Source organism: Psammomys obesus, unplaced genomic scaffold, assembly GCF_907164565.1.
Source record: "Psammomys obesus unplaced genomic scaffold, mPsaObe1.curated_primary_1811, whole genome shotgun sequence".
Classification (NCBI taxonomy): Eukaryota; Metazoa; Chordata; class Mammalia; order Rodentia; family Muridae; genus Psammomys; species Psammomys obesus.
Genome location: NW_026596051.1, coordinates 18,865,413 through 18,936,234, shown reverse-complemented (window position 1 = coordinate 18,936,234; position 70,822 = coordinate 18,865,413). Strand labels below are relative to the sequence as shown.

At 52.1% G+C, this 70,822-nt stretch overlaps 1 protein-coding gene across 2 annotated transcripts; it reads left to right on the top strand.

The window, feature by feature from the left end:
- The first annotated feature begins 15,858 nt into the window (after window positions 1–15,858).
- Htra3 (HtrA serine peptidase 3) lies at window positions 15,859–40,879 on the top strand. 2 transcript variants are annotated; one of them, XM_055624260.1, is made up of 9 exons: window positions 15,859–16,384; window positions 24,228–24,327; window positions 27,517–27,739; window positions 28,718–28,912; window positions 29,494–29,526; window positions 30,712–30,826; window positions 37,498–37,546; window positions 38,856–38,951; window positions 39,828–40,879. In XM_055624260.1, exons 1-9 carry the CDS (start codon window positions 15,982–15,984, stop codon window positions 39,991–39,993), a joined length of 1,380 nt encoding a protein of 459 aa, XP_055480235.1. In that variant the 5' UTR covers window positions 15,859–15,981; the 3' UTR covers window positions 39,994–40,879. The 2 variants fall into 2 exon arrangements, with proteins under 2 accessions (XP_055480235.1, XP_055480234.1); XM_055624259.1 differs by having other exon boundaries at window positions 30,712–30,850.
- The last annotated feature ends 29,943 nt before the right edge of the window (window positions 40,880–70,822 follow it).

The window sequence follows — 70,822 nt, the reverse complement described above, 5'->3', positions numbered from 1 at the left end:
ACTCCATGTCAGCAGCTGCTTCACAAGCTTGTTTAGTCCCTTCCTGAACACCCTATGAGCAGCAATCACAGGAGGTTGTCCGCACCCCACTCTCCTGGATCTTTGACTCTGAGGCCTTGGGTGGGTCCCATGATGGCCAGTGCAGAGGAGCTCAGTCTTGGCAGAGGCGGTTTGTGAGGGGGTCAGGAGGTTGAGTTGAAAGTTCCCACCTTGTGGAGACCAGGCAGGAAATGATTCTGAGCCTCTGGGGAGGCTCTTCGGAGGAGCCTGTCCTCTTCCCAGGAGTCCCAGAGGCTGCTTTCCGGGGCCATGTGTCTAGTGTACATTAATACGATCTATATTTCCCGAGAAGCTCCTAAGCCACCTTCATTGGATTTCTGCCAGAGCAGAACTCACAGGCTGCTTGGATCAACTATGATTGACAATTGACCATCTTCAAATTCCTGCCCCAAACTTCTGAGGTTGGCAGCTAGAGGTGTTGCACTGTGGGATTGAGGGGTGTCCCAGAGATGGTGGGAAACAGACCCTGGGAGCTGAGGCTAGGAGAGAGGTGGCTGGAAAGGGCGGAGCATCCTCCAGCACCTGTGCCGTGGCCATGGCAACCCTGGGTGCTGAGGCCGCAGGGCTGCACGGTATACACTAGCTCTGGGCATGATCAGTCTGTGAGGGTGGGGGCTGTCTCCCTGCTCCTCACTCCAATCAGGACACAGGAAGGCAGCCAAGGCCACTTGGATAATCCAGGCCGCCACCCACCTAGGAGTCTGCCTTTCTCCAAAAAGACAGATTTGGTGAGGATGGCATTTGCAGGGTAGTAGTTGGTAACTTGGCATCTCCAGGGCACTCTGGCTCTCTTGCTGGGGATTCCAAGGAAAGAGGTAGAAGGAGGTTGTTAAATCAGGAACCGGGAAGTGGGGCAGGGTAGAGACAGAGGAGCTGGGGTGGAAGCTTATCTACAAGTTGAGGGGTGCCTCTCATGATAGAAGATGTGAAGGGGTGGGCTCCGTGTCACAGTGGGGCATGGGGCATGGCTCGGAGGGGTTGCTCCCCTTGCAGAGCTCACAGGTCCTGTAAGTCCCAGGCACAAGCAATGTCTGGAAACAGATTTCTCCTTGACAGATGCTCTAAGGCATTCTCCTCTCTTCACCCCTGCACCTTGAGCTGCTGTGTGCCCACAATCCCACATGACCATGATCTATCGAGTCACGGGGTGACACTGTCCCCTGTGTAACCCCAGGGTCTTGTTTGACATTTCTGTGGAGGGGCTCCTCTGGCCCTGTGTACTGTTGCAGACTCTTGTGAGCGACTGCATGGGACTGCATGCCTCAGCTTCCTTCACTGTGACCTCAGAAAGACCTGGGAACCACACTTCAGCGGGTGGTTTTGAGGACCTGTCCAAGCAAGGTCTCTTGCAACCAGCATATCCCAGCTCACACACTAAGATGCCAGCTCCCTGCCAAATGGAATAAGGCCAATTCGGATGAGGGCATGGTCAGGGTACACACTGAGACCCAAATTGATCAGACAAGAGAACCCAAAGGTTTTCTTCCAGGTCCCTTCCCTGTGTGCCACAGGCTCAGATGATGGGTCCAGAGGGGAGGGAGGGAGTAAATTCTGTCAGAGAAGTTGTGGAGCAAACTCCTATGCCTCCTCCCAGAGCTCTAATGTCCCACCTTCTACAAAACCTCCTCTGCCTCGCACACACCAAGAACTCCCCACTTCTCAGACAGTGCAAACACATAGCTTTTTAGCTGTGCAGTCAGCCTCATCAGCCTCTTCTACAGAGGACACTGGGGCTGTGCAAGGGCGAGGAATCCCTGCAGTCACACAGCTGTGGCTCCCCAGCCTCTGACTATAAAGTCCCCACACCAGAGAGGACCAGCCCACCTTTCTTCACCAGCGGCAAGTCATGGCGGAGCCCTGGGGAGTTACCAGCTGCTCCTCACAGACCCCCTAAGCCTGATTCCCAGGCTTCATGCACCCTTCCCTGCCCATGAATGTCTTCTTACTCACTGGCTCACCCCAATGGTCGACCTGAGCTGCTCAGGTTGCTGTGTATGTAAGGTTGCTGCTGGGAACAGGGTATGTGGTGGGGTGGGGCAGTTCTCTTTCTCTCTGGTCCTTCCTTCAATTGCCAGGCCTTCTGCTGACCCTATCCACCTAGGCTGCCTTCTTTTCTCTGTTTAAATACTCAGAATAGCCTACTATGTGAGAAATCCAGCTTGCCGGTTGTGGCTGCTATGACCTTGTTCTGTGGCCTGCACGGTCGTCAGACAACAGGCTCTCACTTCTGTCTGTCTGTAGGGCCAGGGCAAGGTTCATTGGGCAAGGTTTTTTTCACCTATCACCTGCTAGACCTGCTCCAGCCCCAAATACCCCTCCTGGTTGGTACCTTTGCTTTAAGGGCTCAGGATTTCAACAATGATTTGGAGCTCTGCCCCTTCAGCCCCATACTCAGGGTCCTCCCTATTGAATCATGATGCCTGGATCAATTCGTTCTAAACAGTCATGGCATCCACCTAAACACCTTCCATTCTCTCTCCCTGACACAGGCAGGAGGAGATCCCCAGCCTCCCTAAGGCTTCCCATACAGTCACAAGCCCTTCAGGCCAGCGGGCCAGCACACCCTTGGCTAGCTCTAGAGTGAACAGACACAGCAGGTCTCCTTCCTCTCTGACCCTTTGGTTACTGTCCGTGAAAACACAGAAGCATGTTCCAAAAGGATGCGACGCCCTCCGGGGGCTCCAGACAGGCCAGACCTAAGGTCATCGTGTGTCACTCTGCAGCAGTTCAGGGAACAGTTCCCACCCTGATCACACAACCCGGTTTTCAGGCCTGAGTGTCTGGTCTAGGGTCACGCAGAGCAACTGAAGTGCTGGTGTGGAAGATATAACGCCTCCCACAAAAACAGACAATAGGGCACGGGGCGCAGAGAGCACAGTGGAACACAGGGATCCTACCTGGATCCTGATCCATGGAAGCTAAAGCTGCACTAGACTTTTAGATGTTTCCTACCTCCCTGGTCACCCTAGCTCCTTGGTCCTGTTCACATACCCTCAGGACTCAAGATGTGATTGAGGGAGCAGGGGTGAAGGGATCGAGGAAGAAGCAGGCACGGGATTCCAGACAGAAACAGTACCTCCTGACTGACCATGAGCCTCAGGGCGTGCCTGCAGAGTGGGTTGCAAAGCAGGATTGATAGAGCCGGCTGCCAGATGGGAGGTTTGGAGTATGAGCAGACTCAGGCCAGGAGTCACCGAGGGAGAATAAAAGTCACGCTGATGGAGTGGCAGGAGTTCCTTTGGCTTTCTGTAGTCTACCCCTGCTTATGGCCTGAGTGTGTGTTTATCCAGCACCATAAACAGGAGTAGAGGGATGAAATGACAAATGTCCTTTCAAGAAAGCAGTCAACATGGCCATGATGCATCAAGAATAGACTGTGAGAAAAGAGGGACATAAAGACTTTAAGTTTATGGACTGGTGACACCCCTCCCCATTTGCTCTATTCAGGGAGATTCCTCCCTGCTGGGCTCTTATTGAGCTCAGCCTGGGAGAGCCCTGGGCCAGGCAGGACAAACACCAGGCAAGCTTTCCTTCCCTCAGGGTTCTAGCTCTGGCCGTGGACCTCTTCCTCAAGCTCCTCTGCCCTGAGCCCTTTAGTCCAGGGGCACACAGAATCCTGCTCAGGTGTCCTTCTATCCCCCAGATGGCAGCCACCCAGACTTCATTGCCTGTCTTCCCTGCCTGGGGTGGCTTCCATCTTCAAATCAGCACCCACTACTTTGACTTTTTAATCTTGAAATAATTATAGATTTGCAAAATTATGACAGCAGGGTGCTGGCCTTGTCCTAGTGTCTGTGACTCCATCTCATCCCATTTCAGTAGATTCCTGTGGCAGCCACAGCAGCGAGGCATGCCTGGCTGCCACGGGCCTTCAGCCATCCATCCCCGGCAGCCTTAGGACTGTTGCCACCAATTCCAGCAGTGGAAGAGGATGACATGCATGCTTCCCTCACCGAATCCTTGCATCCATCCCAGGTTTGTGGGGGCCAGCGCCACTCCTCTTCCTGTTGACGACAGCCACTGTCTGTGGCTTGCTGGGGACAGACCATGGCTGCTTCAGCATTACTTTGGTACAGCTGGTGAGTCTTCAGTGGTTACACATGAATGTGCTGCGGGCCCTCCTGTCCCAGAGGTCGTGTGGGCAAGTCTCTGGAGTGAAAGGCTGGGATTCAGCAAGTAGGTCACAAGGTGAAAGCTAGCTTTTAAGAAGCCCGTGAACCATTCCCTACTATGGTTGCACCATTGCTCTGAAAGGATTTTGGTTTGAGATTGTGTTGTGCATGCATGTTTGCATGTGTGTAGGAGTGTGTGTGTGTGTGTGTGTGTGTGTGTGTGTGTGTGTGTGTAGGTCAGAGGCTGTCAGTGTCTTCTTTTGTTACTCACTTTACTTACTCAGTCAGAGCCCCTTACTTGGAGCTGGAGCTGGTCTCTGCAGCCAGCTTGCTCCAGGCACCCCGTTGCCACATCAGGAGCATGGGGATTGCAGGTAGCCAGCATGCCTCCCTGACTGTTTTATGTGGGTGCTGGGGACCCACACTCTGGTCCCCGCACTTGCATGGCAAGCATGTAACCCATGGATCCAGCTCCCAGACGCTCCCGTGAGGATTTTGGCAAGAGCCAAAATGAGAAGAAAGACAGAGCTGGTCCTTGCTCTTAAATGTATTTTGTTATTGTTCCTCATGTCTCTAGCTCTGAATCTTATAATATCTATGAAATAAATATACATTTTGCACTACATATTTTGCAATGAGAAAGAAGCAATTCTCTAAAAAATATTCGATAAGATGAGAGCATTCTTAGGGAATCAAGCTAAAGACATTGTAGTCTGTCAATCCACGCACCCTCACACACACCATCCTGCAGGACCCCAACCCCTGATGCTCTGCAGGACACCTCCCTTGACCTCTTGGGATAAACTGTCCCATTCCCTATTCCCATGCTGGGTGCAGAACCTCATTCCCTCTTTTTTTTTTTTTTTAAACTTTTATTAGTTACACTTTATTCACTTTGTATCCCCCCATAAACCCCTCTCTCCTCCCCTCCTAATCCCATCTTCCCTCCCCATTCTTCACGCATGCCCTTCCCCAAGTCCATTGATAGGGGAGGTCCCCCTCTCCTTCCTTCTGATCTTAGTCTATCAGACAATGCAGGAGTGGCTGCATTGTCATCTTCTGTGGCCTTGTAAGGCTGCTCCTCACTCAGGGGGAGGTGATCAAAGAGCAGACCAATCAGTTTATGTCAGAGGCAATCCCTCTTCCCATTACTATGGAACCCAGTTGGACACTGAACTGCGATGGGCTACTTTTGCAAGGAGCTGACACTGGCCAAGAGAGTAGCTCTGTCTCGAGGTAGGATGACATCATCACAAAGGTATTTCCTGAACAGCTAAGGAGCCAGTGTCCCTGAGATGAAAGGGACAGAGTTGGGAAGCCCTAGCTTGGCCTCAACTTGTGGGAGGCTGGCCTCATGTCCCACCGCATAGCTGAGGTGAAAGCAGCTTGAATGGTGGCATTATTTTTTGATGCTCACAGTTAAGGGCGGGGGGGTGACATGGCTGTGACTTGAACGGGGTGTGTGAGCTGAGGGGCAGAACACTTTACATAGTTGACAGCTCTGAATGCAGAACAGAAAACATGTCCCTATCTGTGGTGGTCTGAATAGGAATCCCAATAGACTCATGTATTTGAATGCTTGGCTCACACACTGTTAGGAGGTGTGGCCTTGCTGGAGTAGGTGTAGCCTTGTTGGAGGAAATGTGTCACCATGGAGGTGGGCTTTGAGGTCTCATATATGCTCAGGCTAGACCCAGTGTGACAATCTCCTTTTGTTGCCTATGGATCAAGATGTAGAACTCTCAGCTCCTCTTCCAGCACCATGTCTGCCTGCATGCTGCCATGTTTCCCCGCTGTGACAATAATGGATTCATCCTCTGAGACTGCAATCCAACCCCAATTAAATGTTTTTCTTTGTAAGAGTTGCTGTGGTCATGATGTTTCTTCATAGCAGTAAAACCCTAACTAGGACACTATCTATCCTGGGTGTATACAGTGGTGCTCAATAAATGTTTCCCCAGGGAGCTCGTGCCATTTGACTCTGTGTTACCAGGATCCTACCCCAAGACAGGGAGATGATTCTGGGGATCATGGCAGAAGGGGCCAGAGCCAGGTGGGTGACATCTCTGAAGCCAGAGTGGACAGTAATGGAACCAGTGCTCAGATCCCTGAGGCCCTGACCTCAGAGTTGCTCCATGCCCCTGTGATTTGGTTCAGGTCAGGTCAGATCATCTCAGCATCTTGGTTTCCCAGTCTGCACAGCGGTGGGGTTGGTTTCTAGGCAGTACACAAGCTGCTCAGAGTTGTGTGATCAACAAGAAAACAGGTTTCCTCCCACGCTCTTAATGGCGTGAGGTCCTCCCTCCCCTATCTCTCTGAACAGGTGTGTGTGGTGTGGGGGAGTTTGCCTTCTGGACCGCTCAGGTATCTCTGTAACCTCTCCCACCGTACCCACAGCTGACTATTCTGTACCTTCATGGACACAGCCAGTGTGTGTGGTGATCTGCCCCCTGACTGCTAGGAAAAGGGACTACAGTAGAGAGAGCCCAAGAGCCACAGTGGAGCTGCTGGCCAAGCTGTCCCTCCTATGGTTCTGTGAGGTGATCACCAGTGGGTTGCTGAAGGTCTGACCTGGATCGCAGTCCAGGGATCTGCCCACCACAGTCAATTCAGTTCAGCTATTGTGCAAGCAAGTCCACTGATGGTTGAGGTCCCTGCTGCCCTTCCCTCCCACCATGTCCCAGCCAGAGGAGCCCCTGCTGGCCCAATGTCCAGAAGGCCAAGAGTCCTGATAGCCACTGTTGGGTTCCTCCCAATTCGATGGGGTCACATTTGTGCCACACAAGAAGCCCTCTTCCTTAGCCCTCTGTCCTCAACCTTACTAAACACCCCCCCCCCAGCAATCAGAGAATCCCGGAAGAAGGTCAATATTCACCACAGTTCCCAGATGCCACAGTGAGGGGAGCTGGCACATTCTGTGCTCACACTCTGGATGCCCTGCCTTCACCCCTCTCAGGAACAGCCACCCTACCTGCCACACAAGGGGCTCAGCCTTCACCGTTCTGTGTGGCTCAGCCTTCACCATTCTGTGTGGCCCAGCCAAGCCACAGGACAGCATGTCCTGAGTTCTGAGAATCACCGGGGGTGAGGACATGCCACTGGGTTGCAAATATAGGTGGCAAATATAGGCAAGTAGAGACAAAGGTTCTTTGACAGTGGGACTCTATTGGCTACACCTGTACAGGTCACACATGACAGGTCAGGGAAGCCCAGGGCCATGTGGGTCCAGAGGCAATGCCTGTCCCAGCTTAGGGAGCCACTGCAAATACCAAATCATGAAGGTAGAAAAGGGTCCCAACTAAAGACAGTGAAGAGGGTATCATGCAAGAGCAAAGGACAACAGAGATCCTTGGAGGACCCTCACGGAGCCAAGAAGTAGAGCTAGGCACTGGGGAGCCATAGCAGACTCAGGGGGAGTCTGAAGCTCCCTCCTAGCTCAGAAGGACCTGAGCTAAGATTCCCAGAAGGCTTCAGAGCCTGTCCACAGCATGAGCCAGTCAGTGGGGACCTCAGTGGGGCTTGTGGGAAGGAGCTGCCTCTGAAGTGAAGTCACAAACTGCCTGTGCTGTGTCTGCACATACCCGTGGGGGCCTGCGGTGACCCCAGCCAGAGCCCTGCAGGCAAGGGGCCCTCTCTGACAGGGCAGCCACAGCAGCTGTGTGGCTGGAGCTTCCTGCCCACTGAACAGGAAAATTACAGGCCGAGGCTGACAGGGGCCTCACACTCCTGCCGTTGCCAGGGCAGTCCGCTGGCGGGAGCAGTTGCCCCTCCGTGGAACAGCCTGTGGGGTTTGTCATTGACCACATCATTCTGGGACACATGAGGTCAATGGGGCAGTGGGTCTGAAACTCCAAGTGCCACCAAGGTGTCCCTGGGGATGCCTGTGGGAGAGGCACTGCTATGACTACTCTGTGTTCCTATCCTTGCTCTCCCACAGAGCAAGGTGGACTTGGTCCTCTGAGCACACATCAGCTCACTCTCCAGCCCCAGCCGCCACACAAGTTGAACATCAAGCTGGAACCCCTTGCCAGCACTGCCTCTCCTCACCTGTCCTAACTTCCCATTCACCTCACCTCAACCTCCCATTCACCCTCTGCCAGACGGTATGCCCCTGTCACCCCTTTCCAGGAGTAGACACTCAGCCCTGCTACATGCTGGGTGTAGGACTGTCTACCTTACCCCCACAAATCTTTGGCTGGTCCTGGGAAGAGAATCCTGCAGCCATTTGGAACAGCCCAGCCCAGTCCTTGGCTCTTGGTCAGGAGTTGGAGTCCTCGGAGCCTGCTTGGCCCTCCACTGACCTCAGTGGGGGCAGGAGGCTCCACTTCTTTGATCCTCAGTTCTCTTTGTTCAGGCTCTATGTGTCTGGCCTACAGGATGAAGCATACAGGGCAGGGGAGAGGGTGGTCCAAGCCTGTTCTGCCTCCACCAGAGAGGAGTTCCTGCTGACACACGCAGTGCACAGTGCTGTGGGTAGAAGCCTCAGTTTCAAGCTGAGCCCAGTAGGGACCGGGTTCCAGACTGAGCCTGTCTGACCTTTCACATCAGCTCCGGGCTCCACAGAACCACGCCTGGGTTAGATTTTTTGACCACTGTCACTGAGAATGTGAGAGGCCATGCTGCTCTTGGCTTGCATGCTGGAAGGCAACAGGGCAGAGGAAGAGTCTGCTGCTCTCTGGAGACAAGCTGAAAATAGCACGTGTAAGGGAGGGAAGAGGGGAAGGAGGGGAGGAGGGAGATGACTTAACCCACGTTCTGACACAATAACCAAACATCTGATAATAACTCAGGTTTAAAGAAGAGAGGCTTGCTTGGGTCACAGTTCTGGAGGCTGGAACCTCAACACTGGCAATGGCGTTTGCTGGTGTCTGCCAGAGCCTTGTGCTATGCTATGTTGTGACGTGGCACTGAGCATGACAAAGCATGAGACAAAGCATCTGCTGGCTCAGGACTCTCCTCCTCCACTCGGAAGGCCGCTAATGCTGTCCAAGGGCCCCACCCTCACGAGGGCATCTATTCCCAATGTCCTTTCAAAGGCCCAGCCTCCTCATCCCACCAATCTGACTTAAGGGATGACATTTCTAACATGTGAGGTTTAGACGGGCAATATGGGGCACTGCAAAAAGAGCAAGCAAAAGTAGCAATGTGCTGACCATGGACGCTCAGCACAGGGGCATCTTTCTTTGGGGACTTGGTTCATCTTTTGTCAAACTCTATAATTATCCCAGAATGAAAATCCTGGACCACAACGGCATCACTGGGAAAGAAGGTACAATGGGGGTGGGGTGGGGGTGTTTGCAAGCAGCCTTTGGATGTGGCAGAGAAGGTAAGATGGGCTGTGGAGAGAAAAGCCACATAGCATGGCCAGCACCAGCTCTCCCTTCCCAGAAGAGGCAGTGGGGTGAAGGCTGGAGCTTCTGCAGCTGCATAGAGCAGGTGAGGTGTGGGAGGGGTCAGGGCTGAAGTACACCAAGGAATCAGAGGACAGAGGTGTGTGTGTGTGTGTGTGTGTATGTGTGTGTGTGTGTGTGTGTGTGTGTGTGTGTGTGTGTTCAGAGTGGAGGGAGAGGGAGATCCGTGGGGATGGCCAAGCAGCTCTTTTGGCTTCTCTTTCCTCCCTGAGGGTATCTGTAGACAGGTGAAGCACTGTCCACCACTGGCAGGTATGAGAGCAACTGCAGTGTCCATCAACAGGCAGGTAAAGCAAATGTGTTGTGTGCGCACAATGGAATACTATTCCACCTCAAAGAAGGAAATCCCATTGTAGGTTACAACACAGAGGAACCTAGATAACTGAGCACTAGAGTGCAAACTGGGCACAGGAGGGCAAGGATGGTGTGATGTCACTCATAGAGGATCTAAGCAAGCTTATGTCACCGCAACAAAGAACAGAGGTGGTGGCAGGGCTCAGGGATGGGGAGGCATGGAACAGAGCACTGCTGGGTTAAGGACCCATAGACAGGCAGAGGTATGGAGTCCTGAGACCTTCCACCGGCAGGGAATTGTAGTCAACAGCAATGTAGGTTTCAAATGAACAACCGTGGTTTCAAACATCTTGTCAGGGCACAACAGGGAGTGAGACAATGATGATGTTAACACACTGTTCACACAGAGGGAAGCATCGCCTGCATGCTACAGGGAAGAGTGGTGATTTGTTGTTCAAAGATAGCAGAAAGCCAGAAACGATAGCTCACACCAATAACCTCAACACTGGAGAGGCTAATAACACAAGGACTGCCAAATTTGAGGCCAGCCTGGGACTCAAAAAAGAAATGTTTTGAAACAAATATCTTCCCTGCACAGTTGTTGGCTGCTGGTAGATCTGGGAATGAGGAGTTGTGTTCAGTTGTGTACCCTGTGGTAAGTGCACCAACAGACAGCTCTTCATGGTCACACAGATGACCCTTGTTAAACTCAGTGGGTCACAAAACACAAAGACATGAATGTGGAAGAGGGACCTGTAGGAGGAGAGAAGTTGACAGCAGTGGGAGAAGGAGAAGATGGGCTGAAAGTAACCCGAACGCATCCCGTAAAAGTGGGAAATTGCCACAGAGCAAGTTTAGCTCGTGGGAAATTAACAAGACCAACACTGGAAATAATGTTTTTAAACTAAAGGGCACTTAGACCAGGAAGAAAGTAATGCGGCCAGGCCCCAGCCGAGCAGTGTCAGAGAGTGGAGGTTTAGAGGGCTAGAGAAGCAAAGACGTTGCTACAGAGTCACTGAAGAAAGGGAGGTCAGTCTGTTGGGCTGGTGGTCATTGGCAGTTGGCAGTTCCTCCTTGACTTCACATGGCCGTGATTTGGGACAGCAGGGAGAGAGCAGCTGCTCAGAGTTCTCCAGAGAGAAAGAGAGAGGAGGATGAAGGAAGAGGACTTGCAAGAACTTGCTGGCAGCCTACACACCAAGTCTGCACCATCCAAGGAAGGATGAGCACAGGTTCTTTGGGAACCCAAAGCTGAATGGTGAAGGGCCAGGCCTGGGGCATCTCAGAAGTGAACCTATCATAACTTCTGTAGAGGGTCAGGGAGAAGGTTCCAAGACCACCCAGTGGGCAAGAATAGTGTTGACCCAAAGGTGCTGGGAAAACTGGACATCTGCATACAATCAGATGAAGACCCTTTATCTCACACCACATACCCTTGCTTAAAACCATGGTGAACCCAAAAGAAAGTGATAAAGCCAAACAGTTCCTAAAAAATATCAAAGGAACATATTGTGATCATGGTAGATAGAATGACATGGTTCAGCCCCCAAGAATCAACAGATAGATAAAAGCCCTCCCAAGTTCTAGAATTAAACATCTGTGTCACCACACTCACCAACGAATCTGAAGAGACATCTCTCCCAGACAGAAACACAAGTGGCCAAAGGCATAGAAGACATGTGGTGTTGTCTGCTCCATGGAACACATGAATCAAAACCGCAAGGAGACCCCACGTCCTAGCTACTAGAATGGTAACAAAAGTGTTTTGTTGTCTTTTTAAGTGGAAAATACCAAGAGTGGCTGAGTGTTTGGGGTACATGGAGTCTCATGGTTTTGGGTGGAAAGTAGTGCAGATGTGGAAAAGCCTGGTGGTTCCTTAAATGGCCAAGTATGACATTGCTACATGGCTTAGTCATCCTACCCCGATGTACACTCTCAAGAGAACTGAGAACGTAAGACTTCCTACAGGAATGTTCATGGCAGCATCTTTTTTTTTCATGGTGAGTGAAAAGCGAGGGAAAATGTCATCAGTTGGTGGAAGAATGTACAAACATATGTGGCCTAGCCACGCTGTGGAATATTACTCAGCCACACAAAGGAACGGAGAAGTGCTGACCCATGCTGCAGTGCTGATGAAACTAGAGCCATTATGCTCACGGAGAGGAGGCAGACAGAAGTCCACAGGTCATACCATCCTATTCATGGGGGAAAGTCAGAGCAGCTAATTCACAGAGATAAGACCAGGGACTGGGAAGGGGAGGTGGCCTGTGGCAGATTGCGGATCTAGGTCCTGTCATAATGAAAATATTCTAAAATTAATTGTAATGGTAGTCGTTTATTTCCATGAAGATGCCCAAAATGTCCAGCCACACACTTTAAGAAGGGAGTTGTATATGCAAGTAGGTAGATGTGTACTAAGGGTTAAATGCTTAGCCAGGGATGGGATGAGAGAAATGAAGGAAAGGATGGGTGGGGAGGGATGGTGAGAAGAGTGAGGAAGAGGGGATGATGGGGAAGGTTAACCAAAACTAAGAAAATATGAGAAACCCTTTGAAAACCTTTAGAAGCACATTAAAAAATATTTTTAAAGAAATCTGAACAGCGGTACCTTGCATAGGTGGTCAATGGTGCTCCTAAGAAGACACGGATTATTCGATAAAAATCTCAGTGAGTGATGTAGAAATACCTCCCTATGTTACTCATTGAGGCCCCAGGGGCTCCCAAAACAGCACAGGCTACTGCCCTTGCTCTTGGCTTCCCACCATAACTGAACGGTAAGAACTTTTGCTGGAGACACCATACACTTTCAGTGATGCTACACTAATAAAGAAATCAATGTGGAACTGACTAGAAAGCTTCCTTTCTGCTGGTTAACTTTCAGAATGCTACAAGGTACTGTGCAGGTTTCTGGGGGAGAAGAGACATTGATGGTCTTACCCTGAAACCAACTCTGCATGCTGTAATGCCAACCTGCCAGATAAGATGTGTTCATAGGTGCAGTAGTGGTATGACTGTTATGGGAGTTACCAGCCTGTTCCACAAGAGGGAAATCATTGTTAATACTGTAAGCTTGGTCAAAAGTCCATGGCTAAGGCATTCATAGACCCCACATTGTTTTGTTTTTAACATTGTAAAACTGCCTTCTAAAGATTTGTATGTATAGGTTAGCATGGCTCTCAACCTAATCACAGAAGTTTGTTTTTGCAGTGGGCAGCAGCTCATATAGAGACTCATAATGACAAACCAGCCTGACTCCATCTTAGGCTTGAAAGCCATCTTACAGTAAAGACAAACTCTGCCCATTCCTGTTTATGATTAAACAGGTGGGCTATACCCCACCTGTAACCTTAACTACAAACAGTTCTCAATCATCTCTTTGCTTCAAAAAGTTGTAATGACCACTTGCAGCCCTACCTTTGTTTCAAAAGGTTGTTATGACTACTTTGTTATGATTGCCTTGCTGTGCTCTGCTTCAGTAAGCCAGACTGTTCTGCCTGGCAAATTCTCAATTTGGAAACCCCTACCTACCGTTGAGCTATAAAAACCTTTATCTTCCTCATGTCCAATGCTCTCGAACTCCACCTTTAGGGGGAGGCAGCCCATGCACATGAGCAAAGAAGCTTTCTTTAACTGTTTGCTTTAATTAATTTGGCCATGGTTGTTTGGGTGGTCTTTCTCTGCTCATCTTTTGGATTAACAAGAATTGGTCAAAGATTATCACATCCATCCTTCACAGAGCTCCCAGGAACTGCTAGCTGCTGCTCCTGCTCTTCTTAGCAACTCCTGTGAGGGAGTTCCCAAAGGAGGGGCTGTAGACGAAGTCTTATATCATCACCCAGGCAGGGTCCACCCTGTGAGTCACCCACTAACATGAGCCTTATCACATGCCAGGTGTGGCCAGGGATGATCTTTGAGGTCCCCAAAGCCATGTTAGCTGTGACCTCATCTGACAGGACGTCTGGACTGCAGCAAGGGTCAGGCATAAGGGTCTGGAGCCCCAGTCTGGCTCTGTTTTTCTGCTATGGCCAAGTAGGAGGGAAAGTCTGGGGTGCCCAGGCGGGAGGAAGACCCTGACTCAGCCTGGCTGCAACTAGATTCTTCCATGGTGAAGAAAGACAGCGTATGGGGGAAGGAAAAACAAAAGCTGACTGGGCTGAATGGATCAAGCCAGCCAATCACCACAGCTGGAGAGAGAGGGTCTCAGGAAGAGCCAGTCCAGAACCCACTCACACTGGTGGATGGCAAAGGCTGTCAAGTGCCTTGTGCCTCCCTCTGTTCTGAGAGTAGGTAGGGCTATTCCTTCCCTGGTGGATCATGCAGGAGATGGCAGGCCCTAGGAAATCAGAGGCCTGGGGTCACTCATGCTCCAGAGAAAGATCCAAGGTGTCCCTGTGGCTGAGTAAGAAGCTGTAAAGGGCTAAGGCAGCAGGGGGAGCCACTGTCCTGCCTTTGCAGAAGATTCCCTGGAAGCTTCCGGAACAAAGACAGGGCATGGAACTGCCTCCCTCCTAGAAGAGAAGCTACAGCTGTGTTATCCTTTAACTCCAAGCCTGTTTCCTTTCTGTACAAGTGACTGAAAGCACTGCAAAAGTCAGGTCAGGTGCCCCTTGGAGATAATGTGTTCTAGAAGAAAAAGTTGGGCTTGAGACCTCAGAAAAAAATGGATGTGAGTGCAGCCTGTAACCTGCCGTCTTTTCTCAGTCTCACTTTGAGGGCCCCATACCCCACCTCTTGGGCAGGAGGACACAGGAACCAAATAACACATGTGGGACAGTCTGCCATGACCGTCTATACATGCAGAATGTCATGCAAACCCGTGTTTCCATTTCCCCACCTGTATAAGAAAAGTTTGGAGTGAGGCCTGGCCTACCCCTTTGTGAAGACAGCAACACCCCTGCCCCCCCCCCACACACACACACCACACACACACACACACCACACACACCACTACCACCATCACCACCACCACCGGGGGAGTGCTCACACCTGGACCCCCACTTCCTCTCTCCCCAAACAGTTCTGTATGATGAGGCCATTCTGCTGCCTGGCCACTGGGCATTGCACAGGCCTGAGAACACAAGAGTTCCCAGGAACCGGACTGCCCCTCAGCGTTGTTGCCTCTCTCGCCCTCCATCAACAGCCATCCATTGGACCTGTGGCGTCATCACCTACGGAAGAAGAGCGTCACCAGACCACAGCATACCCTCCAGTGTTTACGTGTTCCTGGTGCTGCTGGGAAACTCCAGCACGTGACAGGTTCCTGCCAGGACTCTCAGCTTTGCTTTCTGTCCCTCCTGTGTTACAGACCAGCTTCTCCAGCCCCCGGAGCTGTGTGTGCAATCTGGGATCACCTCCTGGGGAGCCTCTGTTGGGTCCTCTGACTCCTGAAGCTTCAGCTGCCAGCAACTTGGACCCCCTGTCTGTCACCAGTGCACCCTGCTGCCTGGTCTAGGCCTGATGTAGCATGAGGAGGCACCGTGAGGTATGGGGGAAAGCTGAGGCAGGTGCTTCCTGCTCCTGCTCTGCCTGATATCCTGGCACTTCCAACAACCCTGAGGTAGGAGGTGAACCCAGACTAGACCCCTGATCGAAGGCAGATGTCCCCAGGGAGAGTGATTTGGAGCAGAAAGGGTCTAGGCTTGGAGCCTTGCCGAGGCCCCTGCTCAGTAGGGTAGAGGAGGAATAGATACCTCTATGGAGGAGAGCTGAGGACAGAATTTGGACTTGTTCGTGTCTCTGGTGTTGTGGTCCCCAGCTAGGACTGGGATATTCCGAGGAAGCTCCCCTTCCCTAGGCCTTCACCAGGAGCCTGTAGACCTGTCACCCAGAGTGCACCCCCACCAGGCAGGCGGGGAGCAGGAGGCGACGGGTGGGTCCCCACCAGCGGGGGCGGGGTCCCGTGGGGCCGGGGCGGGGCAGGCGGCGGACAGGGCCGCCCCTTTCAGCGAGGGCGGGCAGCCTTGGCCTTTAAACGCCAGCGGACCGGAGGCAAAGGGGAGGCCCGGGTCACTCCCTATACCATGCCCTTGCTCTCCGGGCCAGAGTGCGCCTGAGCCGCCCGGGCCTCGGTGTCCCCACGGATCTCGCGCCGCCGTCTCACCGCGATGCAGGCGCACGCGCTGTTCCCCGCCACGCTGAGCGCGCTGGCCACGCTGGCTGTGTTGGCGCTGGCCCGGGAGTCCCCGGCGGCGCCGTGCCCTGCGCGCTGCGACGTGTCCCGTTGTCCGAGCCCGCGCTGCCCCGGAGGCTATGTGCCTGACCTTTGCAACTGTTGCCTGGTGTGCGCTGCCAGCGAGGGCGAGCCCTGCGGCCGCCCCCTGGATTCGCCGTGCGGGGACAGCCTGGAGTGCGTGCGCGGCGTGTGCCGCTGCCGTTGGACCCACGCCGTGTGTGGCACGGACGGGCACACCTATGCCGACGTGTGCGCGCTGCAGGCCGCCAGCCGCCGTGCGCTGCAGATCTCCGGGACGCCGGTGCGCCAGCTGCAGAAGGGCGCCTGCCCCTCGGGTAAGCTCCCCCGGTCATCCAAAGCCTTGCTCCGGGGAAACTGAGGCCCAAAGGGAATCTTCCCGCTGGGCAGCCTTTTAGGAACAGTTCAGGCTACCCTCTGGCCTCCTAGGTGGAGATTTGAGACCCTCCCCCCCCCTCCCACGAGGTAAATGCTGTCCCCAAAGCCACAGAACAAGTTAGAATTGAAACCTAGTGTAGCAACCTGGTAGTGTCAGGTGGACTGTGGGGCTCCGACCCAGCCACACTCCTGTAGAGTCCTCCGGTAGTTTAGAAGGGAACGAGTGGCGAGCAGTCCTGTTTGGCCTCTGTCTTCAGTTTCAGCTCTTGGGGTTTTCTTCTGTCAGGGTGTGCTGGGTGCCGATTCTGTGTACCCGTTTTGGGCCCTGCTGTCTGCGATTGCGGGGGTTCAGAGTGGCCAGGCACCTGGGCTGCTCTGCTGCTATCTTGATTGTATTTGATACACCCTTCCCTCCTCTCCCATGTGACAGATACTATTAGCATCAGGCTCGGGGGCAGGGATGGGCAGGGATGGCGGTGGGTTTTGTTCTTCCCAATTGAGCCATTTATGTGTGAGCAATTTCTGTGCCTGCCTGTCTCTTAACTCGTAGCATTGCATCGGCAGGAAGCAGACCACGTTAGTACTCTTGAGACTTCTAGACCCTAGAGGGAACAGAGTCGGGGGAGAGAGAAGGAAGTCAGCCTGAGGATCACGCAGGTATCCACCGTCAAGGATCCGGAGAAGTGGCTGAGAGTGTTGGCAAGACCTCGGGCTTTATAGACCTGCTGTCCTTAGTTGAGTTGCTTTATTGGATTCTGGGTGTCCAGAACATCCATGAATGTTCTGATGACAGGCCTGCGAGAGACGCTTGCAAGGAATACTTAGTCCCATCACAATGCATGCTGGGTTCCAGTCTTACTTCCTGTCCTGAGTGTATCATTGCTGCTGTGGGGTGAGGCCCCCAAGAGAGATGTTGAATTTGAGACAGTAAATAGAGCTCCCTGGCAAAGATGGGGAAGGGTAGAGAGGCCTGGGCAGAGCAGAGACCGAGATCTAGGCTAGAGCACTTGGCCACTACAAAAGCTCAAGGTGCCAAGGTGGTTGGCGGGCACAGAATACAGAGAGGAAGGACGCATTACCAGAGATGTTAACAAGCCAGGCTCTGCCACCCTTCCTCATAGGGCCAATTAAAGTAATGTGGCCACACTGGGAAAAGGAGCAAAGAAATCCAGTGACAGCTTCCCACGTCCATCTAAGGGTACCAACATGACGCTTAGGTTTAAATAGAGGGACAGAAGTATGTATGACCAAGGAGCTCTTGCCCATCCTTGATCCCTCGCTGTCTCAGCTCCAGCCTCTCCTGCGAGCTGGCCTGATGCATCCTTCTCACTAGCTACAGCTTTTCTTCTCCTTCTCCCAGCATGAGATTCCTGAGGAAATTCCAGTGTCTCGGGGTCCATTGTCTCAGTAGTCTGATAGCCAGATGGAGGGGCACAAGCGGTCTTCTTAAGTCTCCATTCCTGTCAGATGGTTACAGCTAGCCAGGGCCAGTGACCTTGAAGCTGACACCTCTCCATTGCCCACTTTGACCTGGATGGTCCAGGGACATCATTCACATAGGCTGCTATCTCCCGACGCACAGAGGCTTCACACACTAGTGTGAGTGCCACATATGGATAGAGACTGGTCCAGTTCCCTGTTGCTAAGTACTTCGAAGAGATAGTAGCAGCCCAGCTGTCTCTGCTCCTGCCAGCTCAGCTGACAACACTGCCCCAGGACACTGAGGTCTCGGCCTCCATCACCACGTACCTGTCGTCACCTCCTGTCCACTGTGAGTGTGGTCACTAATAAGCCTGACCGCAAACCACAAGGCCCAGATGCTCTGAACTCATGTATGTGCTGGCGCCAGGGAGAGCTGATGAGCCCCGCTTGTGGGTGATGTCTGAGAAGGAGGCTTCTGTGGTAGTGGGGGCTTAGGACAGATTGGGTAGCAGAGGGAGACCAAGCCAGCACTGGTTTTTGCTGTCTTCCACCTCCCTTATCCTCCTGCCTCACTTTCCCTAGCAGCCAGGTGACCTTGCTCAGTCTGTCCTGCATGTTACCAACAACACCCTCTCCAAGATTGCCCCCCTATACCCCCTATACTTAGCTGGACTTTCAGGCCCCGTTTCTGCTACCTGACACACACACACACACACACACACACACACACACACACACGCCTGTCCTCCCAGCTTCTTGCTCACTTTGGACCTCATGGTGTGTAGGGGGGTGAAAGGGGGATGCAGCACCTGCTTGCACACAGTAGGTGATGTTAAATAAATGTCTGGGCCCATGGGTCCCTGGAGCTCTCATGGTTCCTGTTAGCTGGCTCCATCAGGAGTGATGGAAGCTATCAAATCCCACCTGCATGGTAGAAAAGCCTTCTCAGGAGAAGGGTCCCTTTGTCAGGATGACCTGTGCTTGTCGTCAAGGGGTCTGCTTGTAGGTGGCTGCCTGCTGGCTCCCTGGAGTCCACGTACCACAGCCCCTCTGTGGCAGTAGACACACACCTGTTACTAGAGCTCAGAACTGGGAGCCCTGGGGCAGTTTCCACATGGATTTAATAGGCAGCTTTTAGTGTGCAAGGCCCAGCCAGCCTCTCCCAGTTTGTTTATTTAAGAGCTTTGGTTGGCTTTTGTGTTCACTCCTCTTAGCAGCTTCTAGTGGGTTGGAATTCAGCATTTGAGACTAACCAGGCAAGAAGATATGGCCTCTGTCTGCCCCTCTGCCTGCTGGGACAGCAGAACTGGACAGCAGCATGACTGTGGGTAAGGACTGGCAGGGTTCCAGCGGCTTTACGTATTTGTTTGATAGTGGGTAGGATCGTGTGTCATGGCCTGGTACAAGGAGGAGCTTCATGACGTGTGAGTTCAGAAGCTCTGTCTCAGTCAGGTCCCTTTCTTCATCCACCTCCAGGGCATGCAGAGGTGGCCATGGTGCTGTGTGAGGCTAACGCTCCCTAGACAGAATGGCACTCATCACGGTGGTTGACCTGCTGACCCTGTGCCTTACACCATCAAGTCTGTGTGTGCCCCCTAGCCTGTGGGAGCTCTGGAGGCAGTGAGGCAGGCAGCCTTCCTGGCCTTCACTGTCAGCTCCAGGACTATGCAGCTATCACAGCAGGCTGGGCTGGACAGTCTGGGCTTTGAGGGAGGAGGCCGTCAGAGCTCCTAGGGTCAGGTGTCTCAGACTCTTCCCACCATGTCTGAAGCCTTGAGTTCATCACAGGGAATAATGTTGAGGTGCCTTATAAAGATGCTGAAGTGTGCCTCCCTAGCGCTCTCAAAGTAAAGGGGAGCTTGCCCTTGGTCCCCCCGACTCCCTATTGCTGGTCTGATATGCCATGGTCCTTGAGCCCCATGAGGAGCTTGCCCACCCTAGAAGACACTGGTGAGGAGGTGAATAAGTTATGAGAAACACAACGTGGTCACAAGCCCCTGCTCTCGGGGCTGCAGAAGCATCATATGCCCCAACTACATGCATGACAGACACCTGTCATTGCCTGGACACCGCAAGCTCTGCCTGTATATCCATGGCACCAGCATGGCCTGCAGGCCGTGGACACGTCCAGCTGAAGCTCCAGAATATCCAGACCCTGTACTCAGAGGCCTCACCTCCTCTGTCCCAGCTCTAGAGCTAGACTCTTGTACCGAGGGTCACTTGCCTTTGTACATACAGCCCCTTTGCCATATGCGCCAATCCTCCATTCCTCAAGACCAAGGCACCAACCCTAAGGTCACACTTGTCCCCTCACAGGGAGCCTCTCTAGGACAGTGGTTCTCAATATTCCTAATGCTGCGACCCTTAATACAGTTCTTCAAGTTGTGGTGACCCCAACTATAAAATCATTTTCATTGCTGCTTCATAACTGCATGATATGCAGGATATCTGATATGCGACCCCAATGGGGTCACCACCCACATGCTGAGAATCACTGCCTTAGAGTATTTCGGTGCTTGGGTACCCAAGCTGCGCTGGCCCTGGAAGTGAACAGAGAGCAGAGCACACGGCTCCTACAGCTTCAGCCATGCCTCAGCTTTCCTGGGCCTGGGTGGCTGATCAGTTCAGTTTTTCCTTCTTCTAAAAGCTTGCCTGTCCCTAAGTGACCCACAACCCCCTGGTCACAAACATCAGCTGAAGATCCGTCTGTGGTTCCCGGGGGGGGGGGGGGCCTCGCTGCCGTCTGTGGCCCTCAGACACAGGTCCTGCCCAGGGAATGGAAGACAGGGGAGGGCAGCTGCCAAACCTGGAGCACAGATGCCACACACCACCTCTCCTTCACAGCCACAGCCCTGGGCACCAGCCCAGGTGCAGGGCACACAGCACACCAGGCAGAGGGCACTGTTTTATAGGTGGCTGTTTTATAGGTTGGGAAACAAGGCTTAGAAAGCTCAGGTGGCCTGCCCAAGACACGCAGCCAGACCCCTAAACCTAGGCACATTCCCCCCAGCTCTGTGCTGCTCCTCGGGAGGGTATAACAGCTGGTTAGCTTCCAGGAGAGCCCAGCCCTGACCTGCCTTTGGCGTAGGGCCAGCCTGGCGCCTCCGGCTGTGAAATTCCAGGCTCTGCTGGCTGAGCCAAGTCCTGGAGGAGGTGCTGCCCGCTCGCTACCGTACTGCGAGGCCATTCTTACCACTTCACAGAGATTCCCAGCTCTGCTTATGGAATGCCCTTCCACCTGTGACTGAGTGGAAAGGGGCAGTAAAAACGGGCACTTGTGGGGCGCTCAATGCCGCCTTCGGTCTCCCGGCCTCATCTGAGCAGGAAACATATGCCATGTCGAGATTTATTTGCTGAACCCCATTAGGCCTCACCCCACACCAACCTGGCACAAACCTGGCTGGCGGCCCAGGGAGAGATGCCACCGCTGTCCTCCATAAGAAAATGGAGGCATAGTGGATTCAGGAGATTTGGGGGGTCTTTCTATGAAGTGGCAGAGCTGGGGGCACCACTGAAGAGCCAGACATGGGGATCAGAACCAGGTTCCTTTTTATGTTAAGTGCGCTGGCTGGGCTAATGCACATGCTTGTACATGCTGTGTATTGTACACCTCTGTCGGGTATGGGTATGGCTCCCTGTTTGGCTGGATGTGCAATACACAGCCTCTGTAACGGTTTTAGGGCTCCCCTGTGGTGTGCCATTCCCTTTCCCATCCTGTGCCTTTGTGTCCCCATCTCTTCCGTGGCAGCTGTGGCTGTCTGGAGCTAGCTTGAGGATCACCGACTCTCACTTAGGCAGGACTGCTGGTGGTGGAGCCCGGAGGCCAGCTCCCCCCTCCATCCCCAGGGTTACTTCTTACAACCCGCCTTTCTTCTTGAGGCCCCAGACACCTGGCCCTGATGGCGGTGCTCTGTGTCAGGCTGCCGGACAGAACTTCCGGGCCTTCAGATTCGGTTTATTTTTTGAAAAACAGCAAAAACAAAACAAAAAGTAGCGCCAACAGCTGAGTGTGCTGAGACTACGGCCTTCAAAACTTGGCCCGGCCTGGCATGGGGGTGGGGCTGTTAAGAAACCCCAAATAAACAGAGCTGTTTCCTGGCCCAGCCAGGCCAGTTTATGTGGGAAGCCTGTGGTGGGGGCTTGGGGCCCTTTATGTGACTCATGGTGACTCATCTGAGAGTAGGGGCTGGATTAAAGAGCCATGTCTGGCAGACTGCAGGGTTCCCTGACCTGGGGTAGGGCTAGGCCTGCCATGCCAGGAGAGCATTCATACTCAACCTCAGTTTTCTGGGCTGTAAAATGGGCCATGGCTGCTGCTCTGGGGCCTGGGTTCCAAGCTGGTGGCTGGGCTGAGGAAGTTCTAGCTGGTGGCTGCATCCTCCTCTTTTCTCTTGTCAGGAAGCTCATGGGGCTGCTTGTGCTAGTCGCCGCTGGGCTGTGGGGTAAGCCAAACATGTCTCCTGTGTGGGGTGCGAGTGCTGGGGAATGGGCCCATGTATAGTACCTTACTGTTTGTTCTGTGGTCCTGAGCATGGACAGCCAGCTGGAAGCAGGGCGTGTTATCCCGGGCTCTTGTTCCAGGCCTTGGCATCTCCCCAGTTACCCACCATGCATAGTTCTAACTGACAAGGCCCTGAAGATCAGTTCCTCACTCTGGAATGACAAATGGCCTGAGATGGGAGGAGCATCATGGTGGGATTACCGACTGGCTTAAGGCCGAAGGTCAGAGCCCAAGCAGCCTGGGGGCACAGGGACTTATCTATCATGCCTTGGCTCCTGCCTCAGTTCTACCACTACCCATTGTGAGCCTGGCAGAACAGGGCAGAACCTGGGGAGGGTCCTGTGGGTCCTGGAAGTGCCAAGCCCCGGGATAGACTCCTCAGTAGAGAAGACAAGGTTCTTCATGTTCTCCATGCTGTCTGTGAGGAGGACAGTGTTCCCTCGTCCTTGGTCACAGACACGCTGGGCCCAGTGCTCAATCCACATAGACAACCTCTCTGATCACTTCTGGCCAGTCAGGGGCAGCAGATGGCTTTGGCTGTACCGGAGCCCTCTGCACACCCTATCTCACCCTGGGTTCCATCTGTCCCCGCCTTGTTCACACTTTTTCATCCCTGGCTGATCACTTGCTGTCCCTCACTCACTGTTCGTTGACACCAGGCCTGGGTTCACAAAGGCTGTGGGCAGGTGTGACTGGGTAAACTGCACCAGAGACCGGGCTAGGAATTGTTTCATAAGCCTCAGTTTCCCCACCTTTACTATTGAGGATCCATTCCCCTTAGCCTGCCACCCTGGGAGTCAGAGACATTGTCAGGCTGTGTGTGGGGACAGCAATACCCCACAATCGTTTCAGAGCCTACGTCGTGGTCCACACCCCTCTTATGACTGCTTCGATGGGCATGTTTTCCTGGGACATGTCTCAGAAAGTGGTGGCTTCCTGGGACAGGGAATGTCACTGTTTATATTCATATAAGTTCACCCAGGCCCCAGGAGGGGTCATCTTCAGTCCCACTTGTCAGATGGAGAAGTCAAGGCCCAGAGAGGGTAAATGACTTGTTACAGGCCACACAGCTAGAAGACAGCAGGTCCAGCTGAGCCCAGTTGTATGCAGCTCTCAGCCCTGTGCTTATTTAGAGCCCAGGAAGCTCCCATAAGCACCGCCAAGCAGCCTGGTGTCAGAGACAGGACCTGGAGGTCTCAGCATAGGCTCCTGTCACCCACATGCCTCTGGCCTGTGGTCCTGGCAAGCCACAGCCCTGTTGCTGATGGCGGCTGAAATCAGAGCCAGTGATGAAGGTTCTGGGGACTGACTGCCTGGGATATGGCCAAGTCAGACAAAGGCGGGGTGTTCTCAGGAATCTATAGCCCGCCCAATGAGGAAAGGCTTCACAGAGGCCAGATAGGGGTGGCTCAGGAGAGGAGGCCTCAGGGGCTTTCACTGTGTCCTTATCTATCAGTACCCTGGCCCTCAGGCAGAGAGAGGCAGAGGGTCCCCTCTTCAACACACTGCTGTTACATGGAAGCAGGTGAGGGTCCAGGGGCGCTGGTCCCCAGCATTAGTACTGTGCTTCTGGGAGCAAAGATCCAAACCTCTCTAAGACTCCTGCCAAACACTAAAGAGTCCAGTGAGAAAACGCAGAGGCTCAATCCCAGAAGCCCCAGCTAATTCTGCAGGGTAGGGGCCACCACCCCCAATGTCTGGGTACCCTTGCATTTCTGAGGAATGGGGTACAGAGCATGCTGACATCGGCTCTCAGTCCAGGCAGGGGTCTTCAGCTGGGCCTCTTCCACGTTGGGCTTAGGGGCTTGCTGGAAGCCAGCAGATCTCACTGACACCCTTGGTCCTTGCTGCCAGCGCAGGTCTCCACCAGCTGACCAGCCCTCGGTACAAGTTCAACTTCATCGCCGACGTGGTGGAGAAGATCGCACCAGCCGTGGTCCATATAGAGCTGTTCTTGAGGTGTGTGCCCCACCCCGCCCCACCCCAAGTTGCTCGGCAGCTTCCTAGTCATGCCTAGTCGCCTTGTTGCCTGCTGCCACTCAAAGGAGACCTCATTCCAGCAGCCAGGGACATAGCAACAGGTGGGGTGGGATAAGTAGCGTCTGTTGGAATTTGGGGTATCCGGGGGCTGAAGGTTAGCCTAAAGTGTGCACCTAGGAGTCTAGGAGTTAGAGAGAAGCGGGGGACAGTCCCACTGAGGTGACAGCTCTAAACATGGCAAGTGTGTCTGGGTCAGGCATGAGAGAGGATGTGCTAACTTGTGGCTTCATGGGGAGGGTGGGGGAGGGCTGAGTTGAGGTGGGTGAATAGGGAAGCAGGTTTGCCCACGGGAGAGGAGGCCCACTGTGTGTTGTGTGGTCTAGCCTCCTGGAAGGATCTCTCTTTACAGACAGGGGTGGAGCCTCCTTCCTTCCTCCCACACCCAGTATTCTGTCCCAGAGATGTCTGTGCTGGATGAGGAGGCCCTGCCTTCTGGACACACCAGCGGAGGCCCCATCACTCACATCCGGTCCTGAGGTCTCAATTTAGACCCCCCAGAGAGAAGCCGGCGGTGGCAGGGGCCTTAGGACTCCAGACACAACAGCCTCCACCCTTCTTGCCCTGCAGCTGGGTGGGGAGAGCCAGCTGGGTTGCTGGAGCCAGACAGGATCCCACCGGATAGGGATCAAGGAAGCTGGTGACCGGCTTATTAGTCTGACTCCGGTGTGGAGCTGCCTGGCTACCGATGTCAATCACTATCCCTCCCTCTGTGCTCTGGGGCCAGCTGTGTGTCAGACCACTCAACCTCCCGCCCACTAAGAGAGCCAGAGCCTCAGTGTCAAGATGGGGGCGGGGTGTGTGAAGGGAGGATGAGCAGTATTCATCCCGGGTCTACCCTGAGCTCTGGACTATGTAGGCTCTGAGTCTGCTTTCTTAAGCCATCCTGCTCTTAGAAGAGAAAGCCAGATGCCTGGAGACTCAGCCTCTGTGAACTGTGGGACCCTTCTGCCTGCCAGGTTCCTGCTTTGACTGACAGCTTTTGGACCTATGCATGGCAAGGCTTTTCCTGTTAACTTGCCCCTGAGCCTTGGAGGCAGTTCTGAATTCTCCCTGTCAGGAGGTGGGAACAAAGGCCTAAACTGAATACACACATACACACACACACACACACACACACAGAAACACACACTATGAACACAATCCCATACCACACATGCAAACACCACATACACACACACACACACACACACACACACACCCCATACACAAACACCACACATACACCCCCCCACACACCAACACACACACACCAACACATATATTCCCACATCACATTCAAACACCACACACATACACCACACACACTCCCATACCAAACACCACATATACACACCACACATACATCACACACACACACAGACACGCACACATGTCCTATCACACCTGGGGCTGGGGTTTGACTCCAGGCTGTCTGATCCTGGAGCACAGCACCATCCTGTCATATATGATTTTCCCTGGCCTTGTCTTCTGCCCTGGGGTAAAATCGGAGACACGTCATTGAGGAAATTACCAATAGATGCACCAAGAGGCTGTCTCAGCCAAAGGGTGCTGAGGAAGGACGGTGTGTCCCTAGAGAGCCTGGGGCACTAGCCCTGTGCTGGCTCATGGCAGGCTAAGGCAGCTTGGCAGCAGTGACATCTGGCCTGCAGAGGCAAACCTCCTGGGTGGGCAAAGCTAGGTGGGGCAGACAGCCTTCTAGCCACAAGCCTGGACCTGGGGGGTCCTGCCTGCAGCCCAGAGAGGAGCTGGGTGTAGCAGGCCTGCAGGGCTTCTCAGAGAGACATGGCTGGTAGATGGAAACTAGCCATAAACGCCGCAGTTACCTCGCAGGATGCTAAGCAGCCTGACGTGGTGGGAGCCCTGCTCTGCCCTGCTTCCTCCTGCCTGACCCGCATCTCAGACTCCCTGGACAGCTTTGTACAGCAGTCATTACCTAGGACCAAGTCACAGAGCCCCACAAGGATTAAACAATGGGGCACATTGCCTACTGCTCTGGAGGTTGCCCGTCAGCATGCACCCCCACTTTTTTTTTAAGATTTATTTATTTATTATGTATACAGTGTTCTGCCTGCATGTACACCAGCAGGCCAGAAGAGGGCATCAGATCTCACTATAGATGGTTGTGAGCCACCCTGTGGTTGCTGGGAATTGAACTCAGGACCTCTGGAAGAGCAGATGGTGCTCTTAACCACTTAACCACCTTAATAGTGGTTCCAGGTGTCCTCAGGTTGGAGGGCATCCTTCCCACCTGTTTTCCATGGTCCCTCCTCCTGCCCCTTCCAGCTTCCTGTTTCTCAGGGTACTGATGCTTGGACATAGGACCCCAGCTGCATCAGAATATCACATCCCTGTCACACGTGCAGAGACCCAGGAGGTCACACTCATGGAACTGTGGTCAGGACTTGAAGTCCGTTTGGGGGACACCGGACCCACAGATCTCCCATGAACTTTGAATGAACTTGTCCCTGGCTCCAGGGAGCACATAGGATGTTTGCTGCTTTCCCTGGTCCTGCAGGCTTATATGACATACTTGAGAGTGCTAGAAACTTTGTGCTCCTTCATCTGCTTAGTGTCCTCACACCCTGTGTCCTTTTCTATGTCACCCTGAGGAAGGTCCCAAGCTGCATCAACCTTCTACCCCCTCTCATCCTGAAAGTAGGGCCAAGGCTCCGTAAGCAGATAGCCCATTTCCCAGATGAAAATACTGAGTCTCAGAGGTTTACAGAGCCTCCCCGAGGGCAGCCAGGTCATAGGTGGGGTTGGACTGGCAGTTAGAGTCCTGACTGTTTGTCTCCAGGGCCCTGCCATCAGGTATTGGTGCCACTGTGGGCTGGTGCATGCTGACATGTCAACAGGTACTGTCTTTCTCTGCAGCAAACTGCAGACCAGAGGTGACGGTCACAGCTTTATGGCCATGAACTGGCTCCAGCTTCTATGTTGCCAAGGCCACACCCACAAGTGTCAACCGCTGTTCAAAGCCCAGGTGGTGTAAGGAGTGATTCCCCCAAGCCTGTGTTCATTCACTCCACATGGTTCTGCTACCTCCACCATGCTGATTCCCCCCAGCTAAGGCCTTACCCCGAACATCCACTGTGCTTTCCTGTGCAGACACCCTCTGTTTGGCCGAAATGTGCCACTGTCCAGTGGCTCGGGCTTTATCATGTCAGAAGCGGGTTTGATCATCACCAATGCCCACGTGGTCTCCAGCTCCAACACCGCCTCGGGCCGGCAGCAGCTGAAGGTGCAGTTGCAGAGCGGGGATGCCTATGAGGCCACCATCCAGGACATTGACAAGAAGTCTGACATCGCCACGATCGTGATCCACCCCAAGGTGCGTGGACTCACGTCTGGGGGTCCCTGTCCCGGTGGGCTGACAGACAAAGGAAGTCATCCACCTTCCACCCCTGTGCCCACACACAGGCCACCAAGGCAGACCTGTGCCAGGGCCCCAGGGCCCTCTATGGTCCCCAACAGCTTCTAGAATCTTAAGGGGCCTTGGGCAGATTAGAATTCTCATCACTTGGAATCTGAGGGGAAACTGTGACTCGGCAATGCTAGATCATACATCTAAGGTCCCAGCTAACAGTGGCAGGAAGCCTGCCAGGCCTAGATGCAAGTCTTCCTCAAATTGGTTTTTGTCGCATCCAGTGGCACCAATGCATGGCTCTGGGATGGCCATGGGGGTTCCCATATTCCTATGTGAAATACAGTGTTCAGGTACCTAGAGTGCCAGAGATGGTCTCAGCTTCCCTGTGTCTTAGGGTTCCAAAGTTCTTGACAGGACTCTGGAGAGCTACATACCCCTCCATGGGGTGCCTTTGTTGGGTCCAAGCCTGGTTGTGTCTGTAGCATTAAGCCAATTTGAAGAGCAATCTGTCACCACCAAATCTCAGGCTTAGCTGGGCAATAGAACAGGCCTTTAACCACAGCACTTAGGAATTAGAGTTTGAGGCCAACCTGATCTACAGAGTGAATTCTAGGTCTAGGTTAGCCAGGGATCCATAAAGAGTCCTTGTCTCAAAAAACAAACAAACCCCTGGGCTCAATGGTGTCAGAGGCTAGGCCCAGCCTGTATGCTCTGTACCGTCTCATGACAGACATTTCTGGCCTCCTAAGATGAGCCTTGGTTCTATGGACTCCAGCTCCAGTCTCAGCCAGCTGCTGGCCTGGCCTCAGTTCACACTGGAGACATGCCTCACCCTGGCCTCAGGGCTGTGAATAGCCTCTTTCCTCTCCAGAAACCAACCTGACAGGATCCCTCTCCATGGTCTCAGTCTCCATCCTCTTTTACACCACCCTCTCCTTCCAGAAAAAGCTCCCCGTGTTGCTCCTGGGTCACTCGGCAGACCTGCGGCCTGGCGAGTTTGTGGTAGCCATTGGCAGTCCCTTTGCCCTACAGAACACCGTGACAACAGGCATTGTCAGCACTGCCCAGCGGGATGGCAAGGAGCTGGGCCTCCGGGACTCAGACATGGACTATATCCAGACAGACGCCATCATCAATGTGAGTCCTGTGGGCAAGGCTGACCTCAGTGGCATCTGACCAGCTTGCTCTCTGTCCCATCATTCAGCACACTACTATCTAGGAAGGCCTTTCATTATCTCAGGTAGAGTGCTCACCGCGTGACTGCCTCCCAGAGACAGCCACCTTAAACGTCGGCAGAGAAGGGGTGGCCCGGTCATACCCCTGGAAAGTCTTAGCCTGCCCTATACAGCTTGTCACCTTGCTAGCATTAAGGTTATGCCGGATGGCACCACCACATTCACACATCTCCAAGCCTGGGTGCTGTTGTGTGTACCCCTGTGTCCGCCATGACTGCTAGCTGGAGTCGTTCATGTCTATAGAGACTACCAGACTTCAGACGTGGCCTGTCCTGAAGGTACTGAACAACTGGCAGGTTGCTGAGACACAGAAGCACATGGTTTTTGCAGAAACCTGGAGGGAGAGTGGGATGGGCACCAAAGCAGTGGAAGTCAATGTCTGTGACCCATCTTATCACTGGCTGGAGTCAGTGGTGGGGGAAAGAGCCTGGGGATCATCAGGGGGTTCGTGGCACGGCTAATATAGTATTTCCTCCTTTACAGTATGGGAACTCTGGAGGACCCCTGGTGAACCTGGTAAGTGCCCCCTAACATGCAGTGTCTGGTTTTCTGAGGCTTTGCTCACACAGAGGCACAGCCTGGAAGTAGAGACAAGCTCGATAGTGCAGCTCTAGAAACTGCACATCCAGAAGTCAGGAGTGTGGCTGGGTTGGAGGCCCGGGAATACTTGAGCCCCAGGCCCATGCTGCCTGGAATCCTTAGACACAAGTGAGAATGGTTGCCAGGCTGGGACCACGTGCTCCCCGGTGGCACTGGATAATGGGGTCCCAGAGCAAGCTCTTACCACCCTGGACCTCACTGTCCTTGGTTATAATCTACGGTGAGTGGAGAGACCAGGCCCATGAGCTCTATTACTCCTTGTTCTAGGGTCAGGATCAGCTCCGTGCCGGCTGAGATTTTTCCAGAATAGGGCAGGAGGTTCAGCCAGGATCTGAGGTGGCACAGCCTGCCCCTAGGGAACCTATCCACAGAGTGGGTAGTGTCCACACTTGATGGACACGTAGCCCGCATGCTATGTGAGTGCCTGAGGAGGTTCTGAAGGGACACAGGCCTCACCACTGAGACAGACGAGGGGGTGGGAACATTTAGTGAGGGTATGGAGATGAAGGGATAGGTGGGGAAGGGAATGCCAAGGGCAAGACACAGCACATGGGTGTGCTGCCAGGGCGGGAGAACACTGCAATGCAGCAGCCCATGGTTTGGGGCTGTGTCCTGATGGCACTCAGGCGACTTGACTGCCGGGCAGGGTGGGAGCCAAGCTCAAAACAGACTATGGGGTGTTTCCCTGGCCCCACTCACTGGTCTCTGCTTTTGTAAGGAAGGGATAGAAAGGGCCCAGGGTTCTGATGGGAATAGATGATGTTCTGGGTACAGGGGACACTGATTCCTAGGCCAGAAGGGCTGGAGCTGGAAAGGCAGGCTCAACCTGATAACTTCTCTAGAAGCCTTTTCCAGGGATAGAGCAGAGAAACCCCAGGATTTGGAGGTGTACAGGGTTGGGGTAATGTCACCAACCCCTATGTGACCCAGAGAGTCATCTTTACAGGATAGCTGGGGACTGGTTGAGGCATCTCAGTGGGACATTGACAGCCAGCTCTGCCTCTGGAAAGATTGCTCTCACACCCAGCTCAGCAGCCGTCTGTGGTGTATTTGCATCTCCCCCCCCCCCAGTAACCCCTATACTCTGCTTGCTTTGCCCAGGATGGTGAGGTCATCGGCATCAACACACTCAAGGTTGCAGCTGGCATCTCCTTCGCCATCCCTTCAGATCGCATCACGCGCTTCCTCTCCGAGTTCCAAAACAAGCACGTAAAAGGTAAAGAACTCACCAGAGGGGCAGGTAAGGCAGAACCACCCAGGATGAGGCCCAGCCCCACTCAGGTTAGCCAGGGCCCATCTGCAGGGGCTACATACACCATGTTTACTCTTAGATTAGGCCCCTCACACACACCCCAAACCAGGGCATCTCATCTCCAGCTTCTCTTAGGGCCTTCCTCCATTCCTCTCAGCTCATGTACACATTCAACCCCTGCTCCTCCAGATAGCTTCTCCCCAGGTCCCACTATCCAAGCTTGGACCTCCAGGGCTCCTCTTAGTTGGCAGAACATTGTGTTTCCTTCCTCCCACCTACCTGTCCATCCATCCATCCATCCATCCATCCATCCATCCATCTTCCTTTCATCTACCCACACACTCAACCCATTCATTTATTTATCCATTCCCCAATCTACCCATTCATCGGTATGCCAGTCCACCTATCTATTCTATTTACCATTCCATCCATTCATCCACTTACCTGTTTGTCCACTTAACTACCCACTCATTTATTCAGTTACCAATTTATCCATCCATCCATCCATCCATCCATCCATCCAATACCCATCCATTAATTCATCTATCTACCAGTCTACCCACTCATCTATACATTCATTCACCTGCCCATTCATCTTTCCATCTATCCATCCATCCATTTATACATCTGCCCATTCATTCATTTATTTATCCATCCATGCATCCGTCCACCCACACATCTATCCCTCCATTAATCCACCTATCTACTCACTCACTTGCACACACACCAAGTCATCCATCCACTCTCTCATTCATCCACCCACCCATGGATTCGTCCATATACTCATCCACCTATCCTCCTTCCTCCTATCCATTCACACTTCTACCCATTCATCTACCCATCCTTAAGTACTCTTTTCAGCCTATGAGTCATACAGCCAGCCCAGTAGGGTATCCTCTGTTCCAAGGGGGCAAAGCACAAGAACCCAATCCTTGGAAGTCACCTCCGGCCAGTCCCGATCCCCTCGCCCCAGTCTAAACAGGTATTTCCAGTTTCTCTTGCCCTCTTGGGTGGCCATCTGCCGCCCCTACCCTCACACTGCCTCCCCGTCTCCTCATAGCCCTCTCACCAGCACTGCACTGAGAGCAGGAGCCTTCCTTCTGCTCGCTCCTCTTTTGCGGCCCTGCCAGCCACACACACGGACCCCAGTACAGCCGAGACTGGTCCTATGAAGAACTGCAATTGAGGAGCCTCATTCTGTTCCAAGTGGCCCTATGTGAAGATGACAGCAGCAGGCAGAGCCTGTCCCTACCAGGGATCCGAGGCACCTTCTGGTGAACAAGGGGAACTAGCCACCTTTTCTCTTTGCTGGTAGGAAGCTCAGAACCAGACCAGGGTTTCTAGATCCTTGGTAGCCTTGGCCCTTTCCTCTAGTAATCAAGGCTTTCCAGTTTATCCTGTTTATGGGATTGAAGCTCCATCCAAACATACTGGCCTGTGGGTGACTGCTATGCTGGAAATGGGCCAGTGGCCTCCTGTCCCTTCATTCTCTCTTCTACTCTCAGAAAAGAACTCCACGGGGCCGAATCTGCTCCTCTGTTGCAAAGCAACTGTCCTAGTCACTCAGCCCGGGTTCTGGGAAAATGCTCACCCCCATCTCTAGAGCTCTGTTATCACGCAAAGACAGCGCCTGTCATCTGAGGGTCCGATGAGGCTTAGCTAAGTGGAGTCTGTTGACTTAAAGTCCTTTTGAAATTTGTGCTTATTTATGCTTTTCTATTTTTAAATAAAAACATGAACCCAACTACTCTGTTATTTAACACATTCCTTTTATTATATCAGGGAGGCATTGAGTACATCTCTTTTCACATCCAGGGGTGGATGCAGGGGCCTCTGACAGCCTTCAGATTATGGAGTGACCAGAGCAATACTGTTCAAGGGAGCTGCCCCCTTGGCTGTGACCCAGGAGCTTCTGGGTAACAGGAGAGGAAGGCTTTGTGCAGGGCCAAAGGCCCCCTGCCTCCTCAGCTCACAGGTTCCCTTTTCCCCTGCCTTGTGGAGTCCCAGATGAGGAGGTAGGTGGGCCTAGGTAGTACAGGGGACCACCAGAGAGGTAGGGTCTGGAGCAGAATCCTGGACTAGGCCCTGAGCAGAGCAGCAGTTCAGCTGTGCCTCTCTGCATCCTTCAGGGAGCAGGAACCTTGACAACTGAAGATAGACCAGTCTTAGACTCAGAGGTCTGACCTAGCCTCAGGTCCTTCCCAAAGCTGTGGTGTCAATAGCAAAGGCATGATTGGCTGAGAACACAGCCCACTGGGCCTTCCCTCATGTGAGGAGGGAAACCCAGAGAACCTTGAAATTATATGACATCTGAATGATGAGCCTGGATAGGAGAGAAGGGGAGTGGAGGAGCTCAGGAAATGGGGGATGTGCCTATCCCAGCTGTGGGCAGTACAGGATAGCCCAAAATCCCAGGGTGCCAGTGGGGGTGGTACTGAGGAAACTCTCAGAGCAGAGGATCTACATGGGCTACATGTTGGGGGCATTGGAGGTAATGGTAAGTTAGACAAGTTGGCTGCAGGGCAGGGGTCAGTGGCTTAGAAGAGGTAAGGAGACATCAGGGCATAGCCACCTTCTCATGGTTGAGTCAGGCTTTGCTTGAAGGTTGAGGCACTGGGGTTTACCAAAAAGCAAGAGGTGGCATGGGAGCCAGGGACAGGCTTGATGTCCTGAAAAAGGGACAGGGTCAACCAGAGGGTGAGGAGCTGCCACAGACAGTTGGCTGAGGGTCCTTTGCCTTGACCTAAGAGAAATCACAGACAAGCAAAGGGCAGTTCCCTTAGTGTTGATAGTCCCGAGGTCCAGGGGCTCACAGACTGAGCTTCCAAAGGTCCAAGAGTTACTTCTCCAAAGCTCTGAGTGTGGGAACCCTCTGCTTGTCAATTTTCCCCACCGTTCTCTACATCTAGAGATTGTGATCCTCTGCCCCTCTCTGGGATCTTCATGGTCTTTCAGTCTGTAGTATTGTGTCTTGACCGTCTTCCTTGAGAGTCTACTCTCTCTCTGTTGATCTTTGGAACTCTGCAGAGCTTCAGGTGGTGTCAGAGTCTCTATCTCTTGGTGGCTCTCGGGAACTCTTGGCTCCCTCTTGGGTCTACAGCTTTGGGTGTCAGGGTCTATAGCTCTTCCGTGGCTCTCTGGAACGCTCAGCTGCCTTCTTCTTGCTGCTGTCAACCAGCTGGGGAACTTTTTTTTTTTTTTTTGTCTGCTTTTTGTGCAACCAGTTCAGCCCATTCTACTTGTGATAATGATCAGAAGTAGGCAAGAGACCAGTCAGGAAAAAGCCTTTATAGGGGCTGGAGGGATGTGTCCTTATATAGCTAGGAAAGACCATGGTAGGATTCTACCAATCACAGCACAGCTTTCTGTCCACCAATCACAAGCCTCTCATGAGCTCAGCCGCTTTTCTGCCAATCACATGCAGTTTATGATGGACAGCTCCCTCTGGAGAGGTGCTTCTCTCCCACCCCACCCCACCCCGCCCCACCCCGCCCCAAACTTCTTGAAGATTGCTGCCTCCAGTGCTAAAGCATCTGCATCTGTGGACAGGGTTGTTTGGAGGTCACCAAGGCTCCACAAGGCTGGAGTGAGGCTTCCCAGAACTCTCCGGAGCTGGCCTGACTGCAGCGAGACCCCCCTGCCGGCTCCGGCTGCAGCTGTGGCTGCAGAGGTTCTTGCAGCTGGAGTGGAGCTCTCCCTGAGGACTGTGGAGTGTACACAACAGCCATGCTGGCTGCCAAAGAAGGGTTTGCTTGGCTTATGCACCTTCCCACCTCCCCACCCCCAGCCTCTCCCCTCCCCACCCCCCGACCCTCCACCCCCGCTCAAGGCTTCGAGTCAGAAGGACCTGTCATGTTATTCAGGGGACTGAATGGCCTGCTCCAAAAAGCTCGCCCTATTTAAAGAAGGAACGAACTCAGAAACACTAAAATCTGCATACACTAAGGAACCTGTATGGGAATAATGTCACCAGTGTTCCCTGCTTCCTCTTAAGAGCACCCCTCTGATCTGCCTCAGAATGAGCCCTCACATGTGTGAAGCTCTGGCTGGAGCTTTGCCCTTGACATTGTTTGGAGGGGTGCATGAAGGTGGCACTTACTGTAGCCACGGCTCTCTATGTCTAAATATCCAGCCTCTGTGGTCGGGGCTAGGGAACCACCGTCTTAGATAGACATCCCTATCGAAGGATGTCCCTGAACTCAAAAGTAGTCCCAGGTTTCACCCCTCACAGGAAAGGCATGAGGCCCTGCTCCCCACACCTATGGAAAGCCGAAGTTTTGTGCTTTTTTTTTTAACATGGCTTTGGGCTACAGGCCAAGTGGAGGGAGGTGTCAAAGGAGGAGTATCCTGGACACCTAAGCTTAGGGCTCGGGCTTCATCCTGTCCTGATCCAGGTTTCCACATTTAGGCGGCATCCACAGTGATGCCCTGGTCTCCCCACTTCACCTCCCAGCCGCTCCTTGCATGAGCTGATTGTGCAAGTGCTTATGGGATATCACATGAATATCAGGAGAACTGTACCTGCACCCAACCTGCTGAGTCCTCAGTTAAGGGCACCTCTCACCCTCCCTGAGTCCTTTGTCCTTCTGCCACCCATCTGCAAGGACCTTCCAGTGTTCTGCATTGACCCTACCACTAGTCCATCGCCCGGCATCACCAGCCACCAGAGTCCTAGCTCACAATGACGCTACTCCAGCCACACCACAGATCCTCCCTCAAGCCTCAGAACTACAGGTTAAGTATGTCTGTGATTCAAGTAGAATCTAAAGTCTTCTATGGCCAACCCAACTCCTCTGGGCAACGCTGCTACTCATTCATCATTTGCTTTGGATAATGGATTATTCTGGCACCATTTGCTCAAAGGACATTCCTTTCTCCACCTAAGTGTTTTCCCAGCTTTACCACAAAATTAATTAATCCAGTTCTTCTATCAGCTGGTCATCCTGTCCCAGTGCTCATGGCTTAGCATCTGCAGATCTCCCAGGAAGTCCTGAGGACCAGTGGTCTGAGCCCTCCCACTCTGCTGTCCCTCATCATCTCTGCTCTCTGAGCTCCTCTGGTCCAGATACAGTTGAGAATCAGCTTTTCAATTCTGTGGAAGAAAATCAAAAGTCTGATGGTATTTCGAGTGGGGCTGCAGTGCCTCTGTCAAAGAATTTGGGGGAATTGGTGTTTTAACAGTGTTGCACCCTCAGATCCAGAATCACAGCATCTGGCTTTTCTCGGCATATGCTATACTGAGTATACAGTCTCCAGGCCAGTCTGATGGCCTGCTACCAGAATCTACAAGCAAACTTGACTTTGGTATGTTCAATACTTGATAACCCATGGGTCCTAGTAGCTTCTTGGTAGCTTTCGCTGTATTTTCTATGTAGATGAGTGTGTGGTCTGTGAACAGAGATTGTTCTTTCATTTTCCATCTGAATGGTCCACCTGCATCCCCAATATTGAAGAATAAAGGTTTGGGGAATAGGCTTCCTTGTCCAGTCCCTGCAGGAAGAGGCATTCAGTCCTTGCCATTGGGCATACTGCTGGCCAAAGTTTGTTGTTGTTTTTTAAGTTAAAAAGCTTCTCTTCTGTTTCCGGCTTCTTTGTAGGTACACAGTGTGAGATTTTGCCCAGCGTTTTCTGCATGTCTTTTTGGCTCATAGTGTGGTTTTCCCTTTTAGTCTAACAACATAACTAAATTAGCTAATTTTTGTCTTTTTGTCTTTTTTTTTTTAAGGTATTGGGGACTGAATCCAGGTTGTATACATGCTCTACCACTGAGCCATATGTGTGCCATGGCATGCACATAGAAGCTTACAGAGCAACTTTGTGGAGTAGTTGTCTCTTTCCACCTTTATGTGGGGTCTGGGGATCAGGCTGAAGTCCCCAAGCACACTTTACCTGCTGAGCCATCTCACCTGCCTGAGGCCTTTTTGTTCTGACATGGATGCTAACTTATGCTCTTTGCTTCTGAGAACAGCCTCTGTACCCTGAAAGTTTTTGGTTAGGAATATTTTCATTTAGGTAGTTGAAACTATTTTCTCATTTCTCCTTTTGCTTTCATCTCTGGAGATGGCTTCTTACCATTTACTTCCTGGGCATTTGGATTTCATAGACTCTTTGTATTGTTGATTTCTGGTTTAATTCCACCATGTTCAGGGAATTTTAGCAAAATGGGAAATTGAAATGTGTCAAGCCTTGCTTTGGGTTCAGAACCCATCACTGAGCAGCCAGAGGTCGGGGTGGGAGAAGCGGGAGAAGGGAGAGTTTGAAAGCTGCACTCACCTCACTGACCAGTGCTCTCTGGGCATCATCACATGATGTTGCATTTACAGAGAGGGCAGAGAGAGGCATGAGTTCAAGCCCCAGAAAGGACATTGGGGCACCAGCAGTGGGAAAGCTGGAGGAGCTGGAGTGAGGAAGGAGTTCAGCTGGGGGCAAAGGTGAGGGTTCAAATGAAAGGTGGGAGGACTGAAGCCACCTGCCCGGAGCAGACTAGAGAGCAATCACAAGGACGAGGCAGCTCCAGGCCCCTGCTCATAAGCAAAATGGCTGCTGGTTCCAGGCCCTACTGAGTCTCCTGTGGGTTCTCTTCTCAAGGGCAGTGACCATGTGGCCTAACTGAGCCCACTCTGTTCCATTTCCAGACTGGAAGAAGCGCTTCATTGGCATCCGGATGCGAACCATCACACCAAGGTGAATGCCATGGGTGACACCTCTCTGTCCTCCCACAAACCCCTTCCACATGCTGACCACTACGCCCAGCTGCTGGCAGGTGCTAGAGGGGTCGGACCCACTACCACTGTCTGATGGATTCCTTTTGCTCCTTCACAACTCTATTCAGATGCCCCTCTGCCAGGAAACCTCTGGAATTTTCTTCCTGGGGCCCCTACAATAAATAATTAAACTGGATGGCTTAATACAACCAAAATATATTACTTCAGAGTTCTGGAGGCCAGAGACTGAAATCAGATGCCCATGAGTCTTACTCTCTGAGGTTCCAGGGTGCATCCTTTCTGTGTCTCCTGACTCCTCATGGCTGTGGGTACTCCTCCGCAGGCTGTCATGTCCCTCATCCCTACCCATCTCCACATGGCCTCCATCCTATGTCTAAGCCCCAAACTGCCAGTCACTAGATATCAGAGCTACCCAGGTTCACGACCTCATCTTAAGATACCCAACCAATTAGAGTGGCAAAGTCCTTGTTTCCAGTGTCCTGGTGGCTGGTGTCCCCGTCTCCACAGGCCACTCATGTGAGAAAGCCTCCCCCTATTTGCACACCCTACTCTCTTTAGCACTGTGGTGCCCCACGGTGTTGGAATGGCCCTGTCAGGCATCCTTCTCACTCTGCCTGCCACCCTGACTGTGAGTTCCAGAGAGATAACTGTGTTCCTACTCACTTCTTGGCTCTGGCCCTGGTAGAAGTTCAGAGCAAAGGAGCAGGTGCCTGGAAATACATGATGGAAGTGCTAAAGAAGGGAGTGGGGAGGAGGGGGACAGGGACGGGCCAGGGTTGTGAAGGAAGTTACTACATTGTGAAGCTCCAGGGATAACTTCTGGATAGTCACCAACCACCGTAACTCACTCGTCCTGCTTCAGTAGCCGTCAATCTAAGGAGCAAAATTTAAATAATCTGCAGTTAAGACCAATATACAAACTCATCTTTAAATTGTGTGTTTCTCCAACCAACCATCCACCTGCCATCTGTCCAGTGTTCTCTGTCCATTCCATGAACTGAACCATTCTCCATTTCTCCATGCCGTCTGTCCATCCGCCCATCCATCTGTGCTCCCGCTACCACCCTTTATAACCTGTCCTCCCATATAGCTGTCCCCTCTCCACCCTTGCAGCCCATTGTGGCCACTGAGCAGAACCATCTCATGGGGCTCAGGGTGTTCTGAGAGTCCATGGGAGGCTGTCCAGCTTGGGTGGTGGTAGAGAGCGGCAACCCCATGCCAGGGAGCTGGGCTGGAGGCAGGATGCTGACACAAAACTGCCTTTCCAGTTTGGTGGAGGAACAGAAGGCCGCCAACCCAGACTTTCCAGCAGTCAGCAGCGGAATATATGTGCAAGAAGTCGTTCCCAACTCACCTTCTCAGAGGTATGCTCCACCAGCAGAGACAGAGCTGCTGACTGCCAGGCACCGGGGGGAGGTGTAGGCTGGGACTCCTCACTGCCCTTATGTGACCCCAAGCCTCCTGGCAAGGAGCTGTGGAGACTGGCCTCTCCTCTGAGCCACAGGAGGGATGAACCATCCCTGAGAGCATTGGCCACGCCTGTCCTTGGCGCAGAGGGATCTTTCCTTGGAGATGCAGAGGTTGAAGAGTCCCTGCCCGCAGCCAAGACAGGGACTCCAAGCCACTCTCTCCAGAAAGAACTGGCTCTTTAGATTTCTTATCTGTATAAAGGACATGGTTTTTTTTTTTTTTTTTTTTTTTTTTTTTTTCTGACTCCCTAGCCCAGAGACTTTGTCATGGTGAAATAAGATAAAGGCTTTGTTTTTAGGCATCAAGAATTACAGAAATGTTATGTAGAGACCTGGTATGGTGGCATAAGCCTGTAGCTTCAGTATTTGGGAAATAGGATCAGAAGGACTGGGAGTTCAGGGCCAGCCTAAGCCAGATGAGACCCTGTTTCAAAACACCAAAACCCAAACAAAGCAATGTTAAGTATTGGAACACCATGAGTTGAGGCTGTGTGACCCATGTGAGTACATCCTGGTACTCTGGCCTCTATCTCATCTATGCCATGATCGGTAGGTCACATCAGTGGTTTTAAACTGTGGTTCTGGAAACTGGAGGGGTCCCACAGGCTGCTCTGGGGAGATGGATCTGCTTCTCTTTCTACAGTTTGAACATCACTAGCCACCATGCGCTTTATCAAAATTATTTTGCTAAACTGCTGTTGCTGAGCTCAGTGAGGCCAGCCTGAGCCCTGAGAGTATGTGCGTGCTAACGGTCTTTCTCCTGGTTGGCAGAGGAGGCATCCAAGATGGTGACATCATTGTCAAAGTCAATGGACGACCCCTGGCGGATTCCAGTGAGCTGCAGGAGGCAGTCCTGAACGAGTCCCCACTCCTGTTGGAGGTGCGGCGGGGCAATGATGACCTCCTGTTCAGCATCAGGCCTGAGGTGGTCATGTGAGGCTCCCTTTTCTCTGGTGCCATGCCAACGCCCACAGAAGGTGGGGGCCCCAACCCTCATGAGATCAGAGCAAAGGGATGCTTGGTCTTCAGCAGGGCCAACAGTCTCCTCTCTGAGTCCAGGGCTGAGCCTGAGGCTGGGCCTAACCAGGAGTCTGGATTTCAGCCTTGACCCTGAATTCCAGTTGCAGTTAGAGGAAGCACAGTGTCCCCTGGACCAGATGCTCCTGATATTACCGTCTGAGTTCTCTGGACCTAGAGGCTCCTGGGGACTTCCCTGGAAGTCTGTCTTTTCCCCAGCCTCCCACCCCTGCCCTCAGGAAGGCCCACCTCGCTCCCAGCCCACCTCCTCTCCCTTGTATCCCAGTGCCTAGACCTCTCCCTGTCACACAGGTACTTTCCTGACCCCACCAGGCTTCCAACTGCCTCAGCACCGCCTCATGGTAAGACAGGGGCTGCTTGCCCTGCCATCTGGCATCCCCAGAGGACAGGCCCTGCAACTGTCCCCTGGAAAAGCCAGGGTCCTGACCTGGAGCAGGTGAACATCCCTCACTGCTGAGCTGAGCCCTGCACTGGTCCAGGCGGGCAGGTAGCAGCAAAGGGTCATGATCACAGGGTCTCCAACCCTGACTGCTCAGTCTTCCAAGCTGACCACGTGGTGGCCAAAGAGGGAGTTGGTACCTGCCTGAGGTGCAAGGACTGAGCCACTTCACCTCTGCACGCAGTTCGGGACGCAGCAGCCTGCAGGCTCCCAAGGGCATCTTCGTTCTCCCTAGTGTTTCAAGTGTATTTGTGAGCTTTGCTGTAAAATTACCCCCCTCCCCATGTTGCTTGTACTGTATGTTTCTCTACTGTACGAAATTAAAGTTTACAAGCACATAGCAACCAGCCAGAGAGGTGTTTGTTCAGCACTAGCTGGGAGTCCTCCCTGCGGTTCCACACCTAGTACATCACTGGTGCCAACCTGAGGACCTGCAAGTGGCCTTTCCAGGTTTATACAGTGTCAAGCATGAGTGGCACGGAACACACTAGAGCTGCCTGCAGCTGTGGGCAGCCTTATGTCAGGCCACTGGGGACAGTTTCTTCACATCCAACTTAAGATCTTATTACCTCTCTCTCCTGACACTACCCAACTCCTGGTTTGCTATGGGAAACAAGATCATTCCTGCCAAGCAGTTAGAAGGGCATGTGGCCCCCAGTGAGTTCCCAACCCCTTCCATGCATACCCGGCCATGTGGCTGAGCTCTGTCTCTGCTCCCCACCCCACCCCACCCCACCCCACCCCCCTTTTTTTTTTCTTTTCACAAACACTGCCCACAGCCCACAATGGCTGGGAGCAGGAAACAGTCCAAATTCTCGGAAGGGCTTGATGGAGTGGGGGTGGGGAGGCGTGTTGGGGGCATGTTGGACCCACAACCATGCTGCTCTGTACCGTAGAGTTCGGAAGGATCTGGGAGCTTCTGCCTCGACCTGCACATGGGGGCAGGGCCTGCACAGCCGCATGGCTTGGGCTACTTCTGTACCATAAACTGCAGGTGCTTCGAGCGACCCACCCTAGGGCTCCTGTCCCCCAACCTCAAATGCCCAGGGCAGCATCGGGGTCTTTTTAGTGGAGGCCCCGAAGGCAGGTGACCCTCCACAGGCAGCTGTGGAGGATAGCCAGCTGTGTGGCTAGAAGGGAAGATGGGAACACGCTTCAGTGCCCAGACAGAAAAATCTAGAAAGGGGCGATGAGGAGCTTTGTAAGGATGGTGCCATCTAATCCACTAGCCACTCTCGGCTTTGAGCTGCAAGCACACATTACCAACAGTCCTCAACCCTTTGCCACATCCGGCTCTAGTTGCCCATTGGCTACCTGCTTCTGTCCACCCCTTGTCCCCATAAGCCCACCGCTAGCGTCTTCTGAGAGACCAGACCTAGCTGCCAAGACTGGTACAGTCCATGCAGTGTTTGCCTGTTTGCCCCTCCCAACCTGCCTGCATCTCTAGCCCCACCTGGCTGGATCAAACCCAGTAGACCCTGCTCGCTTCTGTGGAGACCGTGACCCCAAGACACTACAGGCCACCATAAGTATTTCAGAGCCAGCTCTGTGTCCTGCCTCCCATTTCATATAAGGTCATAATAGTAGGTATTAGTGCCTTCCATGTGGTGGACAGAAGCTTGACTGACTCGGTGTCCATCCCCATACCTGCTGGGGCAGGCTTTGGCACCACAGCTAAGTCCTCTTTCCTAGGCCCCCTGTCCATCCCAGTTGGGACTAAGACACCAATTCATCCAGTTGGGCTGTCCTGGGTTTGTCTGGACTCCTCCTGGCTCTAGCACTGGGATCCTACAAGCCCCCTTGGGCCTCCTCACCAGCCTGATCCAGTGCAGGGTAGTGTGGTTACCTCAGTTTCCCCAGCTGTAAAGTGAAGTCAACACTGCTACTGTCTGGAATATCTGGGCTCCCAAGTGCCCCCAACCATCTCTTTTCTTTCCCTACCCCACCGCTTTCTTCTCCAGCCTTTGGTTGACTTTATATCAACCAGAAGGTAGAGTGTCTGAGCTCAGAGGGCTTGACTGTCTGGGTTCTGTCTGATCCATGAGCCTTCAGCTCTGATCTACAGTATTCAGACAGGTGGTGGTCATACAACTCACACCCCCAGAGATGACCAGGGGCTCTTAGAGAGGGCTCACCATAAGCCAGGGGCCAGTCCCTATATACCACGGCCCTGTGTGAGTGGCCATAGCAGCCCCTGTCCTCTCCCTGCCTTGGGAGAGTGGTCCCTGGCCACTCCCAGCCAAGTGGGCTGACCCTCAGCTGCTCAGCCAGCTGCAGTCTTCGAAAAACAAATTTTTCCAGAGTCAGCCAGCTGCCGCCAGAGCATTGTGCAATTCTTTGAGTTCCCATGGAGCCCCGACAGCTAAGTTGCTACCCACCCTCCATGGTGTGGCTCATGACGCTGTAAACAAGGGGTGTTTTCAAGGCCATTCCGTTCCGGCATGGAACTCCACTTACAAATAGATTCTAGTCAGTATGGAGCCCTGCCTTCCAATACTTTGCTGGATGCTGGGGAAACCGAGGCCCTGCGAGGAAAAGGATTGTTCCAGGTCATACACGAACTGGTACCAGGCTGACCATCAGGTAACCTGGCCAGGTCCTGCCCATCCCTCAGGTAGCTATGGCACTTTAGCCACGGCAAAAGGCTACAGTAAGCTGCTCCTCAGTAAGGAGCACAGGGTGGCCTTGTACCCACAGCTGACCCTCAGGACTCATCATGTCCTCCCTGTCACATGGGTGACCAAAGATGAAAATTCTACAATCACACCCAGCTGAGGGGAGTAGGGCCTTGGACTGTGTCATCACCACCACCACCAGCCACTACCACCTCACCACCACTTGGGAAGTGCACATTTACCACCTAGTTCCTGGCTCTCTGTCTTGCCTACTGTCACCCCGGGGCTCTTAGTCTTCAGGCCTTCTGGGATCCAGCTGTTGCTCTTTTCCTGTGCTGGCTTTTGTCTAGTGACTCCCTTGGCTGGAACCTCTCCAGGCTCCTGGGAGTGGGACAAAGACATTCAGTGACAATCCTCTCAAGTCTATCTTCCAGTGTGGCCACACTGAATAAACCTCCCTTTTTTCTGGTTTCCACTATTATTCAAACTTTATGAACTGGTGATGGGCGGCTGAGCCTGCAGCACAGGCTGCGACCCCAAGTTTAGCAATAGTGACACAGCTGTGAAGACAGCACCCCTGTGTGTTGGTCAGCAGTGTCGGCCAACGGCCTCAGTCTTTAGAGGGGCCCAGGATGTTCTTGCCTTTGGCTGACATGCAGGGGATGTAGATTTTGCTCCCCAAACCCGGTGTTCCTTCTTGAACTCCATGAGCCTGTTTGCCCAGGTTTCTGAGAATACGCAGGCATTTTCTCTGTCAGGCTGCCTGCTGTCAGAGCCTGACCTGTTCAAGAACCCTGCTTTAGATGGTACCTAACCCCGTCCTCAGGACAGGTCTGCAAGGAGCTGTCAGCGGCTTTCATATTTCTTTGGAAGATATTTAAAAGGTGAGAAAGACATGCACTGGCAAGATGGTTCAGCAGGTAAAAGCACTTGCCACCTCAGGGCTGAAGTTTAATCCCTGAGACCCATATGGTGGAAGACCCTACGATCTGTCTCTGGCCTCCATGTAACTGTCACGACATGTGTGTTCAACACATCACACACACACACACACACACACACACATACACACCATGTATAGATGCACAGCTGTGAGCACACACCTACCTCTGTTACATTCCTAAACACACCACACATTCTGAGTCACACACTGTGCAGAGCTGTGGGCGCCAGGGACACGGCCCACCCAGGGGCTCAGAGACATCTGTTCATTTGCTGGACATCGACCATGAATGAACTGTTCTCGAATTTCCTCCATAGCAGTTGACAGATTCCCTGCTAGAGTCACAGAAACACTTCCTGGAAACAACATCGGCATCCACGGCAGATGCCGGAAGAACAAAAGCTGGCCAAGCACACAGTGTGTTCGCCCTGTCACGGCTTGACCGTGAAATGTTCCCCACATGCTTGTGTTTTGAATGCTGAGTCCTCAGTGGGGAAGTAGTGTCTTGCTGGAGAAAGTAGGTTGCAGGGTCAGGTCCTTAGAGGCTCTTGCCGTCCCCCTGTCTCTGTCTCTGTCTGTCTGTCTCTGTCTCTCAGCGTGTCTCTCTTTTATTTCCCTCTCCTTCTCCCCACCCCTTTCTTCTTCCTGCCAAAAGGTGACCACGTGCTCCCACAAGGTACTTTGGAATGTCACTAAACATTGCCTTTAAAATGGTGAGCATAAGACATTTTATGTTATGTGGTTTTCACCACAGTTTTAGGGAGGAAAAAGAAGTCACTCCTGGTAACACTGGCCCAGCCTTTATGCAGACAACGTGAGGGAGGGGAGTGTGGAGCCAAGTTCTGGTGTCAATATAAGCAATCATAGGGCAGCCCTGCATGTGCTCAGGGCTTGAGAGGCCTGGTCTGAAGCTCGTGCCAGGGGATGGGGCACAGCTTGCATCATAACCATGTGTGTGGACCAAGCCTCCAGGCCCAACAGCCTCCCACGTCAACAAGCTTAAAGCACCGAAGCATAAGGAGCTCCACCTGGGTCACTTTGACCCCGGAATCCAGGACCGACGTCTACCTCGGGTCGCATGGCCCATCCCGCCCTAAGCCCTTGGCGTCTTTCTCTGTAGAATGAAAGGCCATATTCACCCTCTGCTTCTTCCTGGCCTGCACACCAAGTCTGTCCCAAGGAAAATGTTGAAACTGGACCCAAGGGACAGTTGAGAGGACCACCCACCATCTTTAGCTGAAAGGACTCTGTCTGGTGGGGACACTGTCTCAGTGTGACCTCTGTTCCAACAGAGGAAGGCAGATAGGATTCCATGTGGAGTGATGAGTGAGTTGGCCTTTCAGTGAATGGGATGGGAAGAGTGGGCAGACTCAGGGCAGCTTTGGGGTTTTCATGGCTGTCAAACATTGCTGTTGTGGTACGGACAACTTCAGGGAAGGGAGGGTTTGTTGGGGCTCATTTTGTTGGATTTTGAGGTTCCAATCCATGTTAATAGGTTGTATTGCATTGGGCCTGTGGTGGCATTGGACAAACTCTCAGGGGTACATGGTAGAAGAGGTTGTTTACATCATGGTGGCCAGGAAGGGGTCTGGGGTCTCAATTTCCTCTTCAAGGACACACCTCCAATGAACTAATTTCCTCCCTCTAAGCTCCAATTCCTGACAGTTCTACCATCTTCTAGTAGCACCACAACCTGGAAGTACATTGAAGATCAAAACCAACAGATTTAAATTCAAATCATAGACAAATTGCCTTCCCTGATCTCTAACTACCACATCTGTGAAATGGGCAGTGAAACAGGGAGAAAGAGGATGTATATAAATCTCATCCATGGGGAGAGGTGCTAAGGCATTGAAAACTATTAGAACTGTCATGCTAAGATGGTCCTGAAGGTCCTCATACAAGGGCTCATGACTGCTAACTTAGTTATGAAGCAGCATCCAAGTATCTGAAGCAAACTCACTTCAGCAAGCAGGACCCCCCCCCACACACACACACCTACCCAACTCCCATCCCACCCCCAGCTTCTCTGCCCACTCCCCTGGCACCATGGTCATCCTAGTGGAAAGTGGCCATTTCATAAGATGAATGGTCATGCTGTTTATGAGCATTTTTATACTGGATGTGGAGGAGGCCTTGATGTTTTCCGGTCACCCAAGGGCTGGGCTGTGATCTGGCCTCCAGCCACTGGGAGTAAAGGCTTTTGCCAGAAGTCCTTGTCACCCCAACACAGACCCACTTTGTCTTTTGATGTCACAGAGAGGCTTGTCTGTGGGTGGGATCCAAGCTGGCCATGCTTTTGACAGTGTGTTTGCTTTCATTGCTGAAACTGACCTAAAAATAGGCCTCTGTGAGGCAGCTGCAGAGGCCAGAGTCCTGCCTGGCCAGTGGTGGGTCTGGGAGCTTGGAGGGACTGGCTGAGGGCTTGAAGGCAGCAGGTATGTGCATAGCCCTGCCTGTTGGCTTCCACATGGCCATGCTTTGAATGTAGACCTCTTCTCCCCCAGCCTAGATGTCACATCCTCTAACAGCTTCCTGACCCGTTTGCTGGAGAGCTTCCTGTCCCTCCCTGATCACATAATGAACCTGTCTCCCCAGCAGGGCAGTCACACATTCACACAATCACACACACACACACACACACACACACACACACACACACACACACACAGATGGTCCCAGTGTGCCTTTCTTAGCTTTGCATCCTCACCTCTTGGTCTGTGTGTTTATGAATGCCCTGAGTCTGAACCTACCTGAGTCCTGTCTGTCTCCAATGATCTCAGGCAAGATACTCTCTCTAGGTCTGCCTTTAGGCCTGGGAAGCAGATAGCAATTCCCCACTCATGGGAGTGAGGATGAGATTATACAATGCCCTCTCCCTCCTGCCCCTGAAGCCTAACTCTCATATGAGTCTCTCTCTACCTGAAATTGCTTGGATATGAGATCATGGAGGGAGCCACAAAAGGGCACACCTTAAAGGTTTTTCTAAGGATTCAATGGGCTAATTCAGGTGAAATTAAACTAACCATCCTGGTTCTTGGTGTTCCCAAATGTTGGCAACTATAATTACCACCAGAACTATTTTGATCCCATCATTACTGTTGTTGTTACCATCATATCATTACCATCACCATTATCATCACCAACATCATCATCAACACCAGGTGCCAGGAACACACACGCAAACCCTTCAAAGCCATGCTCCCATTGACCCACTTCATCCAGCCAGGCCCCCACCTCCTCACGGCCTAGTCTGTCAATGACTCCACTGAGGATCAGCACCCTCATTATCCAACTGCCTTTCAGTAGCACCACCAGGTTGGGTCCAAGCCCTCAGCCTGTGAGCCTTGTGGGGATATTCAAAGCAAAACCACTATAGCAGCATTTCAGAAAATGGCCTAAAAGACCCAGAGCTGCATAGCAGGGTGCAGTCACCACAAGAGGGCCATCTTACTCCCCTGCCCCCTCACCCTTCCACCCACAGGGCCTCGAGTCGCTGTGTATCCCTCATCCTGTCCTGCAGCAATTTTCTTTCCTGAGTGGCTTGGGGCCCAGCGTGTGTGGGTAGACACACATGACTTTCCTGGCTCCCGTGTGCCCAGGTGTCTCTAGAAACACAGGGCCCCCCATGGCACCCCGTGTACTTGCACTGTGAGGAACCCTTGGGTGCACAGGACCTTGCCTTGGGTTTCTAGAAGGAGTAAGGCTTGGAGATTGTCACACCCTGTGACTGGGTCTTGAAGCGGTAGCCACGGGAAACGAGCCACCCAGATTACTCACTCTGAGCTGCTAGTGGGTGGCCTGGAACTGGCTGCGGGACCCTGGGTGGCATCCTACTGAGTCTTTAGGGTGGCATCACGATAGCTGCCCTGAGGCTTTGAAGGCTGTGCACCAGACAGGCTCTGAGGACAGCAGCCTGTGAAAGTCCGAAATTTGCCAGAGAATGCGGTGGTAGGCGTCAGATTGCCTGGTGGGTGCCTCACATACAGAGAGGTTGCTATCATTCAGCCTAAGCCCCCTCTTGTGTACAGTTCACTGTCCCCAGAGAAAAATCACACTTGGGGGAAGGTACCCATATTGTCCCAGCTAGCTGTCTTTTTGTTGGCAGTGTTTCACCGTGTAGCCCTAGCCGGTCTGGACTTCACTATGTAGACTCTGTTGACCTGGAACTCCCAGAAAGATGTCTGCCTCTGTCTTCCAAGTGCTGGGATTAAAGGTGTGTGGTCCCTCTTATGTCTTTAAAACAGAAACAGTCAAGTTCACTCGGAGCTGCTTCAGGACAGGACATTCAGGATGGTGCCCACCAGACACAAGTTTTGCATATCTCTCCAAGGCCATGCACCTCAACATTCAATGGGCAGCTTGGAACTGGCAGGAGCTGGAACATTTACACTATGGAAATGGGCAGAGGTGGCTGTTAAGCTGTACCCTGTCCATTTCCCCAGTCTGTTGCCACTGGTCTCCACTGACCTGAGAAAGGAACATCTTCCCCTTGCCTCCATCAGGGTTAGACACCCTGAGGAGCCAGACAATCAGACTGGGCCAGCAGGGACTCCAAGGAAGGAGGTCGCTGCCATGCTTCCATTCCTGAGCCTCAGGTTCCCCATCTACAAGATGAAAGACATGAGGGAGGTCTTACTTTCAGAGCATGCGATATAATGTGTTCCAGCATTGAACCTTATCAGCCTGCAATGGGAAGTCATGTCCCTGAAGGGACACCTTGTCTGTCACAGGCTGTCTGTGGCACATGGAACACCTTCTCTTCCTGCTTGGAGTGCTCAATTTGCCTTGCAAAAGCTTTCTGCACCTGTTCCTTTGGGTTTATTGATCCTGTTTCTTGAATCTATACTAGACATGGTGGATGAAAGCATGAAGAATCATGATGGTGGGAGCCCCATGTCCCAGCTGCTAACCAGGCCCCTGTACAGCTGGGCTCAGGTTTTGTGGAGGACTTTAGGTAAGCTGGTTGTCCTTCTGGCTCCCCGCTTGGGAAGTCACACGTGCTATCCCTTCCCTTGCCAGGTCAGGCTGTCTCCAGTCTACAACACTGGACAGGCACCTGGCCCCGCCATGCTCTGTAAGGACCGCCCTGACCACCCCATTCCTGAAGCCTTGACTGGGCAAGGGGTGGTTCTAGCTGAGACTGCACCTGGTGTAGCAGCTGCCTGATCCTCTCCTCCCTACTGGGGAATGAAACACTGAGCTGCCAAGCAGCTGTGCCCAGACATCCCCACTGAAGCATAACAGCTCTGTTTACCTAGGCAGTGAAGGTCAAGGCTGACACATAGAGGATACCAAAGACACTCTTAACCCCACCTCTGAGACCTTCTGGCTACTTCCTTCAGCATGGTCATCTAGCACCAATTCTGGGCACAAGGAGCCCATCTAACCACCATTACCATGGCAACGCCTGTGTTGACCACTCACATGTGGAAGGCATTGTACTGAACGCTGATGTTCATGATATCATCAAATCCTCAAGTGACCCCGGAACCATATTTGCCTTCTACTTTTAGAGAGGAGGAGACAAACTCAGGCAAAGGGACTTTCCTGAGTGTATAGCAGGAAGATGGCCGAGCTGGAATGTGAGCCTCAGTCTACAGCATTCTGAAGCTGGAGTTGTGCTGTCCTCAGCCCTGGCCTTCCACAGAGGCCTCTCTCTACAGCTGGATCTTTGCCAGCTTCAGGCTGGCTTTGCTTTGGGGATTGCCAGATGCAGATGACAATACATATGTGTTGAGTAAATGAATACATGTTTTCACCATCTCCAGGACTGGGAGGAGCTGGCACAGGTCTCCAGACTTTGCATTCTTCTTCAAACTTCCCCACGTACCTGCTCTGGCCCAAAGAGAAAAGTTGTATGGCCTCACTTGCCTATCCACTCCAGGGTTCCTCATCAAATGCTGCTTTTCTCTAGGATGTTGGGTACATCTCAGTGTTCCTGAGGGGGACAGAGGACAAGATTTAGATCACGGTGTCTCCTGCAGTGTGAGCTCACCTGTATACAGTTCTTTCCATACAGCTATTTCTTTCCATACAGCTATGGACACAGGACCAGCCTGGGGTATGTCGTGTGATAGGAAGGCAGTGTCTATGGTGGCTTTCTGCTACAGATGGACAATGGTATGTGGGTGATACCAGCTTCCTTGCATTTCCTGTGGCCACTAGAGGCTTGTCTCACCCAGTGTCCAGAGGCCCAGGTACTGTGTGTGACTCCCTGAGTCACTTTTCTCTCCAACCAGGGCTTCCCGAGGTCATCTTATCCTTGGTCAGTTTTTGGGGAAGTCTACTCTAAACCCATCCCAGAACCAGAAAGCAAGAGAAAAGCCAATTGGCCTCATGTCTAGCCCACTCCCCTTCCTTTGCAGGGGAAAAAAACCCAGGGCCTCAGGTTGGGACAGGTGGAAGGTTTGTGAGAGAGCAAGCTTTGTGGTCTAAATAGATCCGAGGTGGATTCCTGGGGGATGCGGCACTGGAAAGCCAGGTGTTGTCAGCTGAGCAGAGTGTGTGAGGCACTCCTGGGCCTCCTCTGAGCCTCGCCGCTGAAGGCTCTGCAGACGGGCCTGACTCTGAGACGATACAGTCGAATTTATTAACAGTCTCTGTTCCATCTCTGTTCCATCGTTTGTCTTATAAGCATTTTAATATAAAGGACCCCAGCTGGAGAAATAATCCCCCCAACCCATCTAGGCCATGGAAAATGGGAAGCTGCCCAGATCTTCCATCTTCACAGATGAGAATCACAGAGGGGCCCAGACCCCAGGCCACCTCCCTGTCAGAACTCTGGACAGGAGGGGCTGCCAGACTCCAGGAAGGAGACGTGTGGCGGCCGCCTCAGTGACACTCCTGGGCCCCATCCAGGCCACTCTGAAAAGACCCGGCTGCTAAACTCATCTGCCTGGACCCTCTTGGGCCTCTTTTTTGCTCTTTCTGCATTTTTTTCCCTTAAAAAACATTTACTGCTCTTCTCAAATGTTAAAAGTAACACATGTTCACGGCATAAAAGCCATATAAGCACAGAGGAAAAAGAATTAGGATTGCTCATAATGGCACAAGTGACAGCACGTGCTATCACACAGTGGGTATGGCGGTCTGAGTGTAGGCCTACTTTTCCTGCTGCTTTGAGACAGCCGCATGACAACTTGCTGGGGTTTTGACTGGGTTGGCCTTGAGTCTATAGGTAAAGATGACCAAGTTGATGGTCTAAGTCTTTCTGTCCATGAACATGGGATACTTCTTCCTTTATGCAGCATCTTTATTTCTCAGTCTCTTATCCACATCTGCATCTTGTGGCGCTGAGAATATGATCCAAGCAGGCCGGACCTGCTTTCTGTCAGAATGCTGTGTGACATTCGCTCTTTCCCTAAACGTTGTTAGCTGTGTCAAATTCCCATGGCATGCAGGCATTACCACAATATGTGTAACCGTTCCCCAGCTCTGTATCCTCCAGGCTTGTTGTGAGCGGTGAAAGCATGCCCACCTTGTTCCCTGGAACTTCAAAACTGCGTCGTGAAAATGAGGCCAGTAAGAAGGCTCAAGGGTTAAAGGTGCTCCATGCCAAGCTTGACCAGCTGAATGTGATTCCCCAGGTCCACATTGTAGAAGGAGAGAACCAGCTCTTGCAAGCTGTCATGAGACCTCCATCTATGTGCTGTGGGCTACATGCATATTCACATGTGTGTGAACACACACACACAAAATATATATTTTCTAAAAAGCTCAAAAAATGGCTGATGAATGCTTACTAGCCACCACCTTCCCTGCACTTGGCACTGACTCAGTATGACTAAGACCTCAACCTCATGGGTGCCAGGCACTAAGGGACTTGAGTCCCAGGAATCAGCTAAATCACAGGTCATGGCAGCAGCCCCTTGTGCCTATGAAACACCAGCCCGAGAGCACAGAGCCAGCCTCCTCCTGAGGCAGGTCTGTTTTATCATCATGGCCCCCAGTGGTTTCCTTGGAGCTTTTTGCCTCATCCCTCCTGTTGACGCCCTTATAACTCTGCTGATGGATGCCCCGAGAGTTTGCTGACATCTCCTTCATCCTTGTTTGCTGTTGTGGTGGCTGTTCTTGGTTGTCAACTCGACTACATTTGGAATTAACTAGAACCCAAATGACTGGGTACACCTGTGATGGATTTTTTCTTAATTAAATCATCTGAAGTGAGAATACTCACTTGTAATCCAAATCTTTTGAGGTGGGAAGATCCATTGTTAGTCTGGGCCACACCTTCTGCTGGCAGCCTCTATAAAGGGTATGGAAGAAGGAAGCTCCCTCTCTCTCTCTTTGCCTGTTTGCTCTCTATTCCTTCACTGGCATTGAGGCCTACTTCATTGGGATACTAGCATATACTGAACACCAGCTGAAGCATCCAGACTCATAGACTGAACAACTATTGGATCTTGGACTTTCTGTTTACAGCCAGCCATTGATGGTTAGCTGGACTGCAGCCTATAAGTCATCCTAATAAATCCCCTTTCTATAGAGAGACTCATTCTGTAAGACGGTTACTCTAAAGAAACTGACTGATACAGTTATGGTTATTTTAGGAAGACATTGCTGGCTGTAGTACCCCCAGAGATGAGCACTGATTCCCAAGTGCTGCTAGGCAAATGTTTGACACACGAGCTGTGAATCAGAAGTGATCACGAAGAAGAAAGACAGGAAGGCCAGTCAATGCCCAAGGACCTTCATCAAGATTCCTCAGCAGCAGCAATGTGCTGCAGGGAGAGCTTGGAGAGGTCCAGAGCCTCTGCCGGTTATCAGACGATGATGCTGTTGAAGAGGAAATGTCAGCAGCCTACAGATCACAGGGTGGCCCTGTTCCAGGTTGGGCAGCCAGCAGCTCAGACAGCCTGGGTCCAGTTGAACCCTGGAGTCTCAGGACACTCTCCTAGAAGTGGGAAGCCCTGAGGTGGGGATCTCCTGGTCCTAGCTACCCCACACTTCCTTTCTTTGTTTTGTTGGGGTCCAGAGGAACAGGATGGTGAGGTTAGGGGGGATGATCTGGGAAACAGGGACCTTCCTAGCAACTGAGTCCTAGGCGAGGACTCAGGTCTCCCACCTCCAAAGCCAAAGGCCTGCAGAGCACTAGTCTGCACCAAACTGGTGCTTCTGTGAGAGAGAAAGGCACGTGACAAGACCTCTGAGGCCAGTGGGTCACTTTGCAGTCAGGTGGTGATAGATGCAGATGCTCCTGGGTGGGGGCAAAGTAAATGGATTTTCTGGAATCCTAAGACTCAAGGGGCATAGGGGGTCTTAGAATTCAAAATTAAGGATTTCAAACTGGGACCCTCCTCCAGCATCCTCAAAACTGTCCCTGCTCAGGAGACACTTGTAGGCCCAGGTCACAGGTCACATGGTGCCTGACTCTGTGGAACAGCCTCCCCCTGTCTTTGCTTTCTAAATTCTCCGTGGCAACCCGGAGTAGTCTCTCAAACACACGTGCTACATGGCATGCGCTTTATATGCATTGATGCCCACCTGGTTCAGCTATGTAAGATGAAAACAGGTTTGTTTTGTTTTTTTTTTAAATAAAAGTACGGCCTCCTTAAGAACTCCTGGCAGCTGGGAACAGCAGGTGAGAGTGTTACCTTGAAGTAGGCTGAAGGTGCAATCTCTCCCCAAGAGTGGGTGGCACCTTGCCACTACCTTCCTCAGGCCTCCACCTGGGGCTTTCGGGCACCAAGGAAGACAGTTTTGGGTCACCATTCGGCCTTTCACCACAAGAAAGGCACCTGTAGGCTTAATGCGGGTTGATGCGACTTCAGGAGGTCAAGGAACCCTCTGTTGTAGGGGACGTTTTGGTTTCTTTAAAAACTCAGTTACATTATGTAAACATGCTTTTGTTTTGATCCCATTTGTGGACTACAGGGCTGCTTTAGTTTGTCCGCAGCTGTTGACTATAATTGTCTCGTGCTCCGAGAAGGGGCATGCTCTTTACCAGCTGCAGACAGTTTAAGTCTGAAGACTCTGAGAGGGGTTAAATGCCGGCGCTCAGGGAGGGGTGGGGGCGCTTGAGGGAAGGTGACTGCTGCTTTTTCTGCTGCGGGTTCATCCTGCTGCTGCATTAGCTTTTGCTGGTTTCCTGGTTTGCTGGACTACGGAGCTGCTGGGTATCCTGACTACAAAGACTGGACTTGCCTCAAGGATCTAAGTCAAAGTGGTCTCTGTCCCCTTTCCCCTCTAACCTTCTTTCTCTCCTACCTAGTTTTGGGGGTGGTTGGAAGGGAGGTAGAGGTATAAGAACTCAAATAAAGTAGATAAAAATTCAGCAGCACTCTGTGGTCACAAAAGAGGGAGGTATGATTGGAAACAGAAGGACAGGGCTTGACTCTGCTTGGGACACAGTCTGATCCAGCTCTATTCTGTAGCCTGAGACCTTGAATGCATTCATCTCTCAGGCCTCAGTTTCCTCATCCAGTGGATCCAGGAATCCACACCTCAGAGTCCATAGTCTGTGATAAGCATACTACTCCAGAAACATAAACACATTCCTGTCTCCTCATAATGTCAGAATTGAATAAATAATACCAAACTCACAAATTACAACAGTTTGCATATAATCCTGCCTCCCTTGGCAATCTGACCATGCAGAATGAAAGTTCTTTCTACATTCTAATCTTTTGTTGTTACTCCCAGTATTTTTTATTTGTTATTTGGAAACTGCATACGCAGTGTTCATTCGAATCCAAATTACTAATGTCAACTCTCACATCACACAGTTAAACAAATCTTTATCCATATGTGTAGGTGTGGGTTACAGGATAGATGCAAATTAGGCTATGGCAGTGCCCAGGAGGTTTCAGGAATGGGCTGATAAAAATACAAAATGTTGGTAGCAAAGGACCCACACCTAGAGGGAAGCTGTTACTAAAGAGATGAGGCTGTGGGGCTGAGGTTGAGAGCTCTTGAGTCCATCTATGATGGGAAAGAGCAGATCTGGGTCTGGAACAGGAACAGCATGCTCAGGTCCAGACAGGTGAGCAGGTGGTTGGATGAATGGCGGTTGAGCAGGCTGCACGGAGGTAATGAGCAGAGCTGAAGACCCAGGGGCAGTCAAAGAGTTCTCTGCCTAAACACCCTTGGGCCATACACCAGCTGTCAGATGAGGATGGCACAGAGTCATTGCCATCACAGTGCTAGGTGCCCTCTTGTTTACAGGGTCCAGGTGAGGGAGTTACACCGTTTCTTTGGTCTTCTGTGTCTGACACATTCTTGGGCCTGATTCCCCTAATGTGATTTTAATACACTCTGTGCTTGTACGGTTTCAATCCACCCTGATAATTTTTTTTCTTTCTACTCGGGAATAAACCACATATCAGTCTTCTGCATAGGTGATGCTGGAGAAATGTGTCATTTGTGGGTCTACTCAGGTACATAGTCATCCTCCATCTTCAAAATGGAATCAGAAGCTGCTTGTAAAATGAGTCTCTTGAGGCAAGTCACAGTCTGAGAAACTACTGTTTTACACAATATGGGATAACTCGGGGCACAACCTGGTCTTCGAAGTCTGGGGCGGGTGCCACACATGCCTGCACTCAGCAAGTCTGGGCTGCATATTCTTTATTTCCCTCTTCCCTGTCCACATAAGCCTCACAAGCGAATTGCAAAGCCCCACACACTCTCCTGGTGTTCCAGAATATCTCATCAGATGGGAGCTGAATGTCCAGCTGGACATTGCTGAGATTCCCAGGGTGAATGAGTCAGTGTCTGGTGTCCTGTGTTAAGGCACAGATACAGAACAAGGCAATGCACAGGCAGCCTTAAAGGGGAACCATCTCCCCTGACAGGAGCATGGATAAGGGGCCCTAGGAGACCCTATCAAGCTCTTCCCACTTAGGACACAGCTTGACCTGTGCTGTAAGAAAGGATGTGGGTAGGAGATCTCTGGACCCCATGAACACACCTAGGATTGGGACCCTGTCAAGTAGACAGTCCAAGGAATCCATGGAAGTAAAAGTCATGTTATGGGGACAGTAAAAGTCACTTGCTTGGTTACAGCAGAATGCTTCCAGCCTGAGGTGTCTCGGTGAGTGTCAAACAATGACATAGACACATACAGACTCAAACAAGCCTAGATGTGCCGCTGGGAAGAGGGTGTCCCAATGAGGTGTGGGTCTGGGGTCAGAAAGGAAGAAGGCCTTATGGCCATCCAGTGTATATGCAGAGGCCGCTGGCAGCAATGGCTGTGGCACACAGACCCTTTGAAAAGTGTGCAGCTTAGGGCTTGTGCCTCATGGCCTCAGACTCTGCATGGCTAGAGAAGGCCAAAGACTGTGGGTAAGGGATGCAGCCATGTCAACCCTGCAGAATTCGGTGCTGTGGCTGCAGAGCCAGAGACCATGGGCTGCCGCCTCCCCATGGAGGATACATAAAATCAAGAAGGCTGCAGGGCTGAGATTCATAGGAAGAGCTGCCAACGCATGTGGGGCAGAATGAAGGTGTCTGTAGGGATACTCTGTGTCCTGGGGTCATCTTGCAGTCCCAGCAGAGGCTATGAAGGAAGACTGGCAATGCTGTGGCATGCACACACACGCTCACACACGCATGCTGGTCTCCCGTGCACATAGCCACATTGCTCGCCGCTCTAGTAGCCATGTCCAGCTGCCAACTGACAACATCTTTCCCCCTCCCTGTTTCTGAGCCTCTGGCGTCCAGAATAAGGAATGAGAACTCCGTGTCCCTTTCAGCAGGAAATGGGGGCCTATCCTGGTGGTTCAGGACTTTCAAAGCTTACCTCCCATCCAACAACTGCCAGGATGACAGACGTTTTCTGCAAAAGTCTCCAAGTCCTGACCTGTGAGTGGCAGAATGCTGTCAGGACACAGCGGACCAACACTCACAGATGGCAAGGTCAGGAACTGCATTCCCCAGGGTGTTGCCCCAGTAATGGCCACTGTGAGGACCCTGGGGACCAACTCTCTTGCCCAGTGCCAACCAGGCTTGCCCAGATCCTGGGAAGGCTGGTGTTTGACCTTTTTGCAGCTTTGCCAGTACTGGGGGGTAGGGGCATTAACTGAAAACGGGAAGAGCTAGCCGATCCAGCCTTGCCCAAATCAGGATCAACATACCCTTGGACACTAGGTTATGGGGTCAATTCATTGTCCTTTTGGCTTCAGCTCCTTTGAGCTGAGTTTCTGTGCTATGTGATCAAGAGTCCAAATGAACCCAGCAGGTATCACAGGGTTCTTAGCTGAGGGGCATCATTTGACGAGCACAGGGCGGCAGAAGTTTCTGCATTGTGAAAATAGTTGCTGGCAAATGAAGCCTTGTGGCCTGGAATCCCTTGTAACCTACCCCCTCCCTTTCCTGCTAGCCCAGGGCCACGGAGTGTCTCCAGGAGAACAGGTGCTTTTGTGCAGTGGGTCCCTTTCTGCTTGTATTGAAACAAATTTGATCGTGGCTTTCAGATGTGTTGCCGTAAAGATGAGCATGGTTCTCTCTTACAGATACTACTATCATAGATGACCTTTATTCTGATTTCTAAGGGGATGCTCGCATTCCCATAGGCAGCTTTTGCCTGATATGCCTTCCAGTTGTCTCTGCTATGCCTGGGGTTATGTTGCTCAGGGCCAGCTATGAATAAAGTGTCTGTCCCTCTAGAATTTTATGTTGCATCCTGTTCTGGATGGGATGGTGCTAGGAGGTGAAATATCTGGGGGAAGTTATCCCAGTTTGCTTCCAGTTACTGTGATTAAAAAAAAAAGAAAAAACAACAATAACAACAACAAAAAAACACCATTTAACTAAGAGCAACTTAAGGATGAAAGAGTTTATTTGGCTTATACTTCTAGAACACAATCCATCACTGAGAGAAGAGAAAAGCCGAGGCAGGAGCCAGGAAGCAGGAACCATGGAAGAATGATGCTTACAGGCTTGCCCGCTGGCTCATGCTTAACCAGCTTTCACACACAGCCCAGGACCCACAGTGGAACTGACCCTCCTTTATCAATCACCAACCAATCTCTCATAAACGAGTAACAGGCCAATCTTAAAGTGAGGCTCTTTCCTCCCACCTGACTCTAGGTTATGTCAAGTTGACAATAAAAACAGGAGGTGATGAGGTCATGAGGGTGGAGCCATATGATGGGAAAAACATCTGTATTCGTCTGGTTTCCCTCATTATAGTAAAATACGAAAGACTAAAGACTTATTTACAAAAGAGATTTATTTTGGTTTTTCTGGTTCTCAGTTCTGGCTCAAGGTCAGAGGCAACATCTGGTGATGGACTCTTGTTGGGAAAGTCTAGTTCAAGATATTATGGCTGTGTGTGTGTGTGTTTGTGCGCGCGTGCGTACGCACGCATGCGTGTCCTCTTCTTACAAAGCCACCAAGATAAAATCGTAAGGCTCCACTCTGTGTCCTGTCCAATTCCCATCACCTCCTTCTTTTCTCCCTTCTTCTTCTTCTTTGATGTGTGTATGTAGGCACATACATGATACACAACATGTACGGAGGCCAAAGCCAGCTTTTGGGAGTCAGTTCTCTCCTCCTACCTTGTAGAAGCAGGGTCTCTCTTGTATCTGTTATACTGTGTTCTCCTGCCCAGCTGGCCTGAGAGCCTCTAGGTGATTCTATCTCCATTTGCCAGTTCACATTAGGAGTGCTGGGATTACAGTTGTATTCCACAGCATACAGCTTTCTATGTGGGTTCAGGGAACTGAATTCAGCCCATTGGGCTTGTGTGACTTACTTTACCCACGGAGCCATTTTGTTAGCCCGGCTGTGCACTATGGAAGAAGACTCCAGCCTATTCTTGCCCGGGTTCCGTCCACGAGGACCAAACTGGGATGTAGCCAGCCACCTGCAAGCCAGGAAGAAAGGCCCAGTGGCTGAATGCAGCTGCATCTTTTGTTCTCCAGACCTGTGAGTAAGAACAACTGCTGAGCCGGCTGGACTCTGGCTCTCATCACAGCTCATACAGACCCAGCATGCACCCAGAAACACCCCAAAAATTCAGGACCAGGCTGTCCATTGGCACATTGTGCAGGTGCCCCGGAAGTGGTGAAGGGAAGCTGGAACACACTCAGGAAGGGAAAGTCAGGGCAACAAGCCCAAGAAGAGAGATGAAAGGACCAATCTTGGTCTTCCAGGCATTCCTAGGGAGCACAGAGGGGGCCCAGGCTTTACCTGCCAGCAACCTCCTTCCACTAACCCCACTCTAGCAACCTAGAAAACACCTAGAGTCCTTGGCTCCCTCAGCCACACAACGAGTAAAGCAGCACCATTCAGCACTGGCTCTGGAACAAGGACTGCCTCCTCGCCTAGGAATCCTGGCACATCAGCTGCCTCCTAGCCGTGCACAGGGGCCCCACCGCACCTGTGTATGCACGGTCCAGGCCCCTAGCTCCATTGCTGAAAGCATCCACATTCATGCCTGGGGCCTGAGGGCCAGAACGGACAGACTGGGCTTCTTGCCACCTCCTTTCTGGAAGGCATGGGCTCCTTTGCTTGACTCTGGCAAGCACATTGGACTGGGTTGTGAGGTCCCCAGGGGACAGTGAGAAGCGAGACACTTCCCGACAGGGCCATGGCAGGGGAGGTGACGAGTCCTAATGAGAACCAGAGGTGGCTGGCAGGCTCTCTCCTGCATCCCATAGTTGGACTGGTGCCAGACTGGAGTCACAGGACCTGCAGTCTGCAGAGGGCTCTGGCTTCTTAGAGAAAAATCTGGAGTCTGCCCCAAGTAGAGGCTCAAGGGGGGGGGGAGGTTATAAGCAGGTCACCATGGGGCTCCGTTCTTTTGCAGACAACTTGACAGCTAGTGAGCTTGACATCAAATGTGAGGACTTCCCTGTGTTCATCCAGCCATTTTAGTTCTCACAGTCTCTTCTTCCCCTACAGAGAGAGGACCAAAAGCCTCGGTGAAAAAGCCTCCAACAGTAGCCCCCAGTGTGCTGAGGTAATAAACTGAGTCCTTAACCTGGGTCATCCCATTTCAAATGCAAAGTAGATAGGGAAGGAAGGAGTCTGTGTCCCCTCAGGGTATGACCTGTAGCATCCAGGCCTCTGAGGCTCAAGGTCCCCTGGCAGCTTCCTCCTGCACTCCTGGTCTCTCAGAGCTATTCTGGGGTGCACTTTAGCCTCAAGATTCAAGGCCGAGGCCACTCCTCTATGTTGCTTTGGACCTCTCCTCATCCACACTCCAAGAGCAAGAGGGGGCTCTGCTTGGGACAGAGCCCTTCAGTCACTAGAGATTTTACAGTGGCCTGGATTCTTCTTCATCACGTTTTAACCCTGAGCTACAAGGCAGGTGGCTCCAGATCTCAGAAGGACCTGCCAAATGCTCAGCTGAGTACTCAAGTTGGCACTCCTCCTAAGGGTTCTCCCTACCTCACAGTGAGGTGCTGCTTGCCCGGTAGCTTAGCCTGCCGAGGAAAGAAAGTACTTGGAAGCCCCGTTCCGCGGGGTTCGCTCTCCTCTTTCCCTCTCCCTCTCTCTCTTCCACTCCTCTCTCCAATGCTCGTGATGAAGACCAGGAATCCACAGTCAGGGCTTCACCAGAGCCCACCATCCCCCGAAGCCCTTTGTCACAGTCCTCTGGTTTCTGCTCACTGCTGTTTCAGGAGCGCTGTTCTATGCTGTTCTATGCTTCTCTGTGCTGTGCAGGGAAATGTCTAGCAAGTAGCTCTGAGTGGGAGGCAACGAGGGCCTGGGAAGAGATGCTCCCAGCCTGCCCTTACTGTGTGGATCAGGGGCTGGTTCCGCCACCATTAGCCAAAGGCTTGGGTGGTGAGGGTGCTGGTGCAGGGAGGGCTAGGGGCAGGTCTACCTAGAAGACCACCTGCTCCAGATGGGTGCACAGGGCAAGGGGCTGTGCTGCAGAAGTCAGCCCCGAAGCAGCACCAGCTGGGGTCCTACTGTCCGCCAGGCTTAGTTTATCCAAGTCTCCCAGGGGGAAAAAACAAAACAAAACTGTGACGTATCCAACCCCCCTTCCACAGTGACACACTATCAGTTCTTTACTAAGCTGGATCACAACAGGACTCTGTGGTGCTATTCGTGACCTCGTGGAACAGCATGACTTCCCGTTTCCCCTTCGGAGAATGCGGAAATTACCATCAAATAAGAGCTTTCAAGACATCGTCTACTTTATTTATTTTAACTTCATGGGGCTGGAGAGATGGTACAGTAAGTAAGAGCACATACACACAGCTGTTTGCAGAGGACCAGAATTCAGTCCCCAGTTCCCACACTGGGCAGCTCACAACCATCTATGAGGATACTCCAGCTCCAGTGGGATCTAATGCCCTCTTCTGACTTCTGATTTCTACAGGAACCTGCACTCACACACACAATTTTAAAATATTTAATTATTTTTATTCATCACTAATTGTGTGTGTGTGTGTGTGTGTGTGTGTGTGTGTGTATGTGTGTGTGTGTGTAGGTAAGCAGATGCCATGTGGAAGTCAAAGGCTGATTTTCAGGAGTTCATTGCGGGCTCTAGGTACTAAACCTAGGTTTTCAGGCTTGCATGGCAAATACTCTTACTCATTGCAACAACTTGCTGGCCCTTGAACAGTAACAGGAGGAGGACAGGTCTCGTATAAAGATTTGGGAATTAGAGTGGCTTTTGAATTGCTACAAGTTATGGTCAGGAGAAGGCGGTGGGTAAACCCTTGCACAACCCTCCTACCCTTTCTTGAACACAATGATTTCTAACCCAGAGTTTTGTACCCAGCCCAGCTGTTCACTGAGCATGAGATTAGAATGCAGGCATTGTCAGGGTACAGCTGTTTCACTTCCCCCGGCCTTTACTGGAGTCAGGGGGGCATGAGCTACATCAAAGCAGGAGCATTACCAAGACCAAGGAAAATGCAGGGCACACTGTGTCCACAGGGGGTTCAGGCAACAGAGTTTGGAGTGAAATTGGCATTAAACTTGCACATAGAACAAACTAATCAAGGTCACTGATATCTGCGGGGAGGGGTTGGAGTATAGCTCACTGGTAGAGCTCCTGTCTAGCATGCACAAAGCCCTAGGCTCAATCCCCTGTGCTAGTACCATAAAATAATTTTATGTATTAAATTAATAAGTAAAAGTAGAATCATCATGGAGTTAAAGAGTTAATAAAGGAGTTAATAAAGCCAGGGTGTACTATGTCCCTCTGCTGCAGATGACAGGGTCAGCTTGTCCCGTGTGTGTGCGGTGAAGTGGTAGGGGGCAGGTGTGGAAGGGCAGAGTGCCTTGGTCACCGCTGAGGAAATTACTGACATGTCAAGCTGCAAACCTGACGAACAGCAAAGCCAGGATGCTATCATGGATATGGAAGTAAATTCCCAAATAATTCAATTTTAAAGGGGAGAGTTGTCCCCAGGATGGATAATTAGAGTGGGTGGATGGGAGACAGTCTGGCAAGGGGGGTTATATAGTTCCTTAGATTAAAGAGATCACATTATTAAAAATTAGGACTCAAGGGCTAGAGAGATAGCTCAACAGTGTAGACCACCTGTTGCTCTTGGGGAGGACCCCGGTTTGATCCTCATCACCCACATGGTGGCTTACAACCATCTATAACTCTAATTCCAGGGGATCTGATACCTTCTACTGGCCCCCGAGGACACCAGGAACTCATGTGGTATACATACATACATGCAGTCAAAACACTCGTATGTATGGAATAATAAAGATCTGAAAGGCTCAGAATGGCTGCGCAGCAACTAGGAATTTAAAACGAGCTCAAAGAAAACATGTGTGTGTTGGAGGGTGGGGGGTGGGTAATGCCAGAGCCAAGGGAGAGGCCTGAGTGTTTAAGGATGGTAGTCCTGGGTAAGGGATGGGGATCTCTCTCTACACAGGGTTCATGACCTAGTTCTGGCCTCTTGGCTGGGCCTCCACTAATGGATCCTAAGGGAGCCCCAGGATGGGGCCATGTGTTTCTGGCTTTGTACACAGCCTTGCACAGCTGCATTGGCTGGGTGTACTGGCCATCCGGCCTTCTGCAGGGGACTTGGTTCTGCTTCCAACCAGATGTGAAGCCCACACTGGTGTCTTATTCTGCTTGAAGCTTGCAGGAATGAGGGCCAAGACCCATTCGTAGTCTGAGAACAAGATAACATTCTGGTACCCCTGTCCTCTGATGGGAACAAACATCCCTGGGTGTGGGGGAGGGGTAGAGCCCTGTCTCAGTCCATCTTCCTTTGGTTTCTTCATTCCCTCCATAGTTCTGGCAGATTCTCCAGTTCTAGCAACAGCTGACAGCTTTCTCCTTGAGTTCCAAGCGGACCCAGTTTCTTTGCTAAGCCCCGCATCTGCCCTGATCCTTTCTCATGTGAGCACAAGCCCTGCTTCCTAACACCCTGGAGGTATTAGGAGTAGCTGACACCTCTGATACAGAGCCTTCTGACAGGCATCAGGCCTCGAGCCCTGAATGGCAACTGTTGCTGCAGCAGCCCAAAAGACACAAAAATCCCAGGCTGAAGGAAGCAGGAAACTGGAGCAAGGGGGACATGGCAGGCAGGGACTACAAAACTGATGGAAACATTTTAACAAATATCTCCAGGGAGAGCCCCAAGACCTGATGGTAAAACTAACTTTTAGCAACTTTTGGTGATCTCAGGGCTCTTCCCTGATTGGTCCTATTCTTCATCTTATCTATCTGTGTGCTCACACGTAGCCAGTCAGGGTCCAGGTAGAACTTTGTATAAATCTGGGCTTGAGCACAGGGCACATAAAAACTCAACAGAGGAGGAAAGAAGAAATGAGTCGCCAGAGATGAACCCTCACCCTAACCCTGACGCCCCCTCCAGCCCCTGAGGCTTCTGTTAGCCTCCAGGACTGGATGTGATTTCAAGCTGAGGGGATTTGTGCTGGCCTCAGCCTGTATAACTACACACAGGTGGGCTGTGGAGGGGCATTTGTTCCAGCCTCCAGACCTGGAAATCACCCACTGCTTCAGAGACCTGCTACAGGCTTGCTCTGCAAGGGGCAGCTCCTGGTTGCCACCTGAGGCCCTCCAAGTTTTGAGCTGTGACACTGCTCTGAGCTAAACTGGCATCCTACTGTTACCAAGAGTTCAAACCTTCTTCCTTTAATCCCACATGGCAACTGGTTTATCCCATTTCAGGATCTTAATCCCGAATTAACAACAAAACAACTCTCATCTACGTTCTTTGCTGTCCGCCCAGTTTTTCCTCGGAGGAGGGTAGGACATAAAACACAGTTGGGGGCAAAGCCGGTCTCCACTGACTGCCTTTGCGGCTCAAGGATTAGGGATACAGCTCAGGAACCCTTGGGCCTGTGCTGGGTGTGTCTTGGACCACCTTTGCTTCCCAGGGTGAATCCAAGGTCTGGCAGCTTTGTGTCACCCCTGTAACACACTTCAGGGAGGGATCCTGCACTTCACACACCAGCCTCCTTTGGGCCAGGTAGACAAAGAGTCCTATGGAGACAGTCATGGCTGGCAAGGGCTGCCGTCTGGAGGCCCTGAGATTCAGGAGCCAGGTTACTGTCCGAGCTACCTCCGGACAGCTGTGGTATGGCCCAGAACGGCCTGCTCTCTGTCCTCTCAGTGCTTCCGGCGGCAGTGAAGAGGTCCCCAAGGAAGTAATGATAAGTCCCTCTCGGTGGTGCCCAGCCTGGAGCTTGGGCAGGACTATGCGCTCGAGACACTTATTAAATTGATGATTACAGAAAAAGACATGCGCATGCACCAAGGTCAGCTTGAAAGAAAGATCGAAACATGGTGTAAGGGATGCTCAAGGGAGCCTTTCTTGGGGAGGAGGCCCCAAAGCCAGAATCACCTGGAGAAGGGATAGGGAGATAGGAGCCTGGGCACCGAGAGAGGAGACAAAGTTTTGGGTGGTGTGCTGGATAGTTTTATGTCAACTTACCACAAGCTGGAGTCATCTGAGAGGTGGGAACCTTAATTAAGAAAATGTCTCTGTAAGATCAGGCTGCAGACAAGCCTGTAGGGCATTTTCTTTATTAGTGATTGATGTGGGAAAGCCCAGACTATTAGCACCATCCCAGGGCTGGTGGTCCTGGGTTCTATAAAAGCAGGCTGAGCAAGCCAGTAAGCAGCACTCCTTCATGGCCTCTGCATCAGCTCCTGCCTCCAGCTTCCTGCCCTGCCTGAGTTCCTGTCCTAATTTCCTTTGATGGTGAACAGTGTTGCAGAAGTGTAAGCCAAATAAACCATTTTCTCCCCAAGTAGCTTTGGTCATGGTGTTTTGTCACAACAATAGGAACCCTGACTTCAACAGGTGGCAACTGGACCTCTGTGGGGAACAGGCTCTAGGCAGGTGGAGAGATGGGGCAGGCAGGGCCTGCTGCCCAGTCCTGGCTTGTGGACAAGGTACATACCAGGCCTTCACAGTTTGACATGCTCGTGCCCTTTGGTGAGTCACCCACTGGAATACTTTTACCCTCCAGACATATGGGGTGTGTGTGTGGGGGGGGGAGTGCTGGCAAGAAGCAAAAACCAGACTTGGGCTTGGGCAGGGTGGGGTGGGAGGGTGCAAGCCCAAGGTCTGGAGGCAGATACATGGAGGTATCCCAGAAGGCCTCAGGGCAGGAAGGGCTAAGGGAAGGGCTTCATCTCATCATCTGGGACTCTGGTGTGAGACACCACCTATTCCTGGGATGAAGGACCTGAAGATGCTCCCCATGCCTGGTGGATCCACCTCAGGGGCAGGGAGGGGGAAGAGCAGCCTGGGGGTGGTCTCGTCCAAGCTCTGCTACTCCATCCCTTCAATTGCTCCACAATTAGGTGCCTGTTTTCTTCTGCGGTCCCAAAGTCTTGAGGGCTGGGCCTTCAGAAGATGGCTCTAAGCCAACATGCAGGTAGGTGGAGCACTCCATTGGCTGCTTCAGCTGCCTCCTTTGTTCCACTCAAGGTCTGGGGTTTATATATTTATCCACTCACTGGTTTTTACCTTAGATCTCACTGCTACCCACTGGGATGAAGCCTCCACAAGAGCAGGACTTTTCTTCAGTCTGATTTGTGGCCAGACTGGGCAGAGGCCTAAGAGTATGTGTGCTTTAGGATTCTCCAGGGGAATGGAACGCACAGAATAAATACAGACACAGGGGAATTTATTTGATTGGCACACATGATGGGGGCTGGGCAGTCCAACTGGCTGCACAGTGGAGAGGCTGAGAACCCAGCACTAGCTCAGTCCACCAGGTTCCATGCCTCGGCCATCCAAATCTGGCGCTGAAGGCCTAGAAGATTCCTAGAGAATTGCTTGTTAGCGCACAGTGGAAAGCCAAACAGCTGAAGAAGCCGGGCTTTGATGTCAGCAAAGGATAGAGCAGCGATAACAACAGGATGGATGAACACTCCAGCAAGGCAGGAAAGTCAGTACAAAGAGTTGGAGCTTCCCCTCAGATCTCCTTATTTCTGGGCCACCCTCATTGGAGGGTATGTCTTCCTATTTCAAATAACCTAATCCAGAAAATCCCTCATAGGTGTACCCTAACGCTTGTCTCACTGGTGATTCTATCTCTTGTCAGGCTGGCAATCCATATTAACCACTGTGTTGTGAGAGTGAGGCTGCTTTAATGGATATTCATGCTGACGGAACTAGGAGGGTCTTGAGCTGGTGCCCACATAGAGAATGCCAGGGGGAGAACAGATACTCCAGGGGCACTCTGACTAGAACACAGTGAGGCCCCTTACTTGAATGACTCTGGAGGGCTCCCTGGAGGAAGAGGACAGCGTCTGTCGACTCATAACCCTGCAGACTCTGGTTAAAGAGACCAGGAAATGCAGCCCAGCCACATCCACAGCCACAGCTGTCCACAGTAGGAGAGCAGGCCTCCCAGGAGGTAGAGGTGGTGGGGGGAGGAAGGGAGGAGGAGAGTGGGGGTTGGACAGGGAATAGCCTCGGACGGGGAGGAAGTGGGCAAACAGGGGAAGGGGCCCTGCTGGAGGTAAGGAATGCCATGTGCCAAGGTTCTGAGAAGGCCCAGCTGCGGCTTGGTTAGGGGAGGACCGGAAGGGACTCAGGGCAGACATGGCCTGACCCTTTGCACAGTGAAGTCAAGCCAAGGGGGGAGGCAGGGCTCTCTGGCTGAGGTGTCCCAGAGCAGCAGTTGGCAAGTGTGTGCCGGGTTGAGGCAACTGGAGACGTCTAAGCCCTGGCCCCTTGTTTTGGTTGTGTGTGCGTGTTTGTGTTCACACCCACATATGTGTATTAAGGAAAAACAGCTGTAAGGCTGAGAGAAGGGATGTTTTGAGAAACTTCCGAAATCACAGTCCAACTTACAAACTTGGGGTAGGGCCTCTAAATCCCTACATAAGCAGAGCTGACCGAAAGGCTCTCCATCAGCTGGTCCAAGCTGCCTCACATCTAGGCCAGACACAGAACCCCAACCCGAATAATGCCAATTGCCTTTGCAGGCTCAGGCAAGCCAGGAAACTGGATCCCTGCAGGTACCAAGTCCACAAACTGGCTGTAAAGGGCCTGTAGGCCGGGATGCACTGTGCCCACAGACAGGGCAGTAGATGGTAGGCAGGCGTGGCTGTCCTGGGAAGACAGACACGACAACTGTACAGAGTCTACATACTGAGCCATATTCAACAAGAATACATGGCTGTGCAGGGCCCCAAGTGTGCTGGGTCCACAAACATAGCTGTACTAGCAGGAGGCTCTAGCCGGACTGGAAGACACCCTAAGCTACACCATACCAGCAGACCAAGCTGTACTCATCCATCTTACTGGGTCTGTAGGCCCAGCCTTACTAAGCAGGCTTGGCCGTACTGGACCTGCAGAGCTGACCCTAGTTATGCTAGGCATGATGACCTGGTAGTACAGGAGAGGCGGACCCAGCCTACTTGGCAGGCAAACTCAGCCTTACTGGACCCCACACATCTGGCCCTACCAGACAGGGAAACCCAGAGGTTGGGGATTAGATATGGTCATATTATGCAGCCAAATATAGCGTATAGGATCCACAGACAGGGCTACTAGGCAGGCAGACCTGATGTACTGGGTCGACAGACCCAACTATCCTCCCCCTGCACAAGGATTTCTGTCACCCTGAGCTTATGCAAAAGAGTGAGATCTGTGTCACTAGCTCTTAGGTCCCCTCCCTGTACCTGTCTGTCTCCCCCTAGTCCCCACAGGTCAACTGCAGGAGTTGCAGTCTACTGAGCTTATAGGATGGGGTCTACTGAGCTTATAGGATTCCTGTTGCCTGTGGATCTGGATGTAGACCTCTCCTCTCCTCTCCAGCACCATGTCTGCCACGTCCGCCTGCTTCCTGCCATGCCTCCAGCCATGCTGATAATGGACTAACCTTCCAAACTGTAAGGCAGCCCCAATGAACTGCTTTCCTTTTAAGAGTTGCTGTGGTCATGGTGCCTCTTCATGGCAATAGAAACCCTAACTAAGACACCTACCCTTGGAGAAGCTCTTTGTATTTCAAAGAAGGATGACACAAGCCCCTGACTTAGCAGGAGCATCTTTCTACAAGAACAGGGAAAGCCATTTGGAAAAAAAAAAAGAACCAAAAAACCTGGAATGGAATATCCACAAAGACAAGATTTTCTGTCTGGAGTAGGAGCTGTAGGGGAGTGATTGCCTTGGCTTTAACATTTTATATGAAGCATTTATTTCAAGATTTGGAAAATAGAAGCCTTTGCTGAAATGGCTGCAGCTAGATGGCTGGTCCTAGCACCGTGACTGCTAATGTCTTCTGGAGTAAATGGGGAAACCGGGTCACATTGGAGGTTGGGGAGAATGCTGCCTGAGGCTGTGCTGGGAAAGCTTAGGTCATCTCACAGCCCCTCACTGAGGGAGGGGACTAAGGTAGGGATGGCACATCTTAGATGTGAGGCTCACAGCATGATGAATCTGTGTTCTGTTCACACTGGCTCCTCAGCCCTGCCCAGGGATGCACAGAACAGAAAGGAGCTGAGTCCCTCTTTGGAAAGGTTTAGTTAGGCGTGAATAGGAAACCAGCCAGAAGAACAGAGAGCAAAGGACTAGTGCAAAAGACGCCATCCAATGGCCAGTCAACAAGAGAAGATGTTCCCGTGGCCTAGCCTTGGGGAAATGCCACCTGAAGCACAGCGAAGTTCTGTGCTGCCACAGGAAAGGATGAAGAGAGGGATGTGTGCCTAAGCATTGGTACAATCCTGGGTGGCACTTGGGTTGCAGAGGTCCTGCGAGGGAGCTAACTGGTGTTGAAAGCCATTGAGAAAGATCTTCTTAATGCATGGGACAGTGAGGCCCAGACAATACCTGCAGAGAGACCAAGGGCTGGCTAACCTGACAGGCCCACAGCACTGTGTGGGAACTAGGCCTGACACCTACCAGCAGAAGGGCAGATCCAAGGTCCTATGGGTACACCTTGAGATGGTACGGCCAGAGAGCAAGAGTTCTGCCACCTGGTATCGCATGACAATGGCGGGGGGCGGGGGGCAAGACAAGACCAGACACTACATCGGTGCAAGACAGGCCACCAGCGCCATCTGTGCAGACTGGTCCCCAGGGCCAAGCGCTGATGAGAGGGCCCAAGAGGACAGCGTCTCACTACAGGGTAGGCTCACCTGTGAACTGAGTGGCTCTTGTGCACTGTTCTGTATATGTGCCACACATTGAACAGAGGAAGCTGGGGGAGGGTGGGCTGAGGGGTAGAGCTGGGTAGCAGGGGCTGAGGACTGGGAAAGTAGGCTTTTAGCTTCCATAGCCCTCTCATGGGGTCACTCAGGGAGAATGGCTTACAGGCCAGGGCTATGGACTCTGGAAAACACCAGCATTTGGAGCAGTGGGGGAGGAAACTCTCCTCACAGTTGGGGGTCTGTGGGCATCTCTTCAGCCTGGCATGATGGGAGGAAGGTGCATAAATACAGAGCAGACACATGGTCAGAAGCCAGCAGCTGGCAGGAGGCTGGCTGGGTTCCTGCTACAAAGGACCCTTATCCCCAGGGCTGAGCTTGGTATCACAGCTCTGTGAGCAGTGCTGACTTAGCCATCCATGCATGCCTGGTAGGCTGATCAGACAAGCTGGGAGCCCGTGTGTGGTGTGTGACATGCCTTATAAAAGTTCACTTGAAGACATGGTTTGCCTTATTGTACATGTACCTCATGTACAACATGGACCGGATGGACCTTTCCTTTCTGTACCCAGAGACACTGAAAATACTGGATAAAATCTGCCTACTTATGGTTGCTGTTAGGGGTAGAGACACTTATCTTACTGTCCAGTGGGGTGCACACGTAGCCTGATACAGGTGGGGTCTGAGGTTGCTAGGTTCGTCATATGGAGAACGGTGTGTGCGCAGGCGATGGAGCTAAACTGTTACTAGAAAAGGTGGGTGCACAGCCCAAACCAAGGGAAGTTCCGGGCTGCTAAGGTATTCCTATGCTTGTCTGTCTCTGTTGTGGCAAAGAGCCTCAGGCTGGGAGCAGGAACACCAAGGATTGTCACCTCACAGTCTGGAGACCAAAAGGTCCAAGGGTCAGGGATGAGTGGGCTGGTTTCTGCTGAGGCCTCTCTCCTAGGTTTGCGGAGAGACACCTTCTCAGTGTGGTCATAGGACCTTCTATGTGTTTGTCCTGAACTTCCTCTTTTTATGAGGACTCCAGTGGGGCTAGCTAGGGGCCTTAGTGACCTCATTCAGACTCAGCAAACCCTGTGGCCATACAAGACCCATCCTGGGGGCCCTGGCTTAAGATGCTTACATGTGAGTCTGAGACACAACCCAGCCTCTCTAACATCCTCCGTGGTCCTTGATCTTGGAAGGACATGGGTCAAAGACCCATAGTACTATGCA

Bases quoted from the DNA above. Each gene is read 5' to 3' on its own strand.
- Htra3 (XM_055624259.1), top strand. From the start codon at position 15,982: ATGCAGGCGCACGCGCTGTTCCCCGCCACGCTGAGCGCGCTGGCCACG. The intron at 24,328-27,516 runs GTGTGTGCCCCA...TTTCCTGTGCAG, and splicing joins CATATAGAGCTGTTCTTGAG to ACACCCTCTGTTTGGCCGAA. The intron at 37,547-38,855 runs GTGAATGCCATG...CTGCCTTTCCAG, and splicing joins ATGCGAACCATCACACCAAG to TTTGGTGGAGGAACAGAAGG.